Genomic DNA, 72089 nt, shown 5'->3' with positions numbered 1-72089 from the left:
CTTAGAAAAATAATTCTGATCAAATATTCAATTTAACCGTGCATACTACTCATTTTATTATTATTATTTGTCTTTGAAGAAAATGACAAGGATATATAATGAAGATGTATGCCTTGCGGATAGTGCAAGTTCGCACACTATTCTCAAAAGTGATATATATTTTACCCATCTTGTGCCAAAAGAAGAATATGTTAATACTATTATTGGCTCAGGCAATGTGATTGAAGGCTCCGGAAGAGCTATAATTTTGTTTCGCGGAGGAACAAAATTCATAATAAATAATGCACTATTGTCTATCAAGTCTCTAAGAAACTTGTTGAGTTTTAAAGATATTCGCCGAAATGGATATCATATTGAGACTATGAATGAGGGAAGTCATGAGTACTTATGTATCACAACTCATGATTCAAATAAAAGGGTTATATTAGAAAAGTTGCCCTCACTTTCATCTGGGTTATATTATACCAAGATTAGTGCAATTGAATCATATGCCACTGCAAACCAGAAGTTTACTAGCCCAAATAAATTCATAACTTGGCACGACCGATTGGGTCATCCGGGAACAACCATGATGCGGAGAATTATTGAAAACTTCCATGGACATTCACTAAAGAACCAGAAGATTCTTAAATCTAGTGAATTTTGTTGTGCTGCATGTTCTCAAGGGAAGTTAATTTTAAGGTCATCACCAGTAAAGATTGGATTTGTGTCCCTGAATTCCTATAAAGGATTCAAGGAGATATATGTGGACTTATTCATCCACCGTGTGGATCTTTTAGATATTTTATGGTCCTAATAGACGCATCTTCGAGATGGTCTCATGTGTGCTTATTGTCTTCTCGCAACCTGGCGTTTGCGAGATTACTGGCTCAAATTATTCGATTAAAAGCACAATTTCCAGAAAATCCAATCAAAGCAATTCGTCTTGATAATGCTGGTGAATTTACTTTCTAAGCTTTTGATGCTTATTGTATGGCTAATGGAATAAGTGTTAAACATCCAGCAGCTTATGTTCACACACAAAATGGGTTAGCATAATCACTTATTAAATGTCTCCAATTAATTGCTAGACCCTTACTTATGAGAACAAATCTCACAACCTCGGTTTGGAGGCATGCTATTTTACATGTTGCAGTACTTATTCGTTTGAGGCCAACGAGTTACCATCAGTTCTCTCCTATGCAATTAGCTTTTGGCCAGCAGTCAAATGTTTCCTATTTAAGAATATTTGGGTGTGCGATATATGTTCCCATCGCACTACCTAATCGCACCAAAATGGGACCCAAAAAAAATTGGGGATATATGTTGGATATGATTCTCCCTCTATAGTGAGGTATCTTGAGATACAAATTGGAGATGTATTTAAAGCCCGGTTTGCGAATTGTCATTTTGATGAATCAAAATTTCCAACATTAAGGAGAGAGAATAAGCTTCCTGAAAATGAACTAAATTAGAATGCATCATCGTTAATGCATTTAGATCATCGATCAGGGCAATGTGAACTAGAAGTTCAAAAGATTATACATTTGCAAAGAATAGCAAATGAATTGCCTGATAAATTTTCCGATACAAAGAGGATAACCAAATCTTATATACCAACGAAAAATACCCCAATTCAAATTGATGTCTCAGTCGGACAAATAGCCACTGAAGTAAATTCACACCAGAAGCGTGGTAGGCCTGTCGGTTCCAAAGACAAAACTCCTCGAAAGAGAAAAGAGGTAAATACTATTCCTGTTGGAAAAGACATAGTAAAGACACCTGCAGTTGTCCAAAATTCTGATATAGTTTTAACGCCAGAAGACGTTCAGGTACATGAAAATTGTGAAAATGACGAGATCTCAATAAATTATGTCTTTACAGGAGAGAAATGGGACCGAAATAAGACAATCGTCAATGAAATATTTGCATATAATGTGGCATTAAATATCATGCATGAAAGTAAGGATCTTAAGCCAAGATCAGTCGAAGAATGTCGACAAAGAAATGATTGGCCAAAATGGGAAGAAGGCATGAAGGCTGAATTAGACTCACTTGCAAAACGTGAAGTCTTTGGACCTGTAGTCCGTACACCAGAAGATGTAAAACCTGTTGGATACCGGTGGGTATTTGTGAGAAAACGAAATGAGATAAATGAAGTTGTGCGCTACAAAGTCCGACTTGTGGCACAAGGTTTTTTACAAAGGCCCGGTATAGATTATGAAGAAACGTATTCCCCTGTAGTGGATGCGATAACATTGCGTTATTTGGTCAGTTTATCTGCATACCATAAACTGCATATGCATTTAATGGATGTGGTAACAGCCTACTTATACGGCTCATTTGATCGAGATATCTATATGAAAGTCCCTGAAGGACTAAAGACATCTAAACCATCCAATGAATATTCACAGGGATTATACTCAGTTAACTTGCAAATATCTTTATACGGTCTGAAGCAATCTGGACGAATGTGGTATAATCGTCTTACTGAGTATCTGGCCAAAAACGGATATAAGAATGATGATATCTGTCCATGTGTTTTCATAAAGAAATCTGCGTCTGGATTCATAATAATTGCTGTGTACGTTGATGATTTAAATATCATTGGAACTCCTGAAGAAATTCCAACAATTATAAAAACTCTAAAAGAAGAGTTTGAGATAAAAGATCTTGGAAGGACTAAATTTTGTCTTGACAAGCAGATCAAGCATATAAAAAATGGGATATTTATTCATCAAACATCATACACAGAGAAGATCTTGAAAAGGTTTTATATGGATAAGTCACATCCATTAAGTACCCAATAATCGTAAGATCTTTGAATGTGGAAAATGATCAATTCCATCCTAAAGAAGAGAATGAAGATATCCTTGGTCCTGAAGTACCATATCTTAGTGTCATTGGAGCGCTAATGTATCTTGCTAATAATACACGACCCGATATATCATTTGCTGTGAATTTACTAGCAAGATATAGTTCCTCTCCAACCAGAAGACCTTGGAGTGGAGTCAAACAAATCTTTCGATATTTTCATAGAACGGTTGATATGGGATTGTTTTATCCTATGGATCCAAGTCACAACTAGTTGGCTATGCAGATGTTTGATACTTGTCTGATCCACACAAAGGGAGATCTCAAACAGGATACCTGTTCACATATGGTGGTACAGCTATATCATGGAGGTCCACGAAACAGACGATAGCAGCAACCTCCTCTAATCATGCTGAAATACTCGCGATACATGAAGCTAGTCGCGAGTGTTTTTGGCTCAGAAGTTTGATCCAATATATTCTGTCATCATGTGGACTGATTGACCATAAGATAGCTCCAACTGTTCTGTTTGAAGATAATACAGCATGTATTGCTCAACTTAAAGGCGGATATATCAAAGGTGATAGAACAAAGCATATTTCTCCCAAATTCTTCTTCACTCATGATCTTCAAAATCAAGGGACAATTGATGTCCAACAGATCCACTCAAGTGACAATCTAGCAGATTTATTCACAAAGTCACTCCCAAAATTTTTCTTTGAAAGATTGGTACATGAGATTGGGATACGCCGATTTCGAGACATTAAATGATGTCCACAAGAGTGGGAGACTCTTTTTTCCTTAGTCAGATTTTTTTTCCATTGGATTTTTTTTACAAGGTTTTTAATGAGACAGTTCCATCACAAAGGATATTTTACTCTTTTTCCTTCATTAAGGTTTTTTTTTTTTCCATTGAATTTTTCTTTAGTAAGATTTTAACGATACAATAATCCTAAATGGTCATCCAAAGGGGAGTGTTGGGATAAACACAAAAGATATGGATGCCCATTAATATCATAGATGACTCGGTATTCATATTATCAAAAAAAAATTTACATTTAATAAAAGTTGAAAATATGAACCCTATACATGTATAAATAGAGAGTATGGTACGTACAGTAATATTAATAACAAATATTCTCTCTCTTTCTTATACAATAAAGCACTTCTTTATTTTTTTTTTTATATACTACTAATATAATATTAATATATTATCTTTATAGTAATATAACAATATTAATAAATATGATAGTAGTATTTTTTTATTTATACTTTATTTTATTACCTCTTCTTTATTTATTTTACAGTACCTTATTTATTCCTTCCTTGTTGGAATCAAAGCTGAAAGCAAGAACTGAGAGAAGTAAGAACGTTCCATTACCGTTGGCATTTCATTTCTCTCCGCAAAAACGCCATGACGCATTCTTTAACGTCGTCGTTTCATTCCTTCTTCTTCTTCCCTCCTTCTTCATCATCCGTACAACTCAACACACCAAAGCTTCAACTTCTGTTACCAATGTCATCAAATTCTCAACCGCTTCCCCTCAAATTCTCTCACTCAAATAGAACAAGAACCACCACCAACAACAACAATCGCCACAAGATTCGAGCTTCGTCCTCAACCGATGATCCTTCACCATCTTCATCAAGTGCGACGAATTTCGTTTTGTTCAGTTCCGCTGCTCTAACTGTTACATTGGCGGTGGCTAATCGTGTGCTTTATAAGCTTGCTCTCGTTCCCATGAAAGATTACCCCTTTTTCCTTGCCCAGTTCACAACATTTGGGTAAACGCTATTATTTCTCGCTTTCAATTTAGTGTCGCTCCTCTGTTGCTGTTTTTGCATTTTCATTTGCTACTTTTCACTGCCAAAATTCTGTTTTCGTTATTAATTTTACTTTTGGGGTTTATGTATGTCTCTTTAGAGTTATATATATAATGTTGTTTGATCATTCAAAGGCCAAGTAATAAAATATAAGGGTAAAAAAAGGTTATAAGGATTTGAGAACTGGAGTGGGACCGTGCTAAAAATTTGATGATAAAGTGGGTGTCCAGTGTCCACACATATTATAATGGTTTGGTCTTTTGGGTTAAACAATGTTGTGTCTGATAGATGATTGGTATAGAAATAATATTTTGCCCTCATCCAATCATTATTCACATGAAACAGAAGTGTTATTAGTTGAGAGTGGAGTAACAGTGTTTTCTTATAATGTATAAAAAAGGACATAGCATTACTTTTATGTCAAAAATTCATGCATATAAAACAAGTCTCAATTGATTGGTAGTATATCAGAATTAATTTCTTCAGAATAACTGTGGTTTGTTGTATCTGTGTCATGTATGCAGGTATGTGGTTGTGTATTTTAGCATATTGTATATCAGATATAGGGCAGGTATTGTAAGTGATGAGATGCTAGCCATTCCGAAACTTCGCTTTCTGGCCATTGGGTTTCTTGAAGCTTTGGGTGTGGCCACTGGAATGTTTGCTGCAGGTACTCATTCTGATCCTTCTTTTTATTTATTTTTTTTCAGGTTTAATTTTACAGTCTTGTATCTTTTTTGAGGATAAGCTTGCTTTGTTGATATCTAACTATTATAGGCAACATGTCTGTTTAAATTTTCTTAATTGGGTATCTAAATAGTATGCTGAATAGATTTAAGCTGCACAACTATGTATCTTTTTTGAGGATAAGCTTGCTTTGTTGATATCTAACTATTATAGGCAACATGTCTATTTAAATTGTCTTAATTGGGTATCTAAATAGTATGCTGAATAGATTTAAGCTGCACAACTATGGTTATGTCACTTTTAGTAGTAGGGACTAGGGACTAGGGAGTAAGTGACTTGTTGCTGTTGGTAATGAAACAATCGACAAGCATAGCCTTACTGCCTACATGTTTGCCTCGATATTTATGTATTGAATGTTGGTTACGTTCTGCAGCTGTACTTCCTGGACCAGTCATACCCGTATTGAGTCAGGTATTAAATATTTAACTAGCTCTTGTCATCAAAGAAAGAGGGTGACAGAATACATCGGCCCTTGGTTTTATACATCTGTGAAGTTTATTTTGACATTCTCATTTGTCAGGCATTTTCTGGGGCTTCATTTTGGAAAATTTCAATTTGCTTCCATTAGTTGCATTTATCAATTACATAACCTTCTAAATGTTAGCGTTACCAATGACATTATGCAAGAGAATTTGATGTTGATCAACTTGTAGCATCTTTGAAACCAATACTCCTAAATGCGCTTTAGCTTCTTCCTAATAAGAAATGGTGTTATTTTTCGTACTCTTTCTTCCGTATTCGAAAATACTTTAACACAACTAGCACCTCACATTTTTATTTATTCTGTTCTGTGTCTCACTTTGATGGCATTATACCTAAACCATTTTATCATCATAAGTCTGCATAACAGTAGCAACTGTAGCGTGTAGCACAGTAGCAATCGTGTCTTGACAATATGCTTGGAGGCTGTTATTATAAAACATAGTGCAGCATGTCTTGGCAATATGCTTGGATTTGACCATTAGCATGTCTTGTTCCTGATGGCCAGGCAATATTTGATATGCATCTCCTTTCAATATTTTTCATTCATGTCATTTGAGTATTTTAATGGATGGGATATTGTTCATTTCTTATTGCTTTTTATCATTCATCCAATTTTATTTTTTCTATATTGTCTGCATCTTGTTGGGAGAGAAAGGGGGGAGGGGGTGGGGGGGGGGGGGGGTAGGGGAGAGGGGTAATAGTAGTGAAATCTTATCACTTTTACACTTTCTTGGGGAAAAAAATTACTTATCTATTGTATGCATGTAAAATTTAAAAAAAAAAAAAAGCATGCTTATGATCTTTTTCTCTTTTTTTCCAGACTTTTTTAGTTTGGCAGCTATTGATTTCTGTTCTTCTCTTGGGGAGAAAGTACTCAATCAACCAATTGGTTGGATGTTTACTTGTAGCTAGTGGAGTTGTGGTGTCTATTACAAGGTATTTTGACTTGTATATGTGGACAAATACAATTTTCTGATCAGTACACTCCATATTCATTTTCTTGTGTCGAGTTCAGCATCTAGGTCAAATGAGTTTATGTATATTTGTTATTAATAGTTCATGTGGGAATGGCTTGTTTTCATTTGGGCACATCAGAATTTGTCTTCTTCAAATTTCAGATCCTGCATAATTGGTTAGTGAATGAGCTTTCACGAATGATATTCTTCTCAAAATATCAGAGGTTTCTGATCCCCCTTCCCAGTTAAAAAAATTAATGAATTACTTGAGATCAGTTTGTGTATGCTTTCCAGTTAATAGCTGCAATAATTGTTGTCTTTGGATTCTGGTTATTGGGATACAAATCTTGTGCAGTTAGTGCCTAGACTCTGATGTGTAATTCTGCTTTCACTTCAAATGAAGTGGGCTCCATCTGATCTTTTGTCTCCCCTAATTACAGTGGCTCAAACACGGGTCAGATGCTCTCTGAAGTTGAGTTCTTTTGGCCAGCATTGATGATTATTTCTAGTGCTTTTCAAGCTGCGGCTTCAGTAATCAAGGTTCACTCATAAGTAGTTGTGTTTTTTTTTTTTTTTTTTTTTTTTTTCGGGCTAACTTGTAATAGTCTTTACATTTCATGTTTGGCAGGAGTCTGTTTTCATTGATAATGCCATTCAATTGAAGGTAATTATTATTATTTGGGGAGAAGGGGGGGGGGGGTGCAATTTTAAGATCAGTTGACCTTGTCTTCAGTTGGCATTTCATATTTTCATGTATGGGCATGATTTGACGTATATGACTTGTTCACCTGCAGCAGAAGTCGCTAGATATATTTGTTGTCAATTCTTTTGGATCTGGCTTTCAGGTATAACTTGCTGTAGTACTAGAGATGATTTAAATGCAATATGAATTGCAGTTACCTACCGTACCTTTCAAAATCCATACATTTGGCTTTTAGAATACCAAAATAACTTTGTAGTTTCTCATTACTATTTTTGGTTTATTGGACCATATGCTTTCCCTAGTTGCTACTCGAAATAAAATATTAATGTGAATAGGACCATTAGTTTAATATTCTATTGCTTCTTTTCAATTCATCCCCTATAATTTCAATAGTTACACCATGAGGTAAGGTTATCTGAAATTTCATGATGAAAAATTATATGGCTTATACTCGATGTTTGATTTCACTATCTTATGGATCACAAATGAGAATTTAATATCTTGCATGAAAAATCTATTAGGTTTTCAGTTTGCATTGAGTTTGAGTCCATAACACTATTTTATTGGCATTTCAAGTTTACTTTTGGACTTTTTATGTTTATTACCTAGAACTTGAGGTATATTTATGATTGGATTCTGGTATATATTGTAGGCTCTGTTTGTACTTCTTTTTCTACCTTTACTTTCTAACTTGAAAGGCATACCATTCGTTCAACTTCCTTCGTATCTTAAAAGTGGAGCTGGTTGCTTTCTGAACCTTGGAACTCATAAATCAAGTAAGCTCTAATACATTGACCGGAATTGATGTACATGCCTTGCCACATCATCTAGCTTTTAGAACACTATCAGATTATGTATTATGAGCATGGCATTTTTTAGGGTGCATTCGTATTATCGTCTACATTCCAATTTCACGTTGTGTGACTTAAATCTCACCGAAAACATGGGATTCTGATGTTAGGATCTCCAACTGCAATGTGGTTCACCAAGTTTCATATCATAATTTTATAACCTACCCTATATGGTGGAATCATAGTTTTAAATGTTTCAGATCAGAATTTCTTAAATATGCCCAATCTAGATAAAAAAAGAGAGCTTGGTGGCAATAAACCCTGATGACTTTCATTACATCCAATCAATCAAAATGAGAATCTATAAGCTCTTCTTTCCCGTTAATAGTTTGTTCGAAACTTTCTTGTCCCAAGTTGTAATTTGGCCACTTTCGTTCATCATGTCGTAGGCTGTGACGGTGCTCCCTGGCTTCCCCTGCTTTATATAGTTACCAACTTGGCATTCAATATATCGTTGCTTAACGTGGTAAAAACCTCCTCTGCAGTTGTTGCTTCTCTTATGGTAATGTTATCAGGTAGATGCTCTCTTTCTCTCTCTGAATTCTACTAATTAGTTACTTTAGCATTGCATAACATTCCAATAAAATTTGTTGCCTGTCTTGTGGACATCTTGATTTCTTTTTTGAACATATTTAGCTCATGTTTGGTTATGATTTGCAGTGCCGATTTCCGTCATCATTCTTTCCCTTCCGTTGCCTTATCTTCCCGAGGGAACAAGCCTGAGCCCAGTTTTTGTAGTTGGCTGCGCCATCCTTGTATCTGGTCTTTATCTGTATGACACAACCAGACCTGCCAAGAATAGTACTAAATCTGATTGAAGCACATCCGTTCCACAAAACCATTGCTGAGAAGTAACTCCCAAACTACCAAGCAGCCTATCTACTCACTCATCTATCAGTCTTGAGGCAATCTATCTTGGTGAAATGTATTTATTGACTTTGTCCAATTGTACGTGTACTCATGTACAGTATTTTTTACTAGTATTATTTTTTAGATTCTGATTAGAGAGTGAGGTAGATCAGTTCAATTTCTATTTCTCTTCACTGTCTTTAATTTGTCTAAGCGATTGGATCATTTTTTCATTGTAGTCTTTTGTTGAATAGTTAAGTTACATATGCCACATAAGCTCCGGAAGTATACATTTAACAGAAAAGAAAAGTGTTTTAAGTCTATCACTATGGTTGCCTTGTTCACAAGCACAGAATATTGAGACACGAATATAAAAACACAAAATCGTATTTAGTAAATAAAATATGGACAGAAATAGTGTCATAGAACATTGAATTAATATATTTTACAGAGATATTGGACAGAAACACAATTTTTTTCTCTTGTATTGTCACTATTAATTTTTTATAATAACATTTTTTACCATTTTATTTTTTTTCTAAATTTGATGTGAAAGAAAAAATAAGGTAAATTATATTTTTTATTATTTATTATATCTTATATTTAAATTATCACTAAATAAAATACAAAAATATTAATTTTTGTGTTTCTTTTCGGTGTATGAAGTTGGATTCCTGACCATAAAATTATCGTTGGGCATGTTCTTTTACAAAGTGCATTCATGATTAAAGCCTCCATATACTTGTGTTTGTTCTCTCAAATGAAAAAGATAATTTTCTCCTTTTTTTTTTTTTTTGCATTATCATTTTCTCTTTTGTTCATGTCTTCCATACTTAACATGTGCTATTAGTATAAAGTATAAACAACGTAATATATATATTATGTCGTCATGTAACTAATAGATACTTTTAACCTTTTTTTTTTTCTGTAACTTTTTTTATTTGAGATCAAGGATGATCAATTTATATACAATATCTTTCCTTAGTAGACTTTTAATATGACAAATAAAGTTACCAAAATTAACTTACAATAAGTGGAATTTATTATATTATAAAATTGAACTAATAAATTCGTTAAAGTTTAGTCGCAAATTCACTTGAACTAGTAGAATTTAAATAAGCTTGAATTATAAAACTCAATTAATCAAATAATAAATTCGTTGAATTTACTCACAAGTTTGATTTAAAAACCTAAACTTTGTAAAACTCTTAATTTGAGGGTTTAATAATCCATTTTGTTATGTCAGTTTAATAATCTTGAATCTTGATGATGACAACTTATTCGATGCTAAACAAAGTGGTGACCCCATGTTAGCCCATGGACTAATGCAAATGGCAAAACATCACATATGATGTCTTTTTTTTTTTTTTGGTCAGGGATCACATATGATGTCTAAAAGCATAGAATACTCCACCAGTCCTGGAAATATAATGCGGTAGGTCCACAGTCAAATTCATGCTAAGTTCCAAATTTGATCGCAAATCAATAATAGCAAAAAAAAATAAAAAATAAAAGAAACACTCATTTCATTTCTGTTGCAGTCTATTGACTCTCCCAATAAACTAAGTATCCAATCCTACCTTTCAATTTAGATAAAGATGATGACGATGATGATAAGAATTACAACAAAGGAGTACGGAATACTAAAATCTAACCCCACTTTGAACACAGCTCCACTCCCTCATCTGAAACAAAATAATCAAACTAAAAGAAGAAAAATTCTCCAAGACCAGCTCTTTCCGCCATAGATTCCTTTACGTTGAAACTAGAATTACTTTTTCCAATTCCCAGATAGCAGTTTTGTTTAGGACGTGTGCCTTTTGTTGTTTATTCAATGTCTCCTCTGCAAGGAAGCATAAAATTGTTAGTCAAATAGTAACAGCACAATACTAAAATTCAACATATTAAATTGTAATTGGGATAACTCCACCAAATCTGACATAGTAGATAAATGGAAAAAGGCGGGGGATTGAGGTAATATATAAGGTATCTACAAGGCTACGTTTGTTTCCTGGGAATGGGACTGGGACTGAGTATTGTGTTTGGTGATTTTCAGTTCTAGGACACAATTTCAGTCCCTTTAGTACCTCAAAAAAGTGAAGACACATGGAACTAAAATTTTTACGAATGAAAACTGAAACTTTTTTAACATTTTTTTTCCAAAAATACTCTCATTGAACTTTTCAAATTCCAAATCTACCCCTCAATGTACATATTTATCTTAAACCAAATATGATACTAAGATATAACTCAATCCAATACATTTTACACCAAACACAATATAGATACTTAATTTAGTCTCTGTCTCTCAGTCTCTATCTTTTAGTCTCTGTCTCTCTTCCAAACGCAACACAAGTGAATGTCAAATATAATTGGGACTGTGATGAAATAGCATAGATGAACTACAACCACCGGAGTTCAACTGAAATAAAATTCTATATGTTTATTAGTTTTATAAAGTTTGAAAAACAATTTCAAAGTATTAAAAGTACATGCCTTTCGCTTCTTTAGCTTCCCATTTCTGCTGCCACCCTTACTGGAGCCCATTATATCCTCACCACCTTTATTTTCAAAGGGTAATGACTTAATTTCATCAAAGAAACTTTCTGTAAGACCTTGCATCCTGGTACAGAATAGAAACAGATTCTAAGTAGGGAAAAAACATGTACATAAATGAAAACGCATGCATAAACATTCAATGAAGACAGCAGAAAAATCTGGCAAGCATTCCTAATCCTAACATTCATCATACCCATTTCTTGATTTCTTCAAGTATTTCTCTCTCTTCCTCTCCTGTCTTGTTAGAGGAACACGAGTGAACAACTCTTCCTCTTGCTGAGCACGCTCATCCATCTTGGCAATATATCTATCAACTTCTTTACTATTTCCCTCAAATTCTCTTACCTGTGAAAGTAAGCAGCCCGGAAAGAAAAAATCACTATGTAACTCATTAATTCATTACGATCAATAGCAAGGGAAAACCATCACAACATGGGATCACCTCCTCAGGTCTTTCATCCATATCATCCATCAATTCCCTGATAAAATGACTTTGCTTAGCTTGTTTCAAAATCTCTTTTTCCCTTCTCAAGGCATTCCTTTCTTGCTTTGAAGTTCTCTCTAGCTCCATGGAAGCAGGGGCGAATCTCGGAGGACGATATACATCATCACCATCCTGCATTCAAGAATCAAGTTATTAGGGAAAAAAATGCAAGTCGTTGGCATCATATTGTCATCCTTCAGCATATCAAATCAACAATTTTACCCGCTCACCTGAGCTGCTAAATCCGATTTGCTAACAAGCATGTCAGGATTCGGGCGATACTTTGACACATCCTCAGCCTTATCAGATGCAACCCCCTCCTTCTCACTTGGAATCTCACTTCTAGTGGCATTTTCACCAACTTTCATGAGTTTCTGAATTTGGTATTGTTGTTTTTTGTCAATTGGCCGAATCTGCAACAGAAACAAAGATGTCAAACTCCTAAAATGTAAGCATTACAATATTAAATATACAAAGGAGAAAGAGATATATAAAACCAGACCTTTTCTAAAAATAATCTTATCTCTACAATGCTTCTAATAACTGGATGTTCTTCTATTGAAAACCCCTTCGCCTTGCGCAACAAGTAGTAAACAAGGGATTGGCAATAGTTCAAAAGCAGCAAATTTTTAGCTTCAAGATAACTGAACCCATCTGCTGTAGGATATTGATCCTCTTTCACCTGATACATATCCAAACATGGCGAAAACAGAAGAATTAAAGTTGTACATCAAATTACTTGTTTTTCCCATTAACATATCTACTAAATGTATTAAAGAGTACTCGCTACCAATGCAGTAAAGTATCATCAAATTACCCATGAAACACCGGTAACAACACCGGCATGGACACGCGGACATACTGAATTTATACAATGACAACACACAAACACTGAAACACCGGATATATGTGTTTATATTTTCAAGATTTATACAAAAGTGAAGCATTTATATAAGTCAAAACTATCAATATTGACTACTGTATCATGTGTTGGGTGTGTCCTTGATAGCAAGTTACTTTGGATAGTTAACTAAGTGCTATAAAATAAAATTCAGTATATATTTTTGAGCAAAATTAATGGAGTGAATATTCCATATGAATGGAACCTTGGCAGTTAAGGATTGGATTTTGCGATTCACGGTGTCGAGTCCTTCCTTCATTTCTTTCAACAACGCAACAAGATGAGGAGCTTCTCTGAAACCACAACGAGTCAACGAAGTCGTTATTATGTAGAACAATAGAGAGATCGATTGCATCGTACGGAGAAGAAAAAAAGGAGGAGAGAACTTACTTTTGATTTGCATCATCGTTTGCAGCGTTCTCCATGCTTGAGAGAGAGAGAGAGAGGGTGTGGCGGATGAGTATGGAAACCAGAGACAGGGGCTTAGCAAGGGTTTTCAATTTTCTATTTTTCTGTTTTTTGTTTTTGGTCATATCTTTAAAATTAAATTAAAAATTTAAATAAAAAAAAAGGGAGAGTTTTGCGGTGGTCCTACTAGGATTGGAAACAAGGCGGGCAAGGCGAGGCTTTATTTCATGTAGTTAATTGGTTTGAGTCTGGTCTATAATTTGTTATAAACTCTTTATAAAGTATTAGACTTGACTTGTTATTCAGCCTGTTCTAACTTAAAACTTGTTAAAAGGTTTGATAATTTTTTTTTACAAAAATAAAAATATTATTTAAAAAATTTATTTTTTAATAAAAATATTTATATATAATATGTCATATTTAATATTTATAAGTATTTTTAATCTTTTAAAATATTTAAAATATACAAAAAATATTTATAATAAAATATAATAAATTTAAAATATCTCATAATTTTATTAATAATAAAAAATTATTTATATATTTAATTATTTTTTAATTTGTTCAGGTAAGCCTAACAGACCAATAAAACTAATTAAAAAATTTGAGTTTGGCCTATTAACATATTAAACTTTTAAAAGAGTCTAAAATTATATAGCTTTTATAATAGACCAGATCAAGACAGATCGTCTAACTTTTTTCCACCTCCATATCCAACTTATCTTGTCCAACTTATCTTTTTAACTGTTGGTGAAATATTTTGTTCTTACACTATGACCCCAAACATGCTGTGTCATATTTACGAAATGCAACATCCTTTCTCTTTCCAATTTCCATTCCTCAAGGTGCAATTAACAATTTTATTTAGAGGAAAAAGTATGCTTTGAAATTATATGGATCTGTCATGTAGGGTTATAGTAAAATTTAAAGAATCGTTTTTCATTAAATAAATAAAAAACAATTAAGTGTATCGTTTCCCACGTTCGTAAAGAAAGAGATAAATCTTTTTTATTAATATTTGTAATTTTTTAAAAATATTTATAATATTTTAATTTTGTTTATAATATTTTTTATTTGTGTCAAAATTATATATAGACTAATATTTTTGTCCGTAATAATATTACAAAAATATAAATTTTTAAAATTGTGTCAATTTTATTTTGATATTATAGATCATGACACTAAAAGATTTATAAAATCAAACTAGTTTTACAAAAAAGTCGTAAGAGACAAAAGTCTCCATCGACTAAGAAGATTAAAGTCTTCGTAGATAAAAAAATCAAATAATAATCTTTTAGTTATTATTTTAATGTGAAATTTTTATTAATAATTAATTTTAACATTCATTATCTAAAACTTAAAAAAAATAATGTATATATTTTTACATTTAATTAAGTGTTAAGTATGTTGCACAAATAAAAATAATTAATTTTTTTTTGTTATTTAAAAATAGTCTCTCTCTCTCTCTCTCTCTCTCTCTCTCTCTCTCTCTCTCTCTCTCTCTCTCTCTCTCTCTCTCTCTCTCTATATATATATATATATATATATATATATATATATATATAGTTAAAACTCATTTTGACCCCTAAAATTTCACGTCGACCTTAATTCTAACCCCGAAATTTTAATTACCCAATTGAGATCCCAAATATTAAATCGTGACTCACGTTTGTCCCTGTAGTGATCTCCGTTAACAGAGCGCTGATGTGACACGTTAAGTTACCAAGTTATGTTGTCACTTGAGTTTCAGATTGCCAAAGTGGAACGATGATGGATACATGATGTGGCAAAAGTTAAAATGACCCAAATAAACCCTTCGAAAACAAGCTTAAAAGCCTAAATTGCATCCCCATCTTTGATCTTGGTGGGAAGATGATGGGTTCAAACAGCCAAGTTTCTGCGAGCTCTACGAGGTCGTTCCCATAGCGTCTATGCGAGAAATCCTAATCGTGATAAATTGAGAAAGATTTCAGATTGGTATGGCTGTGAAATGCATCATCTGCTTCGATGGTCTGGAGCATATGCAAATCCCGATAGAATGTAAATTCTTTGCTGTATAATTTTTCTGTTATGCATTATCTTCTTCAATTTGTTATTGAACTGCAATTCCTCTTGAGTATTCTTATAATATTTTGTTTCTTTGTTGTTGTTGAAATGGCAGACAGATGGGAGGATGTGGTGTAGTTTTTTTGTGTGGACAAATAACGAGAAAAAAGATAGTATAATAGGAAGACAAATACCTGCAAACAATAATGATAATTGGAAGATGAGTTTAGCTTGGTGGACTCCATGCTGAACTTGGAAAATCCCAAGTTCAGCGTTGACAAGGCCGAAATGGATTTCCCTGGAGGGTTGGTGCTGGCGCTGAACTTGAAAAATTTTCAAGTTCAGCGTGGAGTGGACATCATCAATTCTTCATTCTCTCCATTCTCTAGCCTTGGCTTAAACTCCGTGAAATTCATCCAATATACAATCTGAAATAAACAGAATTGCACACAACTCAAAGTAACATTCATAGTGGCCGAAATGTATTAGATTCTGATTAAACTTAGCAATTCAAGTGCAAATTCACAAGAAAAAAACAGAGAAGTTGCTCACGCATCATAACACCAAACTTGAATTGTTGCTTGTCCTCAAGCAACCAAAATTAGTACATGACCAAGATGTGAATTTGCATGAGAAGCGAGAGTTCAATTATGCTCATGTCTCTCCTTAAAGTGGGGTTTATCTATTGCAATTCTAAACAGTTTTGGCATCTCACTCTCCTTTGAATCAGAGGACTGTCACTGTTGTTCGGAATTAGAATACGAATTATATTATGAATTCTCTGACCTTTATTCTTCAGTTTAATCCTTGAACACAACGACTTCCTTGACTTCTCTTTTCTTTGGTGTTTTGCACCTTGAGCCTAGCCGTGATTTTAAATGTTTTATCTCAAGCTTCAGTTGACACAGAAATACCACAAGCACTTGATTGTGAAACTTTCTTTAAGTTCTGATTTTTTCTTTCAGTTACTCTCAGACAGTGGTGCTCAAAGCCTTTAGCATACTCTGCTAAATGCATTTGATCTCGACTCTAAATGTTCTGTCTCAAGGATTACTTGACACAAGAACACCACAAGCATATGACTAGAGAAACAACTCTTTGAGATTTTAATCATATCTGACATCCCTAATCATTGATGCTCAGAGCCTTGGACCTTGCTCTTATTTTTCTTTTGCTGTTTCTTTTGCTTCAGGGATTAAGCTTTCACTAATTTTAGAAAATTCATAATAGTTCTCTAAATTCCTGTTTCTTATACATCAACATCCCTTGATTCAAATTCAAATATGCACTGTTCATATCATGCATTCAAAATCACAGCTAATACCACCACATTTAAGTAAATAAGACTACTCTTTAATATAAACTCTATTTCTCATGCAATACATCTTTTCTTTTTCTTTTGAATTCAAGCTCAGTGAGCAATACATGAGACACTTTTCGGAATTAAAAATAAATAACAGAATAAAAATAGCAAATTAAACTAGAACCTAGAAATTGAAATAACAAAGGATCATGCAATAACTAAGACAAAACAGCAGAAAACAAGAACATAACATAGTAAGAACGGGAGGGAATATAGAATGAAAGGAACTCAACCACCTCAGTTATCCTAGTGGCCGTTTCATTCTTCAGGATGTGCTCCTTCGTGAAGATGATTCGTCTCCCTTTGGTGCCATTTAAATAAACAGAAAATCCACAAGTGACGCGACAACACCAAACTTAAAAGTTTGCTTGTTCTCAAGCAAAAAAGAACTGAAAACGGAGAGACATAAAAAAACATATGGAGGGATAAAAATAAATATTAATGCAAAAGATGCCGAAAATAATAAAAGGGCAAGAGAGCTAAAAATTATATATATATATATATATATATATATATATATATATATATATATATATATATATATATATATATATATATATATAAGGGGGGAACGTAGATGTATATAAATATATAGGAAACGTTTCAAGTGCTCCAGGGTATTTTTCTAAAGTTTAGTATGCCAGGTATTATCATGTTTCAAGTTTTCGTTTGTCTTGGAGTGAGCATGAAATGACCCAAGTGACCCTTGAAATGTAAACGTAAATTACAGTAAAGAACAGCTTAAAAATTGTTGAATAGTCAGCTGGTTCATCCCTGTTCAAGAAGAGGAATTTTGTGATCGGAGACTGTCTGGCCGTCGTGCTACTGCTTAGATGCGCATTGGTGGTTGTTAGATTGCTAATGTCCGTTAGTATTGTTTGATTGTTTGATTTTGTCAAGGGATTCAATTGTGTCAAAGAGCTCCTTCTTGAGGCTCTCAATATCTCTTTTGCCTCTGCTGAAAAATCTTTGGAAGAAAACCGTTGTTCCTCTATTTTCCAGAATCAGATAGCGTGATGTAGGTACTAATACTTAAATTCTGGGGTGAAGATGAGAAAAGAGAATATGGTGGTGGCTTTGTTGTTGTTGTTGTGTGGGATTACGGGAATTAATTTTTATGTATTTGAAGAAAAGAGTAGGAGAGAGATCCTCAACCAAACATTATTAATTTTCAGACTTGGGTGCCCAAAAGATTCAGCACAACCATCATCCCCAAAATCAAAATAATAGATAGCCGCAGCCATTCTTGGAGCTTGCCGATCTGTTCAACAAGTAGCATTTGCCACACCTCCATTTGAGGAAGAGCTCCTTGTCAGATTTATTGGGATTAGGTATGGTAGAGTTATGAGAAGGAGGAAGTTGGTGTATGTGAAGATGTGATATTCTCTGAATTTTTTATAGCTTTTATTATAATATATTTATTTATTTATTTAATATATAGTGTTGAATATAATGCGTGTGATGGTACGGGACATTATGGACATTTTAAACACCTCCTCACTCCACAACGGACGAACAGGTTACCAGTCCATCATGCACTAGTTGGGTTACAAATAAAGACGATAGTAGCAAAGAAGACAAAGTTAATGTAACTCATGATGATTTTCTTATTGTTGAGGAGTTTGAATATGTTAACCTTGTTGAAAATAGCACTAGTTGGGTGATTGATAGTGGTACTTCTATTTATGTTACATCTAGGAGGAATTTGTTTACCTCTTATACTCCTGCTGATTTTGGTGATGTGAAAATGACTCATCAAGGCGTTGCAAAATGTGCTGGTGTTGGACGGGTTTGCTTAGAAACCTCCAATAGTACTAAGTTGACTTTGAAGCATGTGAAGCATGTTCTAGATATTCAGTTGAACTTACTTTCTGTTGGTAAGTTGTGTGATGAAGACTTGGATAGCTCATTCTCCCGTGATAATTGGAAGCTCACCAAGGGTTCCATGGTTGTTGCTAGAGGTACTCGACACTTTACTCTTTATTTAACTCAAGCAAAGATTGTGAAAGATGTTGTTAATGCTGTTGAGTTTGTTGATGAAACTGATTTATGGCATAAGAGATTATGTCATATGAGTGAGAAGGGCATGAATATGTTATCCAAGAGGAATCTTTTATCTGGTTGCAATGTTGCTTTGCAAAAGTGCAACCATTGTTTTGCTGGAAAACAAAACAGGGTTTATTTTAAGAGCCATCCACCTTCAAGAAAGCCAGAGATACTTGACTTGGTGCATTCTGATGTATGTGGGCCGATGAAGACAATAACACTTAGAGGGTCTATCTATTTTGTAACCTTTATTGATGATCATTCTAGGAAATTATGGGTTTACACTTTGAAGACCAAATATCAAGTTTTGAATGTGTTCAAGCAATTTCAAGCTTCTGTTGAAAGAGAAACTGGAAAGAAGTTGAAATGCATTCGTACTGATAATGGTGGTGAGTACTCAGGTCTATTTGATGCTTATTGTAAAGAGCATGGTATAAGACATCAGAAGACTCCTCCGAAGACTCCTCAGTTGAATGGCTTGGCTGAAAGGATGAACAGAACACTGGTTGAAAGAGTTAGGTGCTTATTCTCACAGTCTGGATTGGTAAAATCCTTTTGGGGTGAAGCTTTGAGCACTGTTGTTCATGTCTTGAACCAGACACCATGTGTTCCCATGCAATTTGAAGTGCCAGAGAAAGTATGGTCAGGTAAAGATGTTTCTTATGATCATTTAAGAGTCTTTGGATGTAAAGCTTTTGTTCATATTCCCAAAGATGAGAGATCTAAGCTTGATGTAAAGACTAGGCAATGTATTTTTATTGGCTATGGCATAGATGAGTTTGGTTACAGGTTTTATGATCCTGTTAGCAAGAAGGTGATTCAGAGTAGAGATGTTGTCTTTGTTGAAGACCAAACATTGAAGGATATATTGATAATGCAAAGAAGCCAATGGTTCAGCCTAGTGATGATTTTTCTGACTTTGATATTACTCCCTCTATGCCTATGGTAGAAGATGGTAGAGTTGAAGCTCAAAATAATGAGCATGATACATGTGCATGTGAAGATGGAATAGTTGATCCGATACTTGATGAAGTTGGTGATGATGATCAAGATGAACAACCAGCTTTGAAAATTCCTACAAATGCACTCAGAAGGTCTACAAGAGAGAGGAAGCCTTCGTCAAGGTATTCTCCACATGAGTTTGTTTTGTTGACTGATGGGGGAGAACCTGAATGCTTTGGAGAGGCTGTTGAAGATGAAAGTAAAGCTCAATGGCTTGAAGCTATGCAAGAAGAATTGAAGTCATTGTTTGAGAATGATACCTACGAGTTGGTGAAGCTACCGAAAGGTATGCGAGTTTTGAATAACAAATGGGTATTCAGAATCAAGAATGAAGAACACAATTCTAAGCCTCGGTATAAGGCTACATTGGTTGTTAGAGGTTTTAGCCAGAGAAAAGGTGTTGATTATGAGGAGATCTTTTCTCCTGTTGTGAGGATGTCATCCATTCGTGCTGTACTTGGATTAGCAGCGTCTCTTGATTTGGAGATTGAGCAAATGGATGTGAAGATAGCTTTTCTTCATGGTGATTTAGATAAGGAGATCTACATGGAGCAACCGGAGGGCTTTACTGTTAAAGGAATGGAAGATTTTGTGTGCAAGCTTAAGAAGAGTCTTTATGGGTTAAAGCAAGCTCCAAGATAGTGGTACAAGAAGTTTGAATCTGTTATGGGGAAGCATGGTTACCATAAGACAACTTCAGATTATTGTGTATTTGTGCAAAAATTTTCTTATGATGATTTTATCATTCTTTTGTTTTATGTGGAGGATATTTTGATTGTGAGCAAGAATGCTTTGAGGATTAATGAGTTGAAGAAACAGTTGAGCAAGTTCTTTGCTATGAAGGACTTGGGTCCTGCCAAACAGATTTTGGGCATGACTATTACTCGTTATAGAGATTCCAAGAAGCTTTATTTGTCACATGAGAAGTACATAAAGAAGGTGCTTCAAAGATTTGGCATGAATGATGCCAAATGTGTTGCTAGTTCTTTTGCTCCTCATTTTAAGTTGAGTACCAAACAGTGTCCAACCACTGATGAGGAGAAACAAGCAATGGATGAAATTTCTTATGCCTCAACTGTTGAAAGCTTGATGTATGCTATGGTGTGTACTAGACCAGACATTGCTCATGCGGTTGGTACTGTGAGTCGTTTTCTCTCTAATCCAAGTAAAGAACATTGAGTTTTGGTGGTGAGAAACCTTTGCTAGTTGGCTTTACTGATGCAGACATGGCAGGAGATATTGATTCTCGAAAGTCTACTTCAGGTTATTTGGTCAAGTTTGCAGGGGGAGCTATTTCATGGCAGTCAAGGCTACAAAAGTGTGTTGCACTTTCTACCACAGAGGCAGAGTTTATTGCAGCAACTGAAGCATGTAAAGAGTTATTGTGGATGAAGAAGTTTCTTGCAGCACTTGGTTTCAAGTAAGACCGTTATGTGTTATTGTGTGATAGCCAAAGTGCTATTCATCTTGCCAGGAATTCTACTTTTCATCCAAGATCTAAACACATTGATGTTAGGTATCACTGGATACGGGATGTGTTAGATTCCAAGTTGTTGAAGTTTGAGAAAGTTCACACTGATGACAATGGTGCTGATATGATGACAAAAACATTGTCAATAGAAAAGTTTGAAACATGTTGTTTGATCGCCGGAATGGCGAGGGCCTCCACCTAGTCGAGAAGGGGGAGATTTGTTGGGTTTTTTTCTCTCCTTTGTGAGGCCCAAGCCCAACATTTTGAGGGTGTCTCTTTGCACCCATTGTGCCATAACCCTAATTCAGATTTTGGGGTCATTTGAGAAAAAGAGTGTAGCCACCAAAGAGAAAGAGAAGGGAAAACAGAATTCCTATTTTACCCAAAGCAGTAAATTTCAAATAGCAGTTTCTCATTTGTTCACAGTTGGATCGATTTGAAATTTAAACTGCATGTTTCTATCATCTTGTTTTTCATTCTGGTCGGTGGAAATGTTGATTGGAGATTCGCAGTGAGAGAAATTGGCTTCGCAAGAGAGAAATTAGGTTTTCCATTTTTACACAGAGCAGCAATCTTGGAATGGTAGTTTCTCATTATTTTACCGTTGGATCGACGTAAAATTTGGACTGTAGATTCTTCACAACTTGTTCTTTATTATGAACAACGGAGATTTTAATTGGAGGTCTGCAGAGGGATAAATTGGCTTCGACATCAGCTTTGTTTTTTTAGGTATATTTCATCTTCTTGCTTCTCATTTATGAGCTTTGGTGCTTTGATATTTTGGCTGGTTATATGCATATTTTTGTGCTTTGTTTCAGACTCTCTTGTACCTCATTTGATTATAGTGGAGCTATTTCATTGGTCTGGACGACCCATGATTTTTACCTCTCACATTGAGGGGGTTTTCCACATTAAATTCTCGGTGTGTTCTTGTTATTGCTTTACTTGCTATATTTGTTTATTATAGTTGCTGCCATATTGTGTTGTGAGTGCTTCCATATTATTCTTGTGTTAGATATTTGTGTTTTTTCCGATGCTAGGCTCTTTCACTACTTTGGTTCACTATCACATTATCCCTCTTTCTTTTTATCTCACCCCTTGTCTATTTTATATTAAGTCTCAATGGTTCACAGATATAACATACTGAACTTCCAGCACAGTAAAATGACTCATCAGAAACGCTTCCAAATATATATATATATATATATATATATATATATATATATATGGGAAATGGGTTATATACGTAGATAAATATATAGTAATAAATATATAGACTGGGAGGGGGTATAATATATATAGAGGGGGGATAATGTATATATACGTATATAAAAGGGGAGTAGTAACATAATTATATTGCGGATATAGACTAAAAAAGTAAAAAACTAGTATCTGCTACAACCTTCTTTTAAGCTTAAATCGAATAACCTGGGGGATCTCCCCCCTAATCTTAGATAGGTCGTCTGAGGGTTCGCCGCGGTTCATTGCATAGCTTTTCTCAATTCTGACACATAATTGTAATCAGGGTGAGCAGAGCGTTGTTCAGTATCCAGGTCATAGATCTGTAGGTAAGTCGGCCGCCCAACGAAAAGAAGGTATGGTTGTGCCTGAAGAAGGGCAGTCAAGCGGGTTGATCCTACTTCATCACCTCAGTCATCCAGATGAAATGAAGTAGACTATTCCGACTAAGGGAAAATCCCTAAGAAATGCTATATATATATAAGGGGGATAATGTATATATACGTATATAAAAGGGGAGTAGTAACAGAAATATATATATATATATATATATATATATATATATATATATATATATATATATATATATATATATATATATATATATATATATATATATATATATATATATATATATATATGGGAGGGTTCAGGAGTGTATCTTGGTAATTAGTGGGGTGGATTTGTTTTCATTATAGGCCAAAAATTAGAAGCCAGCGCCAAACATGGATGCTAGCAAGTTCGGCGTAGCTGAAACCTTGTGTGTCGCTCCTCCTGGCGCCGACGCCCAAGTTCGGCGTCATCCCTACTATTTTTTTTTCACGCATCCCACGCTGAATTTGGGATTTTTCAAGTTCAACATGGGTTATGGGCTCAATTGCGCGCTATGTTACGTCGTTCTCCACACTGAATTTGGGATTTTCCAAGTTTGGCGTGGGCCTTCCAGAGCCTCACACCCAATTTGTACGCACACTTCTACGTCGCTTTCCACGCTGAACTTGGGAATCCCAAGTTCAGCGTGGACCTTCCAGAATCAAATTTTCTTTTTATACACATGCACGACACCGAACTTGGAAATCCCAAGTTCAGCGTCAACCTGACCGAATCAACCTTCTCCAGAGTGGGCAAAAATTTTTCTAAGTGTCTGATTCCTGTTCTAAAAAATTCTGCATGATCAAACACACATAAAACAAAGAAAAAACAGTAAAAACTAAATAAAAATCTAATAGATAATAAAACTAATGCAACGAAAAAATAACTAAGGATACGAAATTATCGGGTTGCCTCTCGACAAGCGCTTCTTTACCGTCTCTAGCTTGACGGTCAGCTCCTCTAAGGAGGAGGATCATAGGGGCTCAGCTCTTCCCCCCCACTGTGAACTTCTTTCCTGTGCTCCCATTGATCAACTCTATTTGCTCAAGAGACAGGATCCTGTTCACTGTATGAGGCAGGATTGGACATGTAGTGAATACCACCTTCATTCTTGGAGAGAAGTCTTCAGTGGAAATTTTTTTGTTTCTTCATCCCCTGGGTACTTTCTTCTTTTTGGAAACCTCCGCCTTGGTGGATGATGCATTTCCGACACCAAACTTAGGTTTGATGTCACGAGAAATTTTATTGATTGTTACCAAAGGATGTTTGAGCTACAAATTCTACTGTGCATCATCAGGGGGTTCTTGAAGGTTTGGATTAATAAGCTCAGTCTGCATGCACCTCTCTTCTTCACCTGCTGAATGTATATCTTTGAAGACATGAAAGACCAGTTACTCATTATGCACTCTAAGCAGTAATTCACCTTCTTCCACATCAATCAGAGCTCTTCCAGTGGCTAGGAATGGTCTTCCTAGAATTATAGTGGCATTCTCATCCTCCCCTGTGTCAAGAATCACAAAATCTGCTGGGAGGAAGAACTTACCCACTTTGACTAAGATATTCTCCACTAATCCATATGCAGGCTTTATAGATTTGTCTGCCATCTGTAATACTATTCTTGTGGGTTGTGCCTCTTGGATTTTCAACTTCTTCATCACAGACAAGGGCATTAAATTGATTCTTGCTCCCAGATCACATAACGCTTTCTCAAAGGTTGTGCTCCCAATGGTGCATGGAATTTGAAAGCTCCCTAGATCTGGCATCTTCCCTGGCAAGTTATTCTGAATGATGGCACTACATTCCTTAGTTAGGACCACTATCTCATATCCCTTTAAAGGCTTCTTCATTGACAACAACTCCTTCATCACAGAGAGGCATTTGCTCCAAAACCTCAGTAAAAGGAATATTGATTTGCAACTTTCTGAAGACTTCCAAGAACTTCGAAAACTGCTTGTCCTTGGTCTCCTTTTGAAGTCTCTAAGGATATGGCATTTTAGGCTTTTACTCAAGAGTCTTTGGCAATGTAGGATAAATGTCAAGAGAGTCAGGGAATGGGTTGTTCACACACTTTGGAGGGACGTGCTCTACTTCTTCCTTCTTCTCCTCTGGAGCTTCTTTTTCAACTGGCTCCTCATTAACTTGTGCTTCCGTACTTGCCACTTGTCCACTTATCAAGGTGATAGCCTTGCATTCCTCTCTTAGATTTGGAATTGTGTTACCAGGAAGGCTATTAGTGGTCTTCTGATCAATTTCATTAACTTTTGTGGCTAATTGACCTATCTGAATCTCCAAGTTCTTGATTGATGCTCTGGTTTCCTGTCTAAAACTTGCCAATATTGCTTCCAAATTATTTCTGATGGGGCTGAGAAGTTGCTTGTTGAGATGACTGAAACTGGTGGTTGTTAAAATTATTCTGTTGAAAACCACCCTGAAAATTATTATTAAAATTTTGTGGCTTTTGAGGTTGCTCTCTCCACCCAAAATTTGGGTGATTTCTCCACCTCTGATTGTAGGTCTTAGAATAGGGATCATTATTGGGATTTCTAGGAGCACTCCCCATGTAATTGACCTGTTTAGAAGAGGATTGAGCATAATCATAATTATCATTTTGTACAAAATTACCTTCATGTCATAAGGGACCTCTTGAGGTGCATTCTGAGTATTGATAGCTGAAACTTGCATCCCACTCAACTGTTGAGTAATTAAACTTATTTGCTGAGACAAAAGCTTATTCTGAGCAAGAAGAGCATTAACAACTTCCACTTCTAAGACACCTTTCCTCTGAGGAGCTTCAGAGTTAACAGGATTCCTGTTAGATGAATATAAATATTGATTGCTAGCAACCAATTCAATAAGCTCAATAGTCTCCTCCGGTGTCTTCTTCATGTGCAATAAACCACCTGCAGAATTATCTAAGTACATCTTGGACATTTCACCTAAGCCTTCATAAAAGATATCTAGTTGGGTCCATTTGGAAAATATGTCCGGAGGGCATTGCCTAGTGAGTAGCTTGTATCTCTCCCAAGCTTCATAAAGAGTCTCACCATTCTTCTGCCTAAAGGTCTGAACCTCCACCCTAAGCTTAGTCAGCTTCTTTGGTGGGAAAAATTTAGTAAGAAACCCAGTAACAACCTTGTCCCGAGTATCCAAACTCTCCTTGGGTTGAGAATCTAGTCACAGCTTTGCTCTGTCCTTCAAGGCGAATGGGAAGAGCATGAGTTTGTACACCTTAGGATTCACCCCATTAGTTTTCACAGTATCACAAATCTGCAGAAAATTAGAGATAAACTGATTGGGAATTTGGGATCTTTCGGAGGGAGTCCATGATATTGACAGTTTTGTTGCACCAAAGTGACTAGTTGTGGCTTCAGTTCAAAGTTGTTTGTAGCTATAGGAGGCACCACAATGCTTTTTCCATAAAGATCTGTAGTAGGAGCAGTGTATGAGCCAAGCACTCTTCTAGGTTGTTCATTCTCAATTAGATTTGCCATATTGGCATTAACAACATTATTATGATCCATAGTGGACTCTGCAGCCTTGTAAAGTCTTGCTTGTTATAAACGCCGCCTAAAAGTTCTTTCAGGCTTAGGATCAAAGTCTAACAGAGGTTCTTTGTCCCTGTTCCTGCTCATAAATAGACAGAAGACAAGAAAAGACAGGATTCTTTACGTCAGATTGCAAAGAATTCTCAGTGACGTAACTTGTGTAAGGGAATAAAATAAAAATACTAAATAATTAACCCTAGGAGTTTTTGAAAATTATAACTAAATTTAAGCTAAGAATTCGAAATATTTAAAGAAAAATTAAATAGGAAAATTAAAATAAAATTAACTAGGTAACACCAAACTTAATTTCAGAAATTAAGATAAAATAATAGTACTAAAAATTCGAAAATTGAGGAACAAAATTAAATAATATTAAAACTAAAATGCCTAATCTAAGCAATAAAAAAACTAATAGTTGTTAATCACAATCACTCCCCGGCAACAGCGCCAAAAACTTGGTGCGAAAATTATAACACACAAACTAACGGCAAGTGCACCGGGTCGTACCATGTAATACCTCGGGTGAGTGAGGGTCGATCCCACGAGGATTGATGGTCTAAGCAACAATGGTTGATTAAATTACTTAGTTAGACAAATAGAAAATGATGTTTGAAGGTTCAAAAGTATTAACAGTAATTCAGAATATCAGAAAGCAAGCAGTAAATTGATGTAAATAATATGGGAGAGATAGTTAAGGCTTCAGAGATATCTAATTTCTGGATTGACTTTTCTTACTAACTATTTTAATCATGCAAGATTTTATTCATGGCAAACTATATGTGACTAAACCCTAATTCCTTAGACCTTTTTAGTATCCTCTAAAATTCATCAACCGCCAATTCTTTGGTCACTTAATTTCAATTAGAGGGTGAACTTCAATTCTAGGTTATATGCCACAGAAATCCTAATTACCCAAATATAAGAGGATTATATGTCACGTATCCCGTTAAGTCCAGATAATTAGAAATTTAGGAGAGATTGTTTTCAAGCTGTTATTCAAGTAAAGAACTTTTCCAAGTTATACAATAACTCAATTAGAACAAGGGTCATACTTCCGTTCCACCCAAATTCATAAGATAAAGAACGAAAACAATTCTTGAAATATAAATCAGTACATGAATTAAAATAGAAAAATAATAGTATCAATCCATACAATAGACAGAGCTCCTAACCTTAACAGTGGAGGTTTAGTTACTCATAGTTCAGAGAGAAAACTAGGATTTGTAAAAACTGTAAAGTACGGAATGAGATGGAAGAGAAGAAAAGATCCTGAAGGGCTGATTCTTTTCCCTTTTATATCTAATCCTAATTAATGTAAAATATATTTCCTAAAAACTAAATAATATCTTTTCCTATTTAAAAGAATTTTAAAGCTTAATCAGAATAAATAATAATCTTTGCAGGCCTTCAAGTGGAGCATGGGGACCATGTGGGTTATTAGGATCCACGCTGAACTTGGAAATTCTCAAGTTCAACGTGGATGAGGCAGTATGTCCCTTTTGTGCATTTCTTGAGTCCATGCTGATCTTGGAAATTCTCAAGTTCAGCGTGGATGATATGTGATTCTTCCTTTGTGCGTGGACAAGGCCGAATTGGATTTCCCTGGAGGGTTGGTGCTGGCGCTGAACTTGAAAAATTTTAAAGTTCAGCGTGGAGTGGACAGCATCAATTCTTCATTCTCTCCATTCTCTAGCCTTGGCTTAAACTCCGTGAAATTCATCCAATATACGACTTGAAATAAACAGAATTGCACACAACTTAAAGTAACATTCATAGTGGCCGAAATGTATTAGATTCTGATTAAACTTAGCAATTCAAGTGCAAATTCACAAGGAAAAAATAAAGAAGATGCTCATGCATCAATTATTCATTGTATGAAAGCACATCTCAAGCAGTTTATTGTCACTTGAGAGTGCTCTCAATCCACTCTTCAATGGCCTCCCAGGAGTTAGCCACCAGCATTCCTTCAAATTGTCATATTCCAGCACCTTATAGTAATTCCTTATTGAGAAGGCATTCATTGTGTTCTCCCAACCAAGTTATCAATGTGGTCTTTGACATAAACCACATCTCCATCTTGATTGGTCTCAAATTGTCCTCCATGATGGAAAATAATTGTTATTCCATCATCCATCTGCAGTGCAAAACCAATGATAGTGACATCATTTATATTTTTAAATAACATGTCAATAGCGTTAATACTCTACAATCTAATTCTATACAACTGAACTAAACACTTCGAATTGGATTTATATTTTGTTCGAGATAGAGTAATAAAATTGAAGAGCTTGTAGGTATGACAAGAAACAGTTTAAAATAACTGTTTTTACTTATATAACAATGATAACAGTTTCTGTAATTTTGTACTATATATATCTTCACTTTTATGAGCTAAAAACAGAAAGCAAATAATATAAATACAATCTTCTTTAAGCTTGTTTTTCAAATTTCTTTTCTTGTCTATAGAAAAACAAAACAAAACATTTAAACAATGATTACCATTTTTAAGTTCAGGAATACAAAAAAAAAAAAAACCCTAACATATTTTAAATCCACAAACTAACAAAATTCTAAACCTAGATTGTAACATAAGCCAACACATAATGCAAATCCCAAACCAATAGTTAAACATAGAACAGAGTATAAATTTTTTTTTTACCTCATTTCTAACCTGTTCTTCGGCCTTTGTTGCTGCGCCGATGCTAGTTCTTCAACAACCTCTTCGAACATTTTGGGAGAGGATGAATGCCAATCGCAAATGATTTTTCTTTGTGAAAGTCATGAGAAAGGACCAAAAAGAAGACGAAGGTGAAAATGATCAAATATAGTTTGTTTTGATCATCACGGTGTAGACCAAATATTTTTAACCCCTCAGACTCCAAAACAACGTCACTTTTAGTGGAAATTGGGTGCGCTTTAAAATGATGTCGTTTTGATCATTCTGATGTGGCAACTTAATATGCTACATCAGCACTCCGTTAACGAAAATCACTACAAGGACAAACGTGAGTCACAATTCAATATTTGGGGGTCTCAATTGGGTAACTTCAAATTTTGGGATCGAAATTGAGGCTGAGGTGAAATTTCAGGGGCCAAAATGAGTTTTAACTCGTGTATATTCTTGGTCTGTGAAGATACGTTGTTAGGCGCTCTGTTCTTCTTTTTCCATTGAGGCCGAACCTAAACCTGTACTCGAGAGATAGCTGTCCATATACTAATAAGGGATGTATGAATTCTCGAGAAGAGAGGAGCCGTGGTGGTTCCTTCCGGACCGCCCAGATCCCACGAGTGAATAGAAAATTAGATCTACATTGGATCTCACCTGAATCGCGGGTGAGAAAAAGATTCAGTTTTTGCCCATTTTTTTCGAATTTTTTGCCGTACAGGAAATTCTAGGAGCCCAAACTATGTAATTGAATAAATCTTCCTCCATCTATTGCGGATCGAGGACTCTGATCAGTGCAATGGGATGTGTTTATTTATCTATCTCTTGACTTGAAATGGGAGCAGGTTTGAAAAAGGATTTTAGAGTATTTAGGGTGGGGCCATGAGGGTCTCTTAACGTCGGATAGCTATACTGATTCGGTATACTCGAAAGACACCTTGGGTACAATATTGACGATCTAACAAGGATGATTCTCAGTAAATTTCTACTTACAACTCTCATCTTTTAAGGAATCGATCCCCCTCCACTTAGTTTTACCCAAGTTTCATCCTGGTCATAGATAGATCGCCCAGGTTTGGGTCCATAAGCAGTGACAATTGCTAGCTCTCGAAGCATGTGTACGAATGAGGGTCGTGATCTTGCTCGTGAGGGTAATGAAATCATCCGTGAGGCGAGCAAATGGAGTCCTGAATTAGCTGCTGCTTGTGAAGTATGGAAGGCGATCAAATTTGAATTTCCAGCAATAGATACTTTGTAATCCGGTGATTACTATTCGTTCTAGATAATTGCAATTAAACTCAGTTCTTTTTTACTATACTTTTGTTTGGGGGTAATTAAAATTAAATCATAGAAAATTTGATTAATCTTGATTTGAATGATTGTATTTTTTTACTCTAATCTAATTAACATGTATGAAAGCTATAATTATAAACCATGATGAAATCTATGGAAGCATTGGTTTATACATTCCTCTTAGTCTCGACTTTAGGAATAATTTTTTTGTTATATTTTTTAGAGAACCCCTAAAGTTCCAACTAAAAAGACGAAATGATTTTTCATTATCTCGATTGAAGTAATGAGCCCCAATATTAATATATTGGGAGCTCATTACTTCAACTAGTCTCCGTGTTCTTCGAATGGATCTCTTAATTGTTGAGAGGGTTGTCCAAAAGCAGTATATATATGTAATTAGATATTAGTATAAAATATTTATACTAATAGTTATAAAATTAACTCAAAATTATTTTTTTAAAAATAATTGAATATTGATTCTAATTATTAATCACGATATTAGTATTATCTTCAAATTATATATAATAAATATTTGAAGAAAGAAGTAAAAATATAAATTAGAAAGATAAATGGTAAAAATTTAAAACTAAAAAAGTATGCATATAAAATAGTATATTTTTTTTTATGTGAATAATATTACGAAATTATTTTTAATTATATTTACTTATAAATTTAATGTATTATTTATAATTTTATGAATTTATTTGAATTATATTATTTTATTAATTTTATTTTTTGTAAAATAGAAAGGTAAAGAGAGATAGAAAATGAGAGAGAAAGATAAAAGAAGAAGAAACAGAGAAAAAGTTTGTTAATTTTGAAGAGAAATATTTTATTTTAATTTTAATAAAAAACTATATTATAACACATCTTGATTTGTCAAATTACTAATATAAAATATAAATTATAAGCTATATATAAAGTGAGAAAGGTAAAGAAAAATAGAGAAGGGGAGAGAAGTAGTAGATAAGAGGACGGAAGAAGGGAGTTTATTAATTTTAGATGAAAATATTTCATCTCAATTTTAATGAGAGTGATATGTGACACACTTTTGATTGTTAAATTAGTAATTTTTTTTGTGACTGAAATAAACTAAACAAAGAAAAACAAAACAAAGGAACTGCTTAAATAGAGGGACAGTCCTGTTTAAGACTACTCTTAAACTCCTCCCAAGGTAAAGGAAGCTTCACATGAGAAAGTTGTAACTTCATCGCCATCTTTGCCATAGTATGTGCCACCGTGTTTGCATCTCTCATAATTAAACGAAAGTCAACACGCCAATTCCAATACATGATATCTCTTATTTTGAGCACCAATTGATCAATAAACCCAAAACCATCTTGAGTAACAAGATTAAATGCTTCCACACAATCTGTCTCACAAATAACATCTCGTTGACCCACATCCCAAGCTAAGAGATATCCTCTCCAAATAGCAAACAATTCTCCTTGAAGAATACTATTACTCTCAATCATTCCCAAACACCCCCTTTGCCAACTCCCATTACAATCTTTAATCACACAAGCAAAACCAACACTATCACCTGAACCAAAATAACTAGCATCACAATTAATCTTAAAAGTACCAATGGATGAGGAATTTCAAAAACTATTTTAATTTAATCTTATTTGTATGATGATGATGATGATGGTGATGAGAGATAAAGTGGGTGAAGAAATGAGAGAAATAGAGAAAGAGAGATAGAGGAGAGAAGAACTCTTTAATTTTGGAGGAAAATATTTGATTTTAATTATAATAAAGAAATGACATGTAACACATTTTTGTCGTAAAATTAGTAAGATATAATAGAATAATATATAGATTAGTCATTGATAATTATATATAAGAGAGATAGAGTGTGTGAAGGAATGAGGAAGAGGAAAATAGAATTCTTTAATTTTAGAAGAAAGATTTAATTTTAATTACAATTAAAAAGTGATATATGCCATATTTTAGTTATAAAAAATTAGTAAAATATAATAGCTATTAACTCAATCTAAAATATTAGTAAAAAAAAAAAATAAAGATGTCTAAAGATAATTTTGATATAAATCAAAAGTGTTATAGATAAAGTTAAATAAACTGTAAATATTAGAGACAAAATTAAATAAAATTAAATGTTAGAAATATTTTTTTAAAAAAATTATAAATATTAAGGACACAAATTATAATTTAGCAAAAAAAAAAAAAACTGAATCATTCAAGTAAATGTTTTTTTGAGAAGAAAAAGAGTTGGCCAAAAAATATCATGGAATAAAAGAGCACTATTTAAAAAAAAAAACCAAATAAAAAACAAAAATAAATAAAATAAAATATGTTATTCTTCTTTTTTAGCTTACTTAATGAAATAATATATATATTTTTTTAAGACTTAAAAGTATACTATGTAATTAGTTGTTAGGTTTTTCTTTCATGAGTAATTTTAAAATTAAACATAATTTTTTAAACTACTTCATTTTTTTATTTTTCTATCTATATAAAAACATTATTGAACATATCACGAGGTAACATTTGTGTTGAGATATTAAAATTAAAACAATAAAATTAGAGAACTCAAATTTAGTATTGTATTTGATAGCTAGAGACTAGAACTAAAATTTCAATCTCCATTTTTAAAATTTAAATCCTTTCAGTATCTCTAAAAAGTGAAGGCTAGAAAACTGAAAATTTTTAAAATAAAAACTGAAATTTTAATAATATTTTATTTTTAAAATATCTGTTGGGCCAATCGTGGGGAGTTTTTGACCACCGGAGAGATTTCGGAGAAAAATCAAGTGAGATAATATAAGATGAGAAGACACCATATCCAACTCAAAACCTTAAGGTGTCAAGTTAATGGGTCTCTCATCTTATAAACTCCCTCACTCTTCCTTACTTTCTTTGATGTGGGACTAACTTCAACACTCCTCACACTTGCAACACTAACAATCTCCCCTTCAAGTGTGAGCCTCCACCTCAAGCACCAACTCCCCTCTAGCTCCTCCACCACCACGAGTATTCGTCCATCACACCGCTGCAAAACACTGCAGGACACGCCGCCCGAACCACCTTTGCCGGGAAGACTTTCGATGCTTCACCTTGAATACTCCTTAAACCAGACCGATTAACCATCGGCTCTGATACCACTTGTTAGGCCAACCATGGGGAGCTCTCGACCACCGGGGAGATTTTGGGGAGGAATCAAGTGAGATAATATAAGATAGAAGATACCACATCCAACTCAAAACCTTAAGGTGTCAAGTTAATGGGTCTCTCTGGGGGTGTTCATGGTTTGGTTAATCCAAAAATCAAACCAGTTTTTTGGTTAACCAAAAATATAGTATTAGTTAATTAACTAAATTGATTTTACATGATGAAACCGATTATTAACCGGTTAGTGAAATTCAAAACCGGTTTTTACATTAAAAAACTGGTTTTTACACCAAAAAATCGATTTTTACACTAAAAAACTGGTTTTTATACAAAAAAATTGGTTTTTATATGTAAAAATAAATTTTTACACAAAAATTAATATTTTTACATACAAAAACTCAAATTTTTGAACCTTTTTTTTAATTGAATTTTTTTAATCTTAATTTTTTTCTTTCTAAATGATACGAGTAACATTTGTAAATAATGAAATCCCTTCCATTGCTTTCGTTCCTTTTTCTTTCTTATCTCTTTTCAGCACTTTCTATAAATAAATTTTTCTAATATAAATAGTTTTCTTTCTAAATGATACGATTAACTTTTTCTTATCTCCTTCTTTCCATCTCTCCCCTTTTCTCTCCCCCTCCTCTTGTCTCTTCCTTCTCTCTCTCTCTCTCTCTCTCTCTCTCTCTCTCTCTCTCCCCTCTCTCCCATTTCTCTCTCTCTCCCTCTCCTTTCTCTCTCCACTTCTCTTCCTTTTCTCTCTCTCTCTCTCTCTCTCTCTCTCTCTCCCATTTTTCTCTCTCATCCTCTCTTTCTTTTCTCTCTCTCCCTCCTCTCTATCTATCTTTCTCTTCCTTTCCCCTCTTTCTCCCCTTCCCCTTTCTTTCTCTTTATCCTTCTCTCTCTCTCTCTCCCCTTTCCTCTTTCTCTCTCTCTCTCTCCTCTTCTCCCTCTCTCATTCTCTCTCCCCTCCTCTCTTTTTTCTCTTTCCTTCTCTTTTTCTATCTTTCTCTTTTCTTCTCTCTTCCCTCTCTCTTTTTCTCTCTTTGTCCTCTTTCTCCTATCCTTCTTCTCTCTTCTTATCTCTCTCCTTCTTTCTTTTCTCCTCCTTTATCTTCTCCTTCACTCTCTCTTCTCTCTCGCTCGCTTTAGAGAGAATAGGAGAAAAGAGATAGAAGAGTGATAGAGATTGAGAGAAGGTTGAGAGAGAAAGAGAAAAGAGAGAGAGAGAGAGAGAGTAAGAAAAGAAATAGGAGAAGGAGAGAAAAAGAAGAGAGGAAGAGGAGGAGAGAGAGAAAATGGAAGAGAGAGAAAGAAGAAAAGAAAAAAGAGATGAGTGAGAGAGAGAAAGAGAGAAAAGAAAAGAAAAGAGAGGGGAAGGAAAGGAGAGAGAGAGAGAGAGAGAGAGAGAGAGAGAGAGAAGGGAAAAGAGAGGAGAAAGGAGAGAGATATGGGAGAGAGAGAAGGAGAGATAGAAAAAGGGGAGAGATGATTAGAGAGAGAAAAGGGAGGAGAGAGAGAGGAAGAGAGAAAAGAGAGGGGGATAAAGAGGGCAAGGAGAAAGAGAGAGGCAGTGAGAGAGCGTAGAGAAGGATAGAGAGACGGAGAGAGAAGGAGAGAAAGAGAGAGAGGGAGAAAAGGAGAGAGAAAGAGGAAAGAGAAGAGAGAAGGAGAGAAGGATAGAGCGACAAGGGAGAGAGAAAGAAAGACGAGTTAGATAGAGAGAGATAGAGCGATAGAGGGAGAGAAGGAGAGAGAGAAATAGGAAAGGGGAGAGAGAGAGAGAGGAGGATAGAGAGACAAGGGAGAGAGAAAGAAAGACGAGGTGGAGAGAGAGAGAGGAGAGAGAAAGGAGGGAGAGGGGAGAGAGAGAGAAAGAGAGGAAGAAAGGGAAAGAGAGAGATAGGAGAGAGAGCGGAGGGGAGAGAGAGAGAGAGAGGAGATAAAGAGAAAAATGAGTGAGAGAGAGAAGGGAGAGAGAGAGGGGGGAAGGAAGGGGGAGAGAGAGAGAGGGGAAAAGAAGAGAGATAAGGGAAGAGAGAATAGAAAGAGGAAGGAGAGAGAGAGTGAGAGAAAGGAAGGGGAGAGAGAAAAGGAGAGGACAAAGAGGAGGAGGAGAAAGAGGAAAATGAGAGAGAGGGGGGGGGAGAGAGAGAGGAAGGGGGAGAGAGAGAGAAATAGTATGTAATTTGGTTTTGAAATTAAGTTTTGATTTTAATTTGGTTTTGGTTAACCTGTTAAAAATCGATTTTTTTAAATTTGGTTTTGGTTAACCAAAATGTGGTTATGGTTTTTTAACCGGTTAACCACATTTTGGTTTTTTTATAAACACCCCTCTCTCATCTTATAAACTCCTCACTCTTCCTTGCTTTCTTTGATGTGAGACTAACTTCAACACTCCTCACACTTGCAACACTAACAATATCTTCATTTAAAATTTCATATTCTAAATATACTCTTCACCCCTAACCCCACTCCACCTTTTACTCTACCACCACACCTCCGCTACCAACAACAACGACAAACAATAATCTCATAAACTAGATTCAACAACAACAACAATTTTATAAATAAGATTCAACAACAACAATAATACCAAAAATAACAACAATCTCATAAAATACAACAGTCCAACAAAAAATTAATAGAACACAGAAGCAGCACGACAGACCATCAGCAAGCACAAGGAACATAGACGATGCAGCGAGCATAGAAAACATAGGCACAATAACCGGAGCCTCTTCCCTCCGGTATTCACCTAGGAAGAGCTTAATTTCAAATATTATTGCAATATCTACCTTTATCTCAAACTAAATAAGATATTAATATATAACTCAGTATACTTTATGCCAAATATAATATTAAAACTTATTTCAGTTTTAGTTTTTCAGCGGTCTTTAAATTTCTATTTTTTTTTTCAAATGCTACCGAGAAAAACATTAAAAATTTATTAGGTTGAACAAAACCATTTAGCACTTAATAATAAAATCCCTTGAAAAAGATAAAGTCCTTCTCCTTGTGAGGTGGGCACAACATCCAACTATATTGAGACTAATTAGTAATTAATAAAATAATCAAACCTTTTCCTACGATAGTAAAAGTTAGAAAAATATTAGGCCAAATTATTAAAACAATAAATTTTTCTTGTTATTAATCCATAGATTTTTTACTAAATATATGTAATACTAATAAAAGTAACACTAATTAAGATAATAAATATTTGTATTATTAATATATAGTCTTGAATTTTTGTAAAAACAATTATGTGTAATCTTTGTTTCCATTTTTTTTATAGGATAAAGTATTAAATTGGTCTCCTATGTTTGGACGTAATTCTGTTTTGGTTCTTAAGGTTTAAAGTGTTCTATTTGAATCCAAAAAAGTTTCATTTAGCATCAATTTAGTCCCACAGTTAGGTCAAAATTAAATAATTAACAAAATGTCCTACATAACAACAGTTCAAGAATAAAATCGATAATCTGGAGAACAAGTACAAGCTCCAAAGGCACAAAATCAACTATTGATGCATCAATACATTTATTTATCATTTTCTTTAGTTTTATAGAAAATATTTTATTTATATTATAAAAAATAATAAATAAATATATTGATGTATCAATGGTTGATTTTATGCCTCTGGAGCTTGTACTTGTTCTCCAAATTATCGATTTTGTTCTTGTACTGTTGTTATGTATGACATTTTGTTAATTATTTAATTTTGACCTCACGTGGGACTAAATTAATGCTAAATGAAACTTTTTTGGATTCAAATAGAATACTTTAAACCTTAAAGACCAAAACAGAATTACGCCTAAACCTAGAAGATCAATTTAATACTTTACCCTACTTTATATATAATATAATGTAAAAAGAAGTTGATATGACGAATACTATGAAATCAACTTTTTTAACAATTGGAAATTAATAATTATCGGCTAAAAATGATCTGCAATTTGTTAGTTTGGCAGTTAAAATCAGTAGATATATCATCTACTAAAATGTCATATAATCAGTTTCCTTTACTACTCACATGAAAACATAAAAAATAATTAAAGATGATCAAATAAATTAATAAATTTATCTAAATTATTTAATATAATGTTTATCTATGTATTAGGTATTTTTTACATAAAAATATTTAAAATAAATTAAAATTTTAAAATTATTAAATTTAATTTTAATATATTATCACTATATAAACTAATTTTATAAATGTATTTAATTATATAATATTATATTAATAAAAATAAAATGTTCTATTAATTATATAAATAATTATTTAGAAAATAAATATAATTTTATAATTATATAAAATATTTTAGATTGTCACCGAATCAAAATTAAACTCATTAATAATTTCAAAGTTGAGTATCTATGTGGAATAGTAGTAAGTAACCGGTACTATGGTTCCACGAATCACGACAAATATAATTTCCATAGGGAAAAGCAGCAGACCTGTTAGCAAACAGTTCAAGCGGTCGCAACTCGCAAGTCGCAAGGAACCCAAAAGCAACTGCAAAAGTTAGAAATTTTTTTTTTTTACAAAAAATAGGAGACTCGAACCCGCAACTTCTTAATTGAATATGGAAAAACTATGCTAGTTGAGCTATTATTAGAAAATTAATATAAAGAAAGAGAGAAAATTTATTAATTAGTTTTATAATTCTCATTTTACTAATGTTTGACCCTTTCACTGTACCCGCGTCGCAGCGGATGCTACCCCATTCTCATTCACTACTACCACCACACCACAACACTGCACAACCAACACAGCATGCTTTGTTCGATCACCGTGCACCTCGCGGATCGGATCTGATCTCTGAGGCGCAATCGAATCCAATCGAATCAACCAAACCCTCCCTTGTTCCCCTAAACCCCTTCTCAACCCTACTCACTGGTTCTTCTTAACCCCCATTCTAGGGTTCTTAACTTCTTCCATTTCCGTTTCCTAATTCTTAATCTTCGATCACTTTTTCTTTTTTGGTTTATAATGAAGTTTCTGTGCGGTAAGAGCGTGCTCGAGTTTCCTCTCGCTGAATTTCGCGAGCACGATTGAAGAAAGAAACAAAGAAGGGAAAAACTGAAATTCGGTCGGGTTTTTTGTTTTCTTCACTGAGAGTGGTTGCTATTCCCTGATTCCAGAGAATGGCAGCTTCTCCCGTCAACTTCCTCTTTGGATTCTTGCTGCTTTCTATTACATTGTGGCTTCTGTTCATGTAAGATCGCCATTGTACTCTTTTTTTACTCTCTCTGTTCTTACTGAGTTTGTGTTTGTTTGGCTATTTCCACTTCTTGTTGCTGTTTTTGTTAGTGTTGCGGTTATATTAAGTGCGTTTGCCAACAAACAGTTAGTATTGTTTTTGTTTGGTAGATTAGATTCGTTAGCTCTGGTAGAAATCAATTGAATAGAGGAATAGAGTAAACTTTAGATTGTTGTCTCGCGCGTGAAATGGTTAGTGTCATTATTTGATAGGTAGCATTCTTCTAGCTTTAGTGTAGATTTTGTACTGAAGACAGTTGAATGAGTGAGGGGCAAGAGAGGAGTCAGTTTTGAGTCAAAGGGGGAAGTTTCTTGGCTTTCGTACTACGATGCTTGTTCTAGCCAGTCACGAAGCTGTGAGTGGGGATTGGGAGGGTAGTCTGCCCAGGATTTTGGAAAGGTATAGAGGAAATAGTGTTTAAGGAAAAGATGTGAACAAGTGGTGCCTTTGGAATCGTTGAATAGCAATATGGATACGAACAAGCAGAAATGCAGAATACATTGCCCAAAGACAATTGGTTGTGTAAAGTAGGGTGTTGCAGAAGTAGTGCAAAACCACTCTGTAATTAGTTTATTCATTGAAGGTCAAACATTAAGTCCTAGAAGGAACTTCATGACAGAGATAAATCTTCTTTTAGTTCGGTTTTCTAATTCCGCTGGATCTTTCACCTGCATTCGATTTTCTTAAGATGATAAAATAGTTAGTTTTCTTTGAGATGTTATTTTCTTTTTTCTCTAATTTTTTATTTATTTTTTTCATTTCCCTCCCCAATATGTTTTTCTCCAATTTTTTATTATTCCTTTTTATTCTTGCTAATATTTTATAAAATTATCTTATAGAGTAATTAAGCAGAAGTAGCAGCTGGGGGTAAGGGAGCGGATGTTCTTCCATATAACTTAATTCATTTATATCCATATTAGAGCACAAGAAAAGTTGATAACTGTGCTCCTACAAAACATTACTCAATTGGCTTCTCATCACAAACAATCAACAATCAAGTTAGGTAGCTTAAGTTAGTCTTGAGTGTGTCTCTCCTTCTCCTTAAAAGAATTTGATGATGGTTAGATACCCGTTAGACTAACACAACAACTTTTGTTCAGGGGATGGAATATAGGCACCTGTAACTTCTGGGATAGTTTGGGGTTGAGTGCTATTTTGGCAAGCTTAAAGGGTAGCATCTGATAATTGCCCTATCTTATTTTACACAAGCTAAAGGAAATAAATTATTATTCTTATTTCCGCAGGGTAGCTTCTGAAATCTCTATATTTATATGTGCTTTAAGTTACTATTTATTCATGGCAGCTTTGAACTTATTAGAGGATAAACTTGTCATTATTGTGATACAATTAAGCAGAAATGAAAGTGGGTCAAAATGTTCTATTTCCCCATGTAGTGTTTGTTTGGGAGGGATACATATCTTGCTATCAAATCATACCACATTGGTATCTTTTGATACATGACATTGACCTTTTTGTTTTTTGTTAATATATGTTTGTGTATTTTACTTTTGTCCAGATGCATTGGTAATAATAACTAATTTTATTTGGTTTATGATTGACTATTATATCACCATTACTTTTAGTTATAAGTAATAAAAATTCAATAAATGCTTGATGCATTTTAAATATAATATCACTTGGTTTTGATTATGCATCTTATTACAGATTTGCTTCTGGGTTGTTGGCTTGGATTTTGAGCCGGATTTTAGGAGCGTCTGTTGGATTTCGTGTTGGTGGTTGGAAATGTTTAAGAGATGTGACTGTGAAGTTTAAAAAGGTTATTTCATTTTCTTTATTCGCTGCCTTATTTCATGGTAGGAAGCCTTTTAGATTATACATTTTTTTTAAACTACCTACTACTTTAGTAGTTAAGAATCCTATATTTTTATTCTATTATTGCCATTTTTGTTTCTCTTACCAGACTTGTGTCTTTTAGGGCTCATGGGATTATATGTTTTGTTGATTCATAACATGTACAGGGTGCTATTGAATCGATATCTGTTGGTGAAATTAAAGTCAGCTTACGGCAGTCCCTGGTAAAACTTGGTGTCGGTTTCATGTCTCGAGATCCAAAGCTGCAAGTGTTAATCTGTGATTTAGAAGTAGTTTTGAGGCCTTCAAATAAAAGCATTGGGAAGAAGAAAACTCGCAAATCCCGTGCTTCAGGCAGGGGGAAGTGGATGATTGTAGGAAATATTGCAAGATATTTGTCAGTTTGTGTGACTGATCTTGTTTTGAAGGTGTGCATCTTCATAGTGTTGATTTTTCTTTTGTAGTCAAGCATATGTTGACTGTATTTACTACCTGTTGTGTGTGTGTGTGTCTATATATATATATATATATTTACATTTAATATATTTAGCAACACATATCATCAACTGTGATAATTATTTTAATGAGAGAAAATAGACCATAACTCAGTATCTGCTTATAAATTTAAACTAGTTTTATTAGAATTTCTTTCCCCTTCCCCTATTTTGATCTTATTATATTTTTCTTCTTTCAATGAGGATTTCTCATGAATGTTGCAGACTCCGAAAGCTACTATTGAGATCAAGGAATTGAATGTGGATATTTCTAAAGATGGTGGATCCAATTCAAATTTGTTAGTTAGACTGCAAATTGTACCTATTACTGTTTACATTGGTGAGCCAAGGGTTAGCTGTGATCAGTTATCTAATTTAAGTGGTGGAGGATGCAGTGGACAAGAATCCATTACTGCTATGGAAAGGTCTTCTGCTCCTTTTGTTTGTGAAAAGTTCTCTGTCTCATGTGAATTTGGTCATGATAGGTATTTTTCTTCTCTTTTCATCCTTTAATGTTAATCATCAGCTTGTTAGAGTGGTGGTTGTAGAATATGAATTAGGTTTATTCTCTCTTTTAATTTGTTGTTCTTTTCTCTTTCCAAAAGCTACAAATTCTTTAAACTAAATGTTTGACCTATTGGCAGAGTTACCAACTAAAAGTTGTTGGCTTACATGACTACGGTTTAACTTGGATAGTCTCATTATTTCCTGCGTTGTTGTTTTTATCCTTTTATATCTAGTAGTACTAGGTTAATTTTGTTTTCTTCTCTTTTGACACAGGGAAGTGGGCATAATTATTAGGAATCTGGACATTTCAAGTGGTGAAGTCACCGTGAATTTGAATGAGGGGTTGCTTTTGAAAAACAAGAGTTCATTAGAGTCTTCTTCGGGGTCTGAAAAAATTATAGGGTCAAGTGCTGATTCTCTGAGTGCAAAAAGGACATCAAAGCAGCAGCAAACACTTGCCGCCTTCTCCAAGTATGGTTCGATGTTTCCTGAGAAGGTTGTGAATTTAAACCTTATTCCTACTTATTACTTTTTCTGGGCTCTAAAATTGTGAAGATATCACATTATGGAACTTGGTGGATTTGCTACTAGCTTTATTTTTATAGTGATGTGTCTTTGGTTTTGTTTGGTAATGTTTAAGATAGAAAATGCAGAGACACTAAGACGACAATGGGAGAGTGAGTCCTTTTCCCCACTTTTTTTTTTCGGTGGGTGGGTATGTGGCCGCCCCCGCGCTTTTGGGGGGGGGGGGGTGTTGGTTCAAACAAATTTTATCCTAGGAGAGATATTTCCTGTTATATAGTTGTGCCATTCTTCAAATTCGTTTTTTCTCCCCAATGTCTGCGAATTTTTGTCTTGGGACAGTTATAAAAACGGGGGCCTTTGTGCAGCTTTTCTTAAACTTTGTGCTCCTCTTGTGATGCTTTGTTTGTGAATCTCCTTGCTGAGGTTAGATCTTGTTTTGTTTATGGCTTGCTGGACCGTTTTGGCTTTTGGGCAAAATGTGGTTCCTACACTTGTAGTCCCTCTGAGTATGTATGTATGTATGCATATATGTATGTATCTTTGGTGATCTCAATATCATTTGAATATTGGAAGTCCAGGCCCTATAAAGTATTTAATGGTGCTTATATATTTTGATAATCAGTTTGGGCTGAAGCTAGTTGATTATATCTTTGTTGTTTTTATTTAGTCAAACTAACCACTTGCTATTGATAGGTTAGCTTCAATCTACCTAAGCTAGATGTGAATTTTGTGCATCGTGAACATGGTCTTTCCATGGAAAATAACATCATGGGCATCCAATTAAACAGCACCAAATCACGATCCACTGAGGATGTTGGGGAGAGTACACGCCTCGATTTTCAAGTGGAGTTTAGTGAAATTCATGTATGGCATCAGTGTTATCTTAGTGGAAATCTTGTGATATCATATCCATTTGCACGCTGCTTTGCTTCTTGCTGACTTACTTTCTTTTGCCTCATTGATATTACAGCTCCTCAGAGAAGCTGGTTCTTCCGTCCTACAGATATTAAAGTTGGATTTGGTCTCTTTTGTGTATATACCAGTACAAGTGAGTTAATTGTTTGCAATTCACATAAGGCAGCTTTATGTTGCTGTAAAATTGGTAGTTCTCTGATTACTACACCTGAAAAAACATACATAACATTATGAGCCACAAATCGTAAAAATGCCTGTTTATACTTTATATATAGAATATTGTTTCGCAAGTTGAATTTGTATCACCTTATAATAGATAGCAGGAACTGTTGCATCTCTGTTGATTTTATTTATTAGAACTTTTCTCTAGTTCTAATAATTTATATATGTATATTTGATTTAACAGCAAACTACTGCTTCCTTTTCATTATATGACTGGTAAAGTGTCAATAGAATTGACTAGATGAGTGATAGCATGGCATGTAGACAAATAACCTAACTATTTTGATGGAGAAGTAAACATCCAATTATTATTTTTAAAATATATGTTCTTCTAAGATATTTGGTCCCTCAATGTTTAAAATGGACATTAATTAAATCCTGTCTATATTTAGACAACGATTTGATGGATATCTTGTATAAAGGACCAATAACGGTTGGAAATCTTTAGAAGGCTAGTTTATATTTTGCATATCTTTCAAAGACCAATTAACCATTTGCTTATGGAGCAATGGATACAAAGAAGATAAAATTCTACAATATTTTTGGAAAAAATAATCAAGGAGCAACAAAAGGTAGAAAAACTCAACGTGAGACTCTTTTTGGGGGTATGGGGGTACATAAAAATATTAGCTTTGTAGATGTGTTTGTGTGTATTTTTCGTGTACGGCTAGAATTTTAACCTTTTTATTTTTGATGTTTTATAATGTTTTAAATGCTTAGAGAGTTTGCATTTGCTCTAGTAACTTATGACTGATTGTTGTTTTGGGGGGTGTATCCTCTGCTTCAGCCAAGCTCACCTGTTAGAGCTGAGACTGAAATCAAGCTTGGAGGAACTCAGTGCAATATAATAATAAGCAGGTTAAAGCCTTGGTTGCTTGCCCAATCTGGCCAATCATCTAAGAAGAAAAAGATGGTACTTCGTGAAGAATCTTCCGTTGTAAAACATCAATCAAGTGATATCAAGATCATCATGTGGACATGCAATGTCTCGGCTCCTGAGATGACAATAGTTCTTTTCAATATGGTTGGCTCTCCAGTGTATCATGTAAGTTTATCATGATGCATCATTCTTGGATGTTTTTCATATCCTTTTGTCAACTAACTAGAAAGAAAAAATATAATGAGGCAACAAACCAAATAGAATTTATAAGAGAGAAAGAATGAAATTTAGGAAAATAAATTAGAGGAACGTTATCAGGTGCGGGATGGAACAAAATTAATTAGAGGAAGATGAATTGGATAATCATTATTAGATTGGTCATGCATGCATTTGAATTGTCTAGTACTTTTTGATAGATGTTAAATGCAAGGTAGTGAACTTGTAGTTTTTATCTCGATTTGGAAGGCTGGTACAAAATCGTAATTCGTAAAATCCTAAAACGAAACGTAAACATAACTCGTAAATTATAAAAATATAAAAAGAAAATATAAGAAATTTTACAACATGAAATTAGTTACATAAAAACCATTTCAAACAAATTACAAGTAACTATTCAATAATTTTACAAAAGTACTCTAATAATTTTACAACAACGAAAGCTGTTAACTGATTCAGGAACAACAATAAAATAAATTGAATAATTCAACAAAAGTACCTCAACAAGCGTAGAATATACATATTAAAAGGAATAGGCAGCAACACAGTAGACAATAGAGTACAATAAAGTAGAATAATATAGCAAAATTAGCACAACAAAATAACAAAAACAGGGTACAAGGAAAGAGCCAACGAGGGGAAAAAGTTTACAATAACTAACAAGCGACGGAAGCACCAACAGAGGAGCCAGTGACTATGAGTCCGGGGTGGAGACTTAAGAGAGAAGGAAAGCAAGTCTATGGAGCAGAGGGTGAGGGAACACTGGTGCCATGGCAAAGCAACGTAATAGAGGAGGAGGGAGCATCAGCCACCGCAGTCTGCCTGCTTTAGAAACCCACACACGATAATCTTCGGCAATAGCAAGAGGAAAAGAGACTCGAGAGAGGGGCAAAGCCAAAAGTGCAGCGACAACAAGTAATTCAGGATTCAACATTCCCCTTCACCGATTGGGCCTAGGTTCGGGTCGGGTTTTCATTGCTATACGTGAAAAGTAAGGTTTTAGACCACCCTTCTTCTTGAGATGGATTTTTTCTGTCAGAGTCGCGATTTTGGAGAGTTTACGATTTTACACGGCGCTTCTGCACGATTCCTACTCTACATACTCGTACAGCAGAAGCGCAACGAAAAGAGGGAGTTGAACCGTAAAAACGTGCGGTTCTACGAGCTTGCACGCGATTTTGTCAACATTGGTTAAGTGGACTAAATAGTTAGTATTTTACCCATAAATTATAATCCAATTGAAAATTCCTTTTTCGTTTTGATAGAAAAAGAAATAAATTATAATAGAAGAGGACAAGTCATTCTTAGAGATATAATTATTCATGTATATCCTCCTATCAACTAAGATTTTAGAACAAGTAGTTTCATGATATGATATCAGAACTTCTATGACCAAAAGGTCTAGAGTTTGTTTCTTGTTTACCAAAAATAAAATTTTCAGCATAAGGCAAATAAAAAAAAAGGTTCTATGCAAAATTCATGCAAAAACCCAAAAGATCAAGCGTGTTAGAGATGTAACCATTTATGTACCTCCTATCAACTTAAGCTTTTGGAATAAGTTATCTCATGATAGTCATCCTTACATAATGTCTCTTCTTTTTCAATCTCTGAGTTATCATGTCTCTCCCTTCTTTCTTGAATAGTTTTGTGTTTAGGGAGATAGGCTTTTAATGCAAGATGCTTTAATACTAAGCTTAATGAAATAATCTTTTCAATTTTGGTTATTTTGATGTTGGGGAAGCAAGCAGACTAAAAAAAAATGCAAATTTCTGTACATACCCCTGAACTGATACCAAAAATTCCAGCATCTAGTAAATTTCATTGTTAATGGGGTAAAATAGGATCATTGTCAATTATTGGTTTCAGGTCTTCTCTTTTGGTTGAGTCTTGTTGAAGAGTTCTAATGAAGGGTTCTTAAGGAATGGTTACCAAATTAGAGATCTATTAAATCCCGTTCAATGAACCAATGTTGATTGATTTCAGTCTATAGTTTTGGATGTTGCTAATTTTTTTTTTTAATATGATTAAAATGATTTGCGTAACAAATCTGACAATGAAGTATCTAACTAATGCTTTCCATATCTAGGGTTGTTCTCAATCATCACATCTGTTTGCAAATAACGTTTCTAGTATGGGGACCGCAGTACACGTTGAACTTGGTGAGCTAAATCTTCACTTGGCTGATGAATATCAAGAATGCTTGAAAGAAAGTGTTTTTGGCGTGGAATCAAACTCTGTCTCCATTATACACATTGCCAAGGTTAGTTTCGATTGGGGGCAAAAGGATGTTGAATCCTCTGAAGAAGATGGTCCCGGTTGTAAGCTAGGTTTATCAGTTGATGTGACTGGCATGGGAGTTTTTCTAACATTCAAGCGTGTAGAATCACTTGTATCAACAGCTATATCCTTTCAAGCGCTACTGAAAAGCTTATCTGCTTTAAAGAGAAAATCGACTCAGAGCCAAGGGCGTTTGACAAAACCTTCAGGGAAGGGAACTCAGTTATTGAAGTTTAATCTTGAAAGGTGTTCGGTATATTTATGGGGTGAGACATCCTTGGAAAATACGATTATTCCAGACCCCAAGCGAGTTAATTATGGTTCACAGGGTGGTAGAGTTGTAATAAATGTGTCAGCAGATGGTACCCCACGCAATGCAAACATAATGTCCACTATTTCCCACGAATACCAGAAGCTGAAGTACTCCTTGTCTCTTGAAATCTTCCAATTTAATTTGTCTATGAACAAAGAGAAACTGTCCACACAGATGGAACTTGAACGAGCCCAATCTATCTATCAGGAGTATATGGAGGAAAATAGGCCAGTAACAAAGGTGGCATTGTTTGATATGCAAAATGCTAAATTTGTACAGCGATCAAGCGGTCTTAAAGAAATTGCTGTCTGTTCCCTTTTCAGCGCTACTGAAATCAGTGTAAGGTGGGAACCTGATGCACATCTATCGCTAATTGAATTTGTTCTGCAGTTGAAGTTACTGGTACACAATAGGAAGCTTCAGGAGCGTGATAATGAACACATAGGCGATATGTCTCACATACAAGATGCTAATAGGAAAAATGAAGGTACCATTGAATCAGGGCACCATGAAAAGCAGAAGAAGAAAGAGTCTATCTTTGCTGTTGATGTTGAACTGTTAAGTATATCAGCTGATCTAGGAGATGGAGTTGAAGCTACGCTTCAGGTACAATCAATTTTCTCTGAGAATGCTCGTATAGGTGTGCTCCTTGAAGGACTCATGCTTAGTTTCAATGGGGCGAGAATATGCAAGAGTAGTCGGATGCAAATTTCGCGAATTCCTAGTGTCACTTCTAGTGCATCTGATGTAAAAGGACATGTAGTCACAACATGGGATTGGGTAATCCAAGGTCTCGATGTTCACATTTGCATGCCATACAGATTGCAATTGCGTGCCATTGATGATGTCATTGAGGATATGTTACGAGGATTGAAACTCATAATTGCTGCCAAAACTAACATGATTTTTCCTGTGAAGAGAGAGAGCTTGAAAGTTAAGAAACCTAGTTCGGTACGGTTTGGATGCATAAAATTTTGCTTACGCAAATTAACTGTTGATATTGAAGAGGAGCCACTGCAGGGATGGCTTGATGAACACTATCAGTTGCTTAAGAAGGAGGTTGGTGAGTTGACTGTCCGGTTGAACTTTCTAGATGAATTTGCATTGAAGGCGAAACAAGGTCCAAAATCTACTGACACCAACAATTCTCATGATAGAAAAATCTATTTTAATGATGATGAGATTGATATGAAAGATTCTGCTACTATTGAATCCATGAGAGAAGAAATTTACAAACGATCATTCCGATCATATTACCGAGCATGCCAGAATCTAGTGTTACCTGAAGGTTCAGGTGCTTGTGCAGAGGGTTTCCAAGCTGGTTTCAAGCCCAGTTCTTCAAGAACTTCTCTTCTTTCAATAACTGCATTAGACCTAGATGTTAGCTTGAAAAAAATTGATGGTGGAGATGCTGGAATGGTTGAGGTTCTGAAGGAGCTCGATCCTGTTTGCCTTGAGAATGATATTCCATTTTCCCGATTGTATGGAGCAAAAATTCTCTTAAATACGGGGTCTTTGGTAGTCCAGCTTCGGAATTACACATTTCCACTTTTCTCTGGAAGTTCTGGTAAATGTGAAGGCCGTGTTGTGTTGGCTCAGCAGGTAAGATTAATAACTAACATCATGTCTCTTTGTTCAGTATAAACCTTGTTATGTTGTATATTGTTCTCATCCTTTCATTAAAGAAGGTCCTTTTAGAGTACTGAATCACGAGCTTGAAGTGATGCGGTAAATAATCTACTGTATAACCGGACAAAATAATTTCAAAGATGAAAATACTATTTCAAGAAATATCTGTCTACATGAATGGGTCCATTGTGAGATAAAATGTCATTAGAGAAGTCTTTGAGAACTCCAAGAGGAGGATAAGATAACCTCTTACTATAATCCACAATATACTGTAGAGCACAAATCACTTAAGTTGGCGGTTTTTACTCTCATACAGATGCTGAGATATTGTGACAGTCCTTGGTTTATGCCGTACCTTGGTGCTGAATGGTGCAAAATGCTAGTATTCTTGATGATTTTTTCTACGATAAGCCTTTTACTGGATAGGATTGCTCCAGTATCCCTTTAGTGCTGCTCATGTGCTGCTATGGATTTAGTTTGGTTTTTCTGCTTTGTTTGTGAATATTAAAATATTATTTTATATATGTCTGCATCAATGTGTGTTTCCTTTTGGTTAAGCTGATTTCTTTGACCTATTTTGGGAAGTAACTGCCTGGTAATCAACATGATAAAATTTCCTTCCATTGTCGTCTGTTTATTAATTTTCTATTTAAACTAGGCAACAAGCTTTCAACCTCAAATATATCAAGATGTTTATGTTGGGAGATGGAGAAAGGTCCAGATGCTTCGGTCGGCTAGTGGTACTACGCCACCAATGAAGACATATTCAGACTTGCCAATACATTTTCAAAAAGGTGAGGTGTCATATGGGGTTGGTTATGAACCAGGTTTTGCTGATGTTAGTTATGCTTTCACTGTGGCCCTTCGGAGGGCTAATCTAAGTGTGAGGAATCCTGGTCCACTTATTTTGCCACCAAAGAAGGAGCGGAGTTTGCCTTGGTGGGATGACATGAGAAATTACATCCATGGAAAAGTTTCCTTACTGTTCTCTGAATCCAGATGGAATATTTTGGCTACTACAGATCCTTATGAAAAGGTTGACAAGCTTCAAATTGTGACTAGCTCTATGGAAATTCACCAGTCTGATGGCCGTGTTTTCGTTTATGCTGAAGATTTTAAGTTTCTATTGAGTAGTTTGGAAAGTTTAGCAAACAGACGCGGTTTCAAAATTCCAACAGGTGTCTCTGGTGCATTTCTAGAAGCCCCGGTTTTTACTCTTGAGGTTACAATGGACTGGGATTGTGAATCTGGAGATCCCATGAATCATTATTTATTTGCGCTTCCAGTTGAGGGCAAACCTCGTGACAAAGTGTTTGATCCCTTCAGATCCACTTCTCTTTCCCTGCGATGGAACTTCTGTCTAAGACCGTTTCCTCCATCAGGAAAACTGTCCACTTCTTCCATTGCCAGGGGCAATGTTGAACAAGATCCTACAGTCTATGATCCTTCTCACATAACCCAGAATGTTTCACCTGCTTCCCCAACGTTTAACTTTGGTGCTCATGATCTAGCATGGATTCTAAGGTTCTGGAGCTTGAACTACAATCCTCCACATAAACTGCGAACTTTCTCTCGTTGGCCTCGTTTTGGTATTCCAAGAATTCCCCGATCAGGAAATCTTTCTCTAGATAAAGTGATGACTGAATTTATGATGCGGCTAGATGCCACACCAGCCTGTATAAAGAACATGCCTTTACATGATGATGACCCAGCCAAAGGGCTGACTTTCACAATGACAAAGCTGAAATATGAGCTATGTTATAGTAGGGGAAAGCAAAAGTATACTTTTGAAAGCAAGCGTGACATTCTCGATCTTGTTTACCAAGGTCTTGACCTACATATGCCCAAGGCTTTCCTTAATAAAGAAGAGACTACTACTGTTGCCAAAGTGGTTAACATGATAAGGAAAAGTTCACAATCTGTATCCATGGACAAATTATCCAGTGAAAAAGGTCACGCAACAGAGAAAAACCGTGATGATGGGTTTCTATTGTCATCTGATTACTTTACTATTAGAAGACAATCTCCAAAGGCTGATCCTGTTAGGTTACTAGCATGGCAGGAAGCAGGAAGAAGAAATGTTGAGATGACATATGTACGGTCCGAGTTTGAGAATGGGAGTGAAACAGATGAACACATGCGGTCTGATCCCAGTGATGACGATGGTTACAATGTGGTGATAGCTGACAATTGTCAGCGTGTGTTTGTCTATGGTCTGAAGCTTCTTTGGACTATTGAAAACAGAGATGCTGTCTGGGCCTGGGTTGGAGGCCTCTCCAAAGCATTTGAATCACCCAAGCCTTCTCCTTCTCGACAGTATGCTCAGAGAAAATTTGTTGAGGGAAACAAACAGTGTAATGGAGCTGGTACCCGTCAAGATAATGTTTCCAGGTGTTCTCCTGCTGTTAATATTTCCAATTCTCCTTCTCAGCATGCAGGCACTTCTGTGTCACTGTCGTCTCCATCAAATACAGTTAAGGGGGACAACTTCCGCTCTGGTATATCCCATAAATAAATTTGTTAACTGCTATATTTGGACATGCAAATTAGAGACTAATGACACACATGAAGTGAAATGATAATTAACAATGGCATTTGTTACAAACAACAAACTTAATCATTGGTTTTATTCCTGCTAAGCATGATCTGTTCTTGCATATTTTGATTGAGAGTTTGGTTCTTCCTTTGTGAATCCTTTTTGTTGTGTTGCTAGCTATAAACGACAGCAAAGATGATTCAGAGGGAAAGCGACACTTTATGGTGAATGTTATCGAGCCGCAGTTTAATCTGCATTCAGAGGATGCCAATGTAAGTTTGAATACAATTTGCATTTGAGTTGAGTTTCTGTTATGCTTTCAGAGGGGATATGCACTGTGCTCATTTTGTTCTATAAAAAATTTTTGAAGTATCGAGTGAATTTGCAAAGTAAAGTGGTACAAACATCTTTTTACTTTATTTACCTCCTGATATTTTAGTGCTTAGTTATACATAGACATCACTCATGCCTTATCACCTCAACTTTTTTGTTGGACAGGGTAGATTTTTGCTTGCTGCTGTAAGTGGTCGTGTTTTAGCCCGGTCATTTCATTCTGTCCTTCATGTTGGTTATGAGATGATTGAGCAAGCACTTGGTACCAAAGATGTGCATATTAGTGAATACGAACCTGAAATGACATGGAAACGAATGGAGTTCTCTGTTATGTTGGAGCATGTGCAGGCTCATGTGGCACCAACAGATGTCGATCCAGGAGCTGGATTGCAATGGCTTCCAAAAATTAGTAGAAGTTCTCCAAAAGTGATGCGTACAGGTGCTCTTCTTGAGAGAGTTTTTATGCCTTGTGATATGTATTTTAGATACACAAGGCACAAAGGGGGCACTCCAGAACTGAAGGTAAGCTATTCTTGTATCCTATGATTCGCATACTAGTCTATAATATACAAACATGCCCTTTTTTTTCTTTTATGTAAATGCATGTAGTCCAAAACATGATTTCTTTGAAGAGTAAGTTTTCTACTAAAGATATGTTGTTTATCACAGTTGTTACTTTTCTGTTTTAAGTAGTATTTTGCTTTTCTTTCTTTTTTGTTTTAAGGAATGTTTTACTGCAGGTGAAGCCGTTGAAGGAGCTCATATTCAATTCTCATAATATAACAGCAACAATGACATCCCGTCAATTTCAGGTCATGCTGGACGTCTTGACCAATCTTCTCTTTGCACGCCTTCCAAAGTAAGGATGCATTAGCTTTCTGTTTTGCTGAGCTTCTGTCTCTTCATATATATATATAGCTCCTGTTTGCTGGCTCCATGGTTAGGATCACTATAATTTCATATCAAAATTTTAGCAATTTGTTGGCTCTTTCAAATTTAATGAAGTAGCTCCTGTTTGATGACTACATGGTTAGGATCACTATAATTTCATATCAAACTTTTAGCAGTTTGTTAGTTCTTTCAAATTTAATGAAGCCAATTTGAGTTTGGTATTTCGTTAAAAGAAGTAGCTCCTGTTTGACGGCTACATGGGTAGATCACTATAATTTCCTTCACAGTCAGGTTTTTCTGCTGTTATCGTATACTGATAGAGTAACATGGTATATTGTAGGCTTAGTTATCTGGCATGATTCAGTCAATTGTCAGCATTAAGCTTATTATTACTTTTATTATTAATAAAAACAGAATTTCATTAAGATATGGAAGAAAAGATACAAAGAAGCAGAGGAAAAGGTATCCTCCCATCTAAAAGAATAAAAAGAAAATCAAAATGTTAGTGAACCATGGTTCTCCAATCTATTAACATGTCTGAGAGGGATGTCATCTGTTTATCTTGTGCTTTATTGCAAATACTGAAGCAGTGGTTAGAAGTAGAATGATATAATAGTTTTATTTAAAAAGTTTACTGTTGTCACCCTGACATCTTTTTATTTATTTGTTTTTAGAGTTATTTACGTTGTGTGATAATTACATAAATGCCATCTCTTTATTCCCTTCAAGATAGTTAAACAAAATCCAAGATGTTTGTACTATGTGATGTGTTTTCAAATTAAATGAGTGTATTGCACACAACTCAGGCCTCGGAAAAGTAGTCTTTCCTTTCCTGCTGAAGATGATGAAGATATTGAAGAGGAAGCAGATGAAGTAGTTCCTGATGGTGTTGAAGAGGTGGAACTTGCAAAAGTCAACCTTGAACAAAAAGAGAGAGAACAAAAGTTGCTTCTTGATGATATTAGAAAATTGTCTGCTTGGTGTGACACCCCTGGATCTCCATGTCCAGAAAAGGAAAGTGACTTGTGGATGATAACTGGTGGAAAATCTGTGCTGGTAAGAATTGAATGTGGTTAACAATATTTTAATTGAGATGACTAAATAGGTTGATCCCAATTATAGATGCTTGTTTTAAATATTATATCATCAGGTAGTACTTTCATGGTGATATTTTTTCATTATTTCAGTTCTTGAGATGTTAGTATCCATTGGCAGAAGTCAGTATAATTATTAACTGAGTAAATTAGTGATTTGAAAGCAGTTCTTTTATTGGTTGATTGACCACTTCGGTTAAATCTTAGCTATTACAGAGCTAAATATTTTTTACCAGCCCATTAACCGGCTGTCCTATTGAAGTGGAGATCCAGTCCCGTTTTCAGTCTTATAGCCTGAATGATGCTTGAATTCTTTGCTTTCTTTCAAACAATTAGTGGAAGAATATGCGTGTCTTTATCATTAGCTTGAGTTTGAGATGCATAGGATACTTTTATATCAATATGCATATCCTGGTAAATAACAGATGTGCAATTTGTGGATGTCTAATCAGCAGTATTCCAATACTGACAGGTGCAAGGACTGAAGAGAGAACTTTTAAGCGCACAAAAATCCAGAAGGGATGCATCTGCATCACTAAGGATGGCACTGCAAAAAGCTGCACAGCTGCGGCTAATGGAGAAGGAGAAGAACAAAAGTCCTTCCTATGCTATGCGCATATCTTTGCAAATTAACAAAGTTGTTTGGAGCATGCTTGTCGATGGTAAATCATTTGCTGAAGCAGAGATTAATGACATGGTAATGCTAATTTTCAAAATTATTCTTTCTTCCTACTTTCGATGTTTTCTTGTGAAACAAGCTAGTCTCCTTTAAATTTGCTTCTATGTTAAATTTTATCATTGCTAATTCTTGCCCTTTTCAAATTGTATAGTTGGTTAGAGTGAAGAAGGTGGGAAAGTTGAGAAATAAAATGAAATCGTGTAACATTTTCTAGTTTATTTCTATCTTGCCCATGTTTCTGTGCAGGTGTGCTAGAGAATCATTGATCTTTGCTAGTGTTTAGGTCTGAAACTTTTTTTTTCTTTTTGGACTAACAACGGTATGCTAATTCAGTTTCATTCTTCCAACACAGATTTATGACTTTGACCGGGATTACAAGGATGTTGGTGTTGCTCAGTTTACAACAAAATATTTTGTTGTCAGAAACTGCCTACCCAATGCCAAGTCCGATATGCTTTTGTCAGCATGGAATCCTCCGTCTGAATGGGTAAAGTATGTAACGTCTTTTTCATAATTTATTGATGCTTATAAATTCATGATGATATATTGTGTTTTTTTATGTCACACATGGTCGAGTCATTGGAAAGAGTTACTGTTAAGTCATTTTACATGTCTACATACCTTACAGATCAGTATCATTTGGACATGATGACATCATCATGGTATATATAATAAATTATACTTAAATCTTGTTCAATAATTTCTTGCAAAGTTTTCTTGGGCCTCCATCAACCCTTAGCCACTGAGCTACTTTCATTTGATTCATCCTCCTCACTGAATTCTATACCGCCTAAGGTGAGATTCCACCATCTTTTGAATAGTTGGTGCAACTCCTACTTTTTCCGTCATGTATGCGTTCTTTATTTTGTCCTGTACAGTGTGTGGCTACTTATTAACTAAAGCATTTTCATCTCTGCCACACTAAACTTATCTTCTTGTTGACTTTGTATTTCCCAACACTGTTCCATAGAACATAGAGGTACCTTTTTTTTTTTTTTTTTTTTTTTCCGTATATAAACCCCCAAAACTCCTCCATTTTGACCAACCAGATTGAATCTAGTGGTTTATATCTCCCTCTATCTTTCCATAGTTTTGGATAATTCAACCAACCAAGATACTACTACTTTTGTGTTTAAAGTAGATAATTTTGTGGATGTCTCAGTATAGACTCATTAATCTACACTTCTGTTTAGAACATTATCTATAGTTGCTGTTTTATTTTTTATTTTGTTTCTTTCCCAGAAAAGTAATGCTTCGGGTGGATGCAAAACAGGGAGCTCCAAGAGATGGAAATTCTCCCCTTGAACTTTTTCAGGTAATCATATCCTTAAGGTTATTATTTTGAATTATTAAATATCGTGAGACTTAAAATCAATTCAGAACAACAGAATCCATCTTATTCCTTCTCTTTTTTTCCCTTTTGTAATTTTGTTTACGTGTTTATTTATATATTTATCATTGATAAAAATTGAGACCATGTGTATTGTTATATTGCCACATCAATATATTCCGCTTTACAAGAGTAAAGATCTATTGGGGAACTGAAATTAAAATTTGTTATCTTTAATTCTTTGCTCAGATTGTCAATCTTGATTCAGCTTGTTCCTAATGTGAATTACTTTTCACTATAGGTAGAGATTTATCCCCTTAAGATCCATTTAACAGAAACCATGTACAGAATGATGTGGGAGTATTTCTTCCCAGAAGAAGAACAAGACTCTCAACGCCGACAGGTTAGTTTAGGATCATTTATTACTATTCTGGAATTCCAAGGGCCAAATATATGGATAATTATGTCAGAAGTTAACATAGTTGTTATTAAACAGGAGGTTTGGAAGGTTTCAACCACCGCTGGTGCAAAGCGTGTAAAGAAAAGTTCATCACTCAATGAAGTTTCTGCTTCAAGCAGTAACACAACAAAAGAGTCTGAGGCTTCATCAAAATCTGGCATCTCTGCGATGCTATTTCCTTCAAGTCAGCCGGCTGATTCTGCTCAAGTAAGTATTTGATGAATTGTCAAACACATGTTCAGGGAATACTAATTCTAGGGGAACACTTCTGTTGGGCTGCATTGTAAAAATTCTGGATACGAGAATTTTTAAAAAATGGTCATAAAGATGAGGAAAGGCTGAAGTAAAGAAGACTCCTATGCATTGGTCCTCCAAAATATAACACACACAAACTTTTAAGGGCCAAAATGACAAGCTTTTCAAGCAGTATTAGTGTCACATTTGATCTTGTCTAATATTCTCCTGATTTCTATTATTTTAAGATGGTCACCTGCTTGCAGGCCTCCAAGGTGTCAAATGTCAAAGCAAACCCCAGTACTGGTACTGATCCCGAGTTGAGAAGAACTTCCTCGTTTGACAGAACTTGGGAAGAGACTGTGGCAGAATCTGTAGCTAATGAACTTGTCTTACAAAGCTTCTCTTCCTCAAAAAATGTCCCATTTGGTTCTACTGAGCAACAGGATGATGGCTCCAAGAATAAATCAAAAGATTCCAAAGGTTTCAAAGCTGGTCGCTCATCTCATGAAGAAAAAAAGTTGGCCAAGTCACATGAAGAAAAGAGATCTAGGCCACGAAAGATGATGGAGTTTCACAACATCAAAATTAGCCAGGTGGGTAATTTTGGTCCTTTTGGTGAAGCTATTACAGATCATCCTTACAAATGACATTATAATTCGAATTTCTGCAAAATGTTGTTTTGCAGGTCGAGTTATTGGTTACATATGAAGGACAGAGATTTGTTGTAAATGATTTGAAATTGCTGATGGACCAATTTCACCGGGTTGAGTTTACTGGGACTTGGCGAAGACTTTTCTCACGAGTTAAGAAGCACATCATCTGGGGAGTCCTAAAATCTGTGACAGGAATGCAGGTAATGAATGATTTACAGTTTTCTTCTTTTAGTGGTTGTATATGGCCTGCTGTTTTCCTTTCTTGATTCCTCTGCTATATATACCTACTACTATGAAGTGTAAGGATGTCATCAAACAAAACAAAATGAAACTTGAGTGAGTTCGATGTTTGTGTGATTCCCATTATCATTACCAGCAGTTTGACATGCTACCTTTGTTATTTTTTAAATAGGCTAAAATATGCTTTTTGTTCCTAACGTTTGCGATTTTTTTCAAAAATACCCTTAACGTTTAGTTTTATTCAATTTCTTCTTTAACATTTTCGATTTGTGTCAAAATTACCTCTGAATGTTAATTCCATGTAACTAGGGGCAAAATTGAAAACTTTAAAGAGTAGTCACAAATTGGAAACATTAGGGACAAAATTGAATGAATTGAAAATGTTAGGGACAAAATTGAATGAAATTTAACGTTAAGAATATTTTTGAAAAATATCGCAAACGTTAAGAACAAAAAGTATACTTTACACTTAAATATATTTATAAATTTGAAACTTTTGTAAAATAAAACCACTAATTTATTTACTTCACAATCTCCCACAACTCTTGAAGATAAACTATAGAGCGTGGGTTTGTGGTTGTTCCATTTTACTATTTCAATTGTGTGCTTTGCCATGTTTGCACCACCAGTAAATAACTCCTCAGGACTTCGCATTTGAGAACATAAATATGATGATATAATAGATGTGAAAGAAATTTCAATATAATTAGGAGGGAAAACACTACTTATTGTTAAGAGTTTTATTAGATGGTGATTCCCATTAAAAAGGCTTTTGTCAAGACAAGAAAAATGTGTGCTACTTCTATGTTGATTATACAGGATGTGGCATGCCAGTTACCGCCTTTCTTATTTTTTGGAGATTAATATGAAACTTTTTTATTTCATTAATTTTAACTATACCTACTACTTTTTTTTTTTGTGCTAAATGTTTTTGATATTTTATTTGATCATCAATTTGTAAACAGCATGTTATGTTGCTTTAAATAAATAGTAATATATGCACAGACTGGTCTGGTGGCAGCTTTTTCTTCTGAATTCCTTTAAATATTTTTCTACTATATCGGTGATGTAGGGTAAGAAATTTAATAACAAAGGTCAGAGTCAGCCCACTGGAGCTGGTGTTCCAGAGATCGACCTTAACTTTAGTGACAATGAAGGCCAGGCAGGAAAATCTGATCAGTATCCACCGTCTTGGCCAAAGCGTCCAAGTGATGGTGCTGGTGATGGTTTTGTAACATCCATTAGAGGACTGTTCAACACTCAACGCCGCAAGGCAAAGGCATTTGTGCTCCGAACAATGAGGGGTGCAGAAGACAATGATTTTCAAGGGGATTGGAGTGAAAGTGATGTTGAGTTCTCTCCTTTTGCCAGGCAGCTGACAATTACGAAAGCTAAAAAGCTTATTAGGCGGCACACAAAGAAGTTCCGCTCCAGAGGACAGAAAGGTCTGCTCAAGTGTCACCATTGTGCTTTTGCTAGCATTTTGTTTAGAACCCATTCTTTTTATGAAATGGAAATACTTTCTGTTTGGTTTTTTAGAATATCCTACATTAATATTATACTTATTACTGACTTCTTGAATCATACAATCATACCCTTTATCCATCTTCTCCAACTTCCTGTATATAGCCTGTAGCCTAGGCCTAAAAAGTACACTACCCCAAGCTGTTTTGTTTAGTGGTGAAATTTTTGCAGATTAAAATATCTCATTAAATTTTTATATTTGCCTTCCTTATCTTTGCTGATTTTTTCAGGCTCATCCTCACAACAAAGAGAATCGCTACCATCATCTCCAAGAGAGACAACCCCATTTGATAGTGATTCTTCAAGCGGATCCTCACCATATGAAGATTTTCATGAGTAGAAATGGTTTCAGTAATTCCTTTACTTATCAGTTGTGTGCCACATAAAGTACTCTCTCTGGCAGCTGACCTTTTCTCTGTTAAGAAAGAACTCGATGGAAGAAACTTAAAGAGATACTATGAGCAGAGAGGTCAGGCATAAACTGGAAAGAAAACAGGGGACTCGAGATATTTTGGCAATGCATGGTTTATGTTGATTGATTGATACTCAAATGTGTATACTCACCAATGTTGATTATAGTCAAATGTGTATGCTCACTGGCAACCCAAGAGATCAGTGTGATTCAGAGCCTTGGTTTCATCCCCTATATTTTCTGTTACCATCAACCACAGATTTCCATTCCTCCAGATCTCCAGTAACGGACATCTCCCACGTCATCCTTGTGTTGTATATTCTTGTAGCCACAGGTCAATTATTAGATAGAAAATTAGGACCCTAAAGGTTGACATGATTTTGTACAGACATTTGATTATATTTTGAAAAATAGAATAAAAGCAATATTCTCTCTTAACATCAGTGATATATATATGTAAGGTTAGGTTATGCTAATCCATTTTCCAAGAGAATAATCTTCGTCTTCCTATATGGCATATTGGTCAGCAATTTTCTATTATTTATCCACATAGATGTTTAAATTTGTAGAAAATTTATATACGTTATGGAATGAAGTGTTTTTAACAAGGCTCCTAGAACACCAAATATAAAATATGACATGGTGATTGGTGAATGTGTTTATACAAAAACTTGAGTAAACTACCATTGCAGCATTTCTAATGAAGAAATATTTGAACGCAGTCAATTTTAATATTTTATCATGACTAACTAAATCTTTGTTGTATCAATGTTCAAATCTTTCATAATTATAAATAGTTTACTAAAAAATTCCAAACATAAAATATCAAAATTGATTATTGCCATTCGGTTTCTCATGACAGCAAATCACAATGGAAAAAGCCCCTTTGAACCTAAAGTCAGACTCAGATTCCAACTTCCTCACACTATGAAAAAAGCCTTTTTCCTTTGATGATGAACACATCACTAGCACCATCTCTGTCTGGTACCTGCCACAAGTGCACCACTCCAACTTTTAGAGCCCAACCAAGTCTTGATGCATTGACAGCATGGTAAAATTTTCAGCAACACTCTTCCAGCAACATAACTAATTATTGCCACATCTAGAGGACAAATGTCTAATCGTATCCAATAAAACATTGCCCAATCAAATTGAAATTTCACAGCCATTAGATCCTCAAAAATGGCATGTAAGTTTCACACAATAAACGCCAATGGCTGCAACAAGAAGCAAGTCAAGAGAAAAGAGATAAGTTATATGAATGCAATTACAAACTAACCTTGGGAAAAAAGGCATTAAGAAATCTTAAAAAGTTAAAACCAATAAATTATCAGATCAAACAATCCATTATAAAATAAAATTTGACAGTGAAGTGAACACATCCCCATGAAAACATGAAAAGATATTATTTTTGAAATTCTTGAAATTCTCTACTATTTTTCTTTGAAATTATTACAGAAAAAAAGGATAATTTACTGTAAGAAAGAACAAGATAGGCTCAGCAAAACAGAAACACAGAACAAATGAAAAAGTAAATCAATATTATGAATCTCTAGTCAATGGCAAAACATCCATGTTACCTTCAGTAATCTACTATAGTAACCTCTGGAAAGAGGGAGTTTCGAATTAAGAAATCCACTGCTCCATCAATTCGTGGAGATGACAGTTGCAGTTCTGCTTTATGTAGCTTTTCCGGCCTGCGAAACTTCTGCACTTTCACTATCAATGATTTCAAGTTATCCAAGCATGGGCTTTCAGTGTTCACCAAATCTGGGATTTTGGAGAGAATCTACACAAATTCACAAGATTGCTCAAGACAAAACTTACACTTGAAAATGCATCTAAGGACAAGAAATCTTGCTATATAAAAAAGAAAACTAAACTAAGATACCTCAAGAGTACATGAACTGACAGTCAATGATCTTACATTAGCAAGCAATTGCAGCCAGCTAATTAGGATGAAAGGTGAGTGCAAGCGACTCGATAATACCGATTTGGGAACATCGATATTTACTTCTTCAAGAAAAGGAAGATTGCTTTTTGAAGAGATTTTCTGAGAGATAACACCCCGATAAGCAAAAGAACAAAGACTTGGAGTTGATAGCACAATTTCATAAGCTTCTTTGCTATGAAAAGGGAAAGAATGAATGGTCAAATTGGCAAGTGTAACATTTGAAATGCAGAGGATATGTGGAACCTTTACAACATAATGCTCAATGACCAAAGTCTTCAACTTGATACAACCCGAAAAGGGATCCACCACTTCCCCGTCACCAGCACTAAAGGCAAATCTCCTAAGACGCAAACTCATTAAAGCTGTCATATTTAGAAACTTTGGAAGCAATCCGAGGGCCTCTCCATTAGGAACTGAAAGATCAAGCCACGTTATAGTTTGAATCGAAAACAAGCAAGGTGGCAACTCTATACCACCAGAATCAATATTGAGTCTCAATTGCTCAATCCTATGTGATTCAGCATATTTCACAACCCTTATCAGAAGCTTAGGCGGGATAAGACCATCATAACAGAAATCTAGGCTGTGGAGTGGAACAGAGCCATCACGAAAAGATAGAACCTTATTAACAAATTTCTTGAACAATGTCATATGTCGAAATTCAGGGTCTGTTCTACGTAATCTAAGAGAAGGAACTCGTTTCCATAGATCCTTCCATCTTGTGGACAAGAGAGTAGTCATAACAGCATCTTTGGTTGTTAGGAATTCCAACAAGTGAATCAGAACACAATCCGGTAAGTCACTGAGCCTATCTTCATCCCCTTCCCTCTCACTAACACTACCATTAGTATTTCTTGCTCTCTTCAAATTGGGTTCAATAGCATCAAATTTCATCGCTGGCATATCTGACCCAACAAAAAAAAAATGAACTTTACACATTGTTTCTCACTCCCAGAAGCAAAGGGAATTCGCAAAAGTTTGCTATAATATATAAATATACGCAAAATTAAAGAGTGACAGTAGTGAAAGACATATGAATCGAAAAACGTGAACGTTAAATTCTATGGAAATTGAAGAATGTGAGGAACAAATAGTTAGAATGAATGGGTCAGGGTTACCTGTAGTTGGGGAGATTCAAACGCCTCAAAGTCTCAAAACACCTGAAAATGTTTTATGACTCGGTTCAGAAATTGCAACCCTTTTTCCCAAGGTTATGAAAACCAGACCGGTAATAGACAGGTCAGGTAATTGATAATAGTTTAATAGTTTAGAGTAAAGTATCGTTTTTATCTCCAACGTTTAGGGTAAGTCCTATTTGTGTCCTTAACGTTTAAGTCGTCTTATTTGTATCCTTAGCATTTATAAAAGTGATTCAATGTTATCCTACTATCAATTATACTAACAAATCAGATTATATTTTTCAATTATTCTCACTTGGATGTATTCATTCTCAATTAGATCTTACTTGGATGTGTTCAATTTTAATATTATACTCACTGTTTGTGTTTCGATTCAATTATGTCCCTAAAAAAGTGAATTATGTAAATGTTGTAGGAATTAATTTCAACTTTTGATGAGCTATTTTTCGGAGTGAATCATCGATTCTATCATAGACATTTGTATTATAGCTTCAAGAAGAGATTTTTAAAACTCAAACTAAAACGCTCATGATGTGTAATTGATGACAGGATAACATTGAATCACTTTTATAAACGTTAGGGATACAAATAGAACGATTTAAACGTTAGTGACACAAATAAGATTTACCCCAAACGTTGGGGACAAAAACAATACTTTACTCCATAGTTTAATATTTCAACATCAACAACAAATTTTGTCCCACATAGTCACCCACTACATGCATTAAATAAATCATTATGTCATATAATGTGTTTAGTCTGCACTGAAATTTGGATTTTTAATAGATACAAAATAATATGAAATTAATCACTATCTAAAATAATACATTTGTTATATATTTTGTAAAGACAAAACCAATATGAAAGATTGATTATATTAACTCTCTAATATGATGTGAATACTACATTTTTTATCTAATATAAAATATGCAATACAATTTACAATGCTTGAAACAACTAAAGAAAGAACAACTAATATTATTTTCTAATTAAAGAATGGTTTATGTGACATGAGAAATAAAGCTCTACTATTTTTTTTCCTTAAATTTCTCACGGTTCTCCTAACCTTACTGAACACCTATTATTTTTACAATTTTCTACTTTGGTTACAATTTGATAAACTGACTCAAATTTTAAACGAACAAATTGTAGTAGTCGTATCCGGTTGCATCACCTTGACAATGACTGCTTACGTATCCTTTACCAAGATCAGACTAAACGTAGTTCCTTTATTCGCCATGTAATACCTAACAGAGAATAATGTTGAGCAAATCCAAGTAATGCTGGAATTTGTTTCTCAATACTACTTTAGTCAATATGTCTGCTGGGTTTTCGTTTGTACGTACCTTCACGAGAGAAATGTCACATTTCTCTATAACATCACGCACAAAGTGATACCTAACATCAATATGTTTGGTACGAGCATGATGAACCTGGTTTTTAGCCAAATGAGTCGCATTTTGGCTATCACAACTAAGATTCACACAATCTTGCTTAAAACCCAAATCGTCTAGAAGACCCCTTAACCATAATGCCTCTTTCACCCCTTCTGCTATTGCTATGTACTCAGCCTCTGTAGTAGATAGTGCCACTGTAACTTGTAACATCGATTGCCAACTAACCGGAACACCATATATTTTATATACATAACTAGTTGTAGATCGTCGTCTGTCTAGATCACCAGCATAATCAGAATCAACAAAACCACTAATTTGACATGATGATTTACCACCAAAGCATAAACATGTGTCAATGGTACCCTTCAAGTACTTTAATATCCACTTGACTGCTTCCCAGTGTATCTTCTCCGGGTTCGCCATAAACCTGCTAACAACACTGATTGCTTATGAAATGTCTGGGAGTGTGCATACCATAGCGTACATTAGACTGTTTACAGCACTTGCGTAAGATACATTGTCCATGTAAGCCTTATCTTCTGCTGTTATAGGAGATTGTTTACTTGAGAGCCTAAAATGTAGAGCCAATTGAGTCACCATCGGCTTAACATTTTTTATCCCAAACCTTTCGATAACCCGTTCAATGTAGCCTTTTTGGCTCAGGAACAATTTTCGACTTGATCTCTCTCTTCTAATCTCCATGCCTAAAATTTTTCTCGTAGTACCCAAATCTTTTGTTTCAAACTCTTCACCAAGTTGAAACTTTAACCTATCTATCTCCACCTTGTTCTTGGAAGCAATGAGCATGTCATCCACATATAATAAAAGATAGATATAATCACCTCCAGGAAGCTTACGAATATATACACAACAATCATAGTTACTTCTAAAGAAATCAAATCGCTTGTACCATTGCCGAGGAGATTGTTTCAATCCATAAAGCGATTTCCTCAAGCGACAAACCTGACCTTTTTTACCCTCAATCTTGAAACCCTCAAGTTGATACATGTAAATTTCTTCCTCTAAATCGCCGTGTAAGAATGCTGTCTTCACATCTAGTTGTTCTAACTCAAGATCGCCATGAGCTACAAGACTTAAAAGCGTCCGAATGGAAGTGTGTTTCACCATAGGAGAAAATATCTCATTATAATCAACTCCTTCTTTCTATGCGAATTCCTTGGCCACTAACCTAGCCTTGAATCTTGTATCATCCAATTTAGTAGGATCTTCTTTTTTTTATACATCTACTTACAACCAATAGCAGTATTTTTCACGGGCAATGGGACCACCTCCCATGTCTTATTTTTATGAAGAGACTGCATCTCTTCTTCCATAGCAACCAACCAGCTCTCACTATCATTGTCCTTGATAGTTTGTTTTAAGGTGACTGGCTTATCATCCTCCACCGAGAGTACATACTCTACCAAATTTAACTGCTCATAATGCCTCAAATGCTTGTCTAACCCAAGCTTCTGTACGAGTTTGTAATTCCTCTTTGGCCTAATGGATGCCAAAAAATCCTGCTGTTGCTGTTGTAATACATGTGTATTTTCTCGCTGAATCTCCTTATGATCAAGTTCATCGTCCTCCTCATCTTCGTGAGTAGCATTAAGATGCTCTACCTGAACATGACTAGATTCTATTGGTTGATTTTTAGACTCTATCTCCACCACTTGAGTGTTTATAGTTTTTCCAACATTACCATCATCTGGAGTCATAACTTTAGACAAAGCTACCATGGATCTTTCATTAAAGGTCACATATCTACTGATTACAAAATTAGAATCATTTACGCTCCAAAGACGATAGCCTTGAACCCCTCTTGGATACCCCAAAAAGATTGCATTCTTAACTCTTTCATCAAGTTTATTGTCTTTGACATGATAATAAGTCGTGCATCCAAAGAGTCTGAGTTTCTCGTAATCTGCATGTTCCCCTTACCACACCTTATAAGGTGTGTCTCCATGTAAAGAATAATGTGGAGATCGATTTACTATGTAGCATGCTGTAGCAATTGACTTAGCCCACCATTCTCTACCTAACCCAGAATTAGAGTGCATACACCTTGCCTTCTCTTGTAGTATACGATTCAATCTTTTCACGATTTCATTCTTTTGTGGTGTGTCTCTAACTGTCCAGTGTCTCACAATGCCTTCCTGATCACAGAACTCCTTGAAAGCTCCATCCGTATACTCTGTGCCATTATCAGATCGCAGAGTTTTTACCTTCTCACCTGTTCTATTTTCAACCATTACTCTCCACCGTTTAAAAGTGTCGAATGCATCATTCTTATGATTGAGGAAGTAAACCCAAGCATACCTTGAATAATCATCAACAAACGTAACAAAGTACCTGGAACTACCATTGGAAGTAACTTTAGCCGGACCCCAAATATTAGTATGCATGTAGTCTAACAACTCTCTGCTTTTGTGTTTGCTTGTAGAAAACTTCACACTGTGTGCCTTTTCATAGACACAGTGTTCACAAAACTCAATCTGTGGTTTCTTCATATTTTCCAGCAAACCTTTTTCGCTAAGCAATGATAGATCCTTTTCCAACATATGCCCAAGTCGCATGTGCCAAATCCTCGTGCAGTCTATTTGGTCTTTACTTCCACAGATTCCAACTGCTAGCTCACCTATAACAGTTGTCCTTAAAAGAGGATAAAGATTACTAAAGAACCACGAACAACTTTTAAAACCCCATTTTCAGCAACCATTTTTCTCTAACAAACCTATAGAGATCAGATTTTTTCGCAAGTCAGGAATATGTTTCACATCCTTCAAGGTTCTTACAACTCCATCATGCATCTTGATTCTTATAGTACCTACCCCTACAATTTTGCAAGCAGGATTGTTGCCCATCAAAACTGTGCTGCCATTAGTGCTTTGATAGGTAGTAAACCACTTCCTATTTGGATCATATGGTGAGAAGCTCCAGAATCAAGCATTCACTTACCGGATATCTCGTAAGAATCATCTATTACACAATAACAATCTTCACCATCATTTGAGACGTAACTTGCTTCTTGTTTTTATTTTGAGTTGCCATTGTTCTGTTTCTTGAAATTTATCTTCTTATTTGGACAATTTGCTTTAGAATATCTAGGCTCACCACATTTAAAGCATGTTCTCTCCGAGTGAGGTCTAGATTTTAGCCTACACTTTCCACGCTTACCTTTTCCTCTTTCATTACTCCTCCCTCTAGCTGCAAATAATTCTTGTGCTTAATCATTATACTCTCTTTCATTTGAAGATGATATTACACTAATAGAAACCTTACGTAGATCATCTGCTAAAAGTGATGCCCTCGTTTCATCCATGGTCAGAGTGTCACCCACCAGCATCAAAGTTTGTACCAAATTTTTATAGGACTTCGGTAATGAAAGTAATAATATGAGTGCCTGATCCTCATCATCAATTTTCACATCTATATCCTTTAAGTTTGATATAATCCTATCAAATTTATTGATATATTCTCGGAATGGGGTGCCTTCTTCCATCTTGCATGTATACAATTTAGATTTTAAGTAGATCCTGTTAGTTAGAGTCTTTGTCATGAAGTTACTCTCTAAATTTAACCAGACGCCTGCTGCAGTTGCTTCTTCATTTACCAAGAAAGCAACATCCCTCTCAAGGCATAAGATTATTGCAGCCCGTGCTTCAAGATCCTTCATATCCTCTGGCTTTTTCTCTTTTTCTGCCAGTACCTTTTGAAATTTTTGTGATATAACCAAATTTTTTATCTGCATCCTTCAATAAGAAAAATCATTTTTCCCATTAAATATCTCGATTTCATATTTGCCTACTTTGACATTTTCACTAGTAGAAGTCATTGTATTCAAACTTGAATTTTACCACTCAAATAATGAATAATATAATATTGGCTCTGATACCAATTGTTGAGTTTGTAGTGAAATTTGAACTTCTAATAGATATAAAGTAATATGAAATTAATCATTATCCATAATAATGCACTTGCTATATATTTTGTAAAGACAAAACCAATATGAAAGATTGATTATATTAACTCTCTAATATAATGTGAATACTAAATTTTTCATTTGACACAAAATATGCAATGCAATTTATAATGCTTGAAACAACTAAAGAAAGAACAGCTAACATTGTTTTCTAATTAAAGAATGGTTTATATGACATGAGAAATAAAGCTCCACTATTTTTTTCCTTAAATTTCTCATGGTTCTCCTAACCATACTTAACACCTATTATTTTTACATCATGTATCATATCTACATTCTATCTCATCTACCTTCATAATCGGGTGCTCTGCTAATCTTCTTTCTACATGTCTAAACTATCTGAGAATAGATTCTACCATCTTTTCTTCAATAGACGCTACTCTAACTTCCTATCTTATATATTAATTCTTTATTTTTCTTATTTGTGTGTGATTGTTAATTCATCTCAACATCTTCGTCTCTATCATACTTAATTTATATTCATATTCACTTTTTACCGTCTAACACTGTTACATATAATATAGCTAGCCTAATAGCAGTGCCTAATTTTTTTTTTAAGTTTTAAAAGTACTTTTATAAAATCAGATTAAATAAAAAATATCTTTTATATATAATCTACACGTATATTACAAAATATAATACAAAATAATGCAAATATCTCTATCAAGCATAATTTTTGTTTTTTTATTGTGGGATTAGAAATTGAGTGATGCTACATATACAAGTATTTTTGTAACTAAGTTTAATCAAGTTGGTGCAAAGCCCAGCAAAAAAAGTGTGCATACGTCACTACACCTCATTTTTCGCGCTTTCTACAGCACATAAATTTTTTAAGCATAGCATAAAATATATTTGTAATATTACAAATTTATTGATATAGCACACAAAATTTTACACATAGCACACACATTTTTATTGTGAGTGTATTTTGTTAGTTGGGTGAGTCAATGTTCTGGATATGTAGTCTTCCAAAAGTTTATGTGATGCACATCAAAATTTCTGTGCTATGCACCAAAATTTGTGTCGTATGTAACACCCTACCACACAAAACCTTACGCTCGAGTCATAAAGCAGAGGTGGCGATATATTACGACCTCTAAAAATATAAAATCATATATATAATATAGATGAAATGAATATATATTCGAGGAGTTTTGAAAGAAGCTTAAATAATAAGTCACAAAAATAAAAGCACATCACTCGCGTGAACGTAAACCGAGAAACCAGAAAAGGATAATACATAAGTATAACGAGTAAAATATCAAGAGTTACAAAATACTGAATCTCTGACTCAACCTGCGAAGCTAAGGCTGGCCGGAGTATAAATACATAGATATACATAGCCCAAAATATCTCAAAACAGATAACACAACAACATGTCTCTCCACATCGACTTCTAAGAGGAAATAAAATAAGGTTATACATACAGAGGAGAATTTAACAACAGAATATAGAGCATAAGCCCAAAATACAGAGTCCCAAATATAACACTTCGCTTGCAGAATGAACTCTAGACGCTTACCGAGGTGTTGCTCAACCTGCATCTGAAAACAATAATATATATATGGTATAAGAACCGGAGGTTCTCAACATGGTAATGGTGCCACGTATATTAGATATAAGGTCCTGGAAAAGCCATAGGCAATCTTAGAATGCCGACACTCAGATTATAAAACTTAAAGAACTAAAATAGTAACCATGAATGGATGGTCCTCTAGGGATTCTTAAACCTAACTAAAACTTAACTAGAACCCTAAATCTCTCCGCCTTTCCTCCGCTCCTCCATCTCCGGTGAAATTACAAAGACAAACAAGCAGATAATGGCAAACACAGGTAGAATACAAGTAATACAGATAACAAATATAACAAATAGCATATTATAATCACTTAGGCAATCTCAATTAATGCACAAGCAAGCAATTCAAACAATATGCATATGATGCATGCCTGTCCTATGGCTAATGAGTCTCATTTGTCGATTATAAAACCAACCGACAAGTCTGGCTGCTAAACCCTGGAATGTCCCCCGATGCGCATCCCCAAAAGTCTATGCATAATTTTTTTTCATATATAAAAAATTTCTCAATGGGGGTATCCTTCCTAAGAATTTATAAGTGTCCAGTCACCTCTTACGTCGTAGGGTCAACAGAGTATCGAGTCTCAACCTGGAACACGTGGTGGCAAGCCACGGTACTTTACCCAGAGACATTCGTATCTCAGATAACATAAGTGCATATGCCTCATTTCATTTATATTCATTCATAATCATTTCATAATCATTCATTATAGCCATAACATTACTTATATATCATATATTTGCACTTATACAAAATTAATCATAACCCGGAGCAAGTAGAACGAACCACACCCTTGCATCTACCCGGAGAGCCTCTATACTAACCAACCTGGAGCAAGTGGGGCGAAACCACAACCCTTGCGTCTATCTAAGAGGTACGTTCTCATATGCCCAGGAAGAACAAAGGAGGGGATCTTAACCTCCCACCATCTCGCTGGGGACAATTTTACAATACCAGGAGGAACAAAGAAAGAGATCCTCACCTTCCACCATCTCCTGGGGTCGCACTTTCAAGAAAGAGTGCTCAGATGTAACATTTATTCTTTACTTTAATCAATTTCATAATTTAAATAGTATATATATACACCATATCTCCTCATACCTAATTCATCACTTCTCAAACTTTTTTCATCTCCAAGTTACTACCCTCTCCTAACTTTTTCTCATCAATCAATAGATAACTAAGGTTTAGAGGCTAAAAGAGTAAAAATAGAGGTTTAGAGGTTCAAAATTAGGTTTTAAAACACAAAATTAAGTTTGCTGAAAACAGGGGTCACGCGTACACATAGGCCACGCGTACGCGTGGGAGTGCAATTTACCCATCACGTGTATGCATTACCTCGTCTGCGTATGAAGCCCACCCACATACGCATGCATGCCAGATTAGTAAAAAATGGTTAAGTCTGCAGAATTTCAATTTTACATACCAAATTTCTGACGCGCATAACTTTCTAGTTTTAAAACATTTTTCATCCGTTCTTTAAACGGCGTAAACTTCACGGACCCAATTTTTATATGAAATAAGTTTGAAACAATTTAGGAGTCCGGAAGCCAAGTTATGGCTCACCGAAGTTTGGCAAAAAATCAGATTTTCACAAAAGTTCATAAACCTCTGTTTTCACCAAAAAGAAACTCAATATTAACATTCTATGCATATAAACAGCACCACAGCTTACCATTTACAGCACCACAATTTCCACATCCTACCACAATCAACCATACCTCAATTTTACATAATCTCATACATAAATCCCTCAATTATATCAACAAGATCATCATTTATTCATCATATACACATATACATCATTATCACCTTATCAATCATCTCCAAATCATCATTTAGCATTCTACGTTCATCACCACACCAATCACCACTAATACTCAGCCTATTTCAACAATTATTAGCAAGGTACTAAACATTTAATCACATTCATGCATCCACACCTATCCTACGATCATCTAGCCTAAGTTTTCACAAGACATTATATATTAAATACAAGAAACCAAAACAACCCACTTAGGCAAGATTACAAGCCTCCAACACCAAAAATCCAGCAACCAATACCAATTTTCAAGCTTCCAATTTCCACAAATATGCTCCAATTCTTATACATATATCACCTAATTCACATTACCACATTTATATACCAAATTTCAATATCCAAACACACATAAACAAGGAAATTGACTAGGGTTGATGATCCTTACTTTGTATGTGCCTCAATTTAGCAAAAGTCCACTAATTCCTCAAGTCAATTTGATCCTAAAACATCAAATTAACCAAAATTTTAACACCCCAAAACCATGATATTTTCGAACTGAAGAAGAGAAAATAGGAACTGGGAATGTGATTTCCTCATCTTATAACATACTGGGCTTTGTAGAGCTTGTCACTGTAGACGCGTGGCCGCAAACAGAGTGAGAAGATATGAGGATTTGAATGAAAACGAAGGGTTTGGAACCCTCCCGTCTCTTGCCTTGTGTTTTGGGAACGTGAATGGTGAATGGAGGGGGAAGAAATGAGCTGAAGCTCATTTTGTTCATGGGTTCGGTTGGGCCCTTGGGCCTATTTTGGGCCCGGTTCGACCGGTTCAGTCCGTTCGGTCCAATTTTGGGCCAAATTCTTTAAAATTAGTGTCAAAATTTTTATTTTAATTAGCTCTACCTCCTTAAACTATAAAATTTATATTTCAAATTTCTTTTATTAAAAATTAATTTATTGATTAATTATTCGCTAAATTTACGGGGTTTACATCCTACCCACCTAATTAAGAACTTTGCCCTCAAAATTCAGATTCAGTTGCCTGAAAAGAGGTGTGGGTAGTTCTTCCGCATATCTGGTTCAAGTTCCCAAGTGTGTTTCCCAATT

General features: G+C 35.0%; 4 protein-coding genes and 1 non-coding gene across 14 annotated transcripts; 3 read left to right on the top strand and 2 right to left on the bottom strand.

The window, feature by feature from the left end:
* The first annotated feature begins 4113 nt into the window (after positions 1–4113).
* On the top strand, positions 4114–9529 carry LOC112766478 (protein CLT2, chloroplastic). 2 transcript variants are annotated; one of them, XM_025812375.2, is made up of 10 exons: positions 4114–4578; positions 5142–5287; positions 5738–5775; positions 6668–6783; positions 7244–7343; positions 7432–7467; positions 7598–7648; positions 8159–8282; positions 8747–8872; positions 9018–9529. In XM_025812375.2, the coding sequence occupies exons 1-10, from the start codon at positions 4208–4210 to the stop codon at positions 9173–9175; spliced, it is 1266 nt and encodes a 421-aa protein (XP_025668160.1). In that variant the 5' UTR covers positions 4114–4207; the 3' UTR covers positions 9176–9529. The 2 variants fall into 2 exon arrangements, with proteins under 2 accessions (XP_025668160.1, XP_025668161.1); XM_025812376.2 differs by having other exon boundaries at positions 4119–4578; positions 7601–7648.
* A 1186-nt stretch (positions 9530–10715) lies between these two features.
* LOC112766176 (uncharacterized) lies at positions 10716–13699 on the bottom strand. The gene is made up of 8 exons (XM_025812052.3): positions 13541–13699; positions 13356–13443; positions 12752–12931; positions 12480–12662; positions 12208–12381; positions 11959–12110; positions 11703–11829; positions 10716–11049 (listed from the first exon to the last, which is right to left on the bottom strand). Exons 1-8 carry the CDS (start codon positions 13681–13683, stop codon positions 11038–11040), a joined length of 1059 nt encoding a protein of 352 aa, XP_025667837.2. The 5' UTR covers positions 13684–13699; the 3' UTR covers positions 10716–11037.
* Positions 13700–26072: 12373 nt separating this feature from the next.
* LOC112767518 (small nucleolar RNA R71) lies at positions 26073–26181 on the top strand. The gene has a single exon (XR_003184961.1). It is a non-coding gene; the product is annotated as a small nucleolar RNA R71 (small nucleolar RNA).
* A 12008-nt stretch (positions 26182–38189) lies between these two features.
* Positions 38190–59682, top strand: LOC112764961 (protein SABRE). Of its 8 annotated transcripts, none has more exons than XR_011875697.1 (23): positions 38190–38948; positions 40659–40770; positions 40973–41233; positions 41525–41784; positions 42080–42302; positions 43025–43195; positions 43302–43379; positions 44256–44513; positions 46651–48756; positions 49442–51281; positions 51497–51591; positions 51818–52174; positions 52393–52511; positions 53350–53599; positions 54110–54334; positions 54669–54803; positions 55559–55631; positions 55952–56049; positions 56143–56313; positions 56607–56936; positions 57029–57196; positions 58309–58681; positions 58991–59682. XR_011875697.1 is itself a non-coding variant. In XM_025810809.3 (23 exons), exons 1-23 carry the CDS (start codon positions 38878–38880, stop codon positions 59098–59100), a joined length of 7893 nt encoding a protein of 2630 aa, XP_025666594.1. In that variant the 5' UTR covers positions 38190–38877; the 3' UTR covers positions 59101–59682. The 8 variants fall into 8 exon arrangements, 2 of the variants coding, with proteins under 2 accessions (XP_025666594.1, XP_025666593.1); XR_011875698.1 differs by having other exon boundaries at positions 56589–56936; XR_011875695.1 differs by having other exon boundaries at positions 55948–56049.
* A 199-nt stretch (positions 59683–59881) lies between these two features.
* LOC112764964 (F-box/LRR-repeat protein At3g26922) lies at positions 59882–62363 on the bottom strand. Of its 2 annotated transcripts, none has more exons than XM_025810814.3 (4): positions 62245–62363; positions 61064–62031; positions 60753–60961; positions 59882–60389 (listed from the first exon to the last, which is right to left on the bottom strand). In XM_025810814.3, the coding sequence occupies exons 2-3, from the start codon at positions 62027–62029 to the stop codon at positions 60755–60757; spliced, it is 1173 nt and encodes a 390-aa protein (XP_025666599.1). In that variant the 5' UTR covers positions 62030–62031; positions 62245–62363; the 3' UTR covers positions 59882–60389; positions 60753–60754. The 2 variants fall into 2 exon arrangements, with proteins under 2 accessions (XP_025666599.1, XP_025666600.1); XM_025810815.3 differs by having other exon boundaries at positions 61100–62031.
* Between the last annotated feature and the right edge of the window lie 9726 nt (positions 62364–72089).

The sequence above is a fragment of the Arachis hypogaea genome, chromosome 17 (assembly GCF_003086295.3).
Source record: "Arachis hypogaea cultivar Tifrunner chromosome 17, arahy.Tifrunner.gnm2.J5K5, whole genome shotgun sequence".
In the NCBI taxonomy this organism is placed as follows: Eukaryota; Viridiplantae; Streptophyta; class Magnoliopsida; order Fabales; family Fabaceae; genus Arachis; species Arachis hypogaea.
The sequence above is the reverse complement of the archived record's forward strand: the minus strand, read 5'-3'. Positions and strand labels throughout refer to the sequence as shown.

Bases quoted from the DNA above. Each gene is read 5' to 3' on its own strand.
- LOC112766478 (XM_025812375.2), top strand. From the start codon at position 4,208: ATGACGCATTCTTTAACGTCGTCGTTTCATTCCTTCTTCTTCTTCCCT. The intron at 5,776-6,667 runs GTATTAAATATT...CTTTTTTTCCAG, and splicing joins TCATACCCGTATTGAGTCAG to ACTTTTTTAGTTTGGCAGCT. The intron at 8,283-8,746 runs GTAAGCTCTAAT...ATCATGTCGTAG, and splicing joins CCTTGGAACTCATAAATCAA to GCTGTGACGGTGCTCCCTGG.
- LOC112766176 (XM_025812052.3), bottom strand. From the start codon at position 13,683: ATGACCAAAAACAAAAAACAGAAAAATAGAAAATTGAAAACCCTTGCT. The intron at 12,382-12,479 runs GTGAGCGGGTAA...TCTTGAATGCAG, and splicing joins AATCGGATTTAGCAGCTCAG to GATGGTGATGATGTATATCG. The intron at 12,111-12,207 runs GTGATCCCATGT...TTACTTTCACAG, and splicing joins TGGATGAAAGACCTGAGGAG to GTAAGAGAATTTGAGGGAAA.
- LOC112764961 (XM_025810808.3), top strand. From the start codon at position 38,878: ATGGCAGCTTCTCCCGTCAACTTCCTCTTTGGATTCTTGCTGCTTTCT. The intron at 41,234-41,524 runs GTGTGCATCTTC...TGAATGTTGCAG, and splicing joins TGACTGATCTTGTTTTGAAG to ACTCCGAAAGCTACTATTGA. The intron at 56,050-56,142 runs GTTAGTTTAGGA...GTTATTAAACAG, and splicing joins AAGACTCTCAACGCCGACAG to GAGGTTTGGAAGGTTTCAAC.
- LOC112764964 (XM_025810814.3), bottom strand. From the start codon at position 62,029: ATGCCAGCGATGAAATTTGATGCTATTGAACCCAATTTGAAGAGAGCA. The intron at 60,962-61,063 runs GTATCTTAGTTT...GAATTTGTGTAG, and splicing joins TCAGTTCATGTACTCTTGAG to ATTCTCTCCAAAATCCCAGA.